A 72,089-nucleotide genomic window follows, 5' to 3' on the forward strand; every position below is an offset into this window, starting at 1 on the left:
TTATCACTCATAACTGGCTGTTGCAGGTCTTGCCTCTTGCAGTTCATTTATCTTATGACTGGACAACCTTATTACCTCTTGTCTTTTTCTAACACTATCACATTTTCTTTACCAAATCATCTTTGGCTTTTTTACAAGTGACTGAACCATCATAATATGTTATCCTTAACCTTCTGTGCAATTGGAGCTACTTTAGATTCTCCTCTGACATCCTCATTTTATTGTTTATTTACAATGTGCATTCTACCACCTATATCAGGCACCGGCTCTCCATTATCTGAAACGTCTCAACTGCTCTGCCTTCACTCACCTAAACTGCCAAGGTCTTTATCTACCTAAACTCCTACATTGACATTTCTATATCAGTCTTTCTCAAGTATGACAGTAAATTTATGCAAACTTCCCATATGGTGGAAATCTAGAAAATACAGCTCTACAATAAAAGAAAAATAATCTTTGCACTAATGAATAAAGTCAAATTCTCTAATTTTATAAGTCAGCTCAAAAACGTCTGCAAGCAGCTCTTGCACAAGGTCAACACTTTTGAAGGTAGAAGTTAAATAATTATTATTACCTCTTCAAATAACTATTATAAGGATCTATGTAACAATCTAAGAATCTCATATGTAACACCTAAAATGTATAAATCTGACTACAAAGTGAACCTCCTTTAACAGTTATGAGGACATCACTGGCATACTCACAGGACAATATGCTTCTTATTTATCCAGACTCACTCCTCCTTGTTTCCCATATACATCTCTGTAAATTTCTCCCCTTGAAATTACCTCTGACCAGGCTATAAATAAATGCCCACTCCAAAACAAAGGAAGCTGTCTCCAAGTCAGTTCCAAACATAGTCTTAGTGACTCCCTTTAAAACCCAAGGATTTCCTAATGATAATTGCTACGTGGTAGTGTTAGTTTTAACCTCTCCAACTAATACACACCAAGGAATTGGAAGCCACTATAGTACTAACCATGCACAGATATGGATCTACCACTCATCTTTAGGACTATACATCAATTAATATTACCAAAATTATTAGTAAAGTAATGGAACATGTTATCATGGAATTTATAAATAAAAATATAGGCAGCTTGTAATCCCTCAACATAAACCAATATTGCTATGATAGTTGGTAGGTACTATCTTCCAGCTCTAGTGGGCTTCCATGAGAAAGTAATGAAATCACTGGATAATATAGAGAAGGTACACAAGGCATACATGGACTTGGTAAAAGCTATCAATACTATGCAACGTTTTGTTTAGGTATTAACTCCTATGCAATTTGCTGAACTGCTGACCTACTCACAGACAGTTCATACAGTCTGGTTTGGTTGATCCATTTCTCTTTCACATATATCTCCTGACGGCCAAGTTCACATCAAGGTCCTCTGGTTTACTATGTTTTCTGATGACTGCAAATTCAATATCATCATTAATTCTCCTAAAGGTACTCAAATCATGAAAGAGGGATCAATGTACATTAATTCTTGGTGTCAAGACAGTAGATTTAAACTAGAAGCAAAATACTGCATTGTACTGTTTGGGAGGCAGGAGCACCCCTACGCATATCACATAAATGATACCATCTTCAAACCTGATATTGCTGTTACATAGTAATATTTGTGGACAATGAACTCTTTGACAACCATGTAGCAAGTATCATTAGGAAATCCTTCACCTAGCAAATCTAATCACTACTGAAATATTCCTCAGAAGTAGTTTTCCCATGTTTGACACATAGTAGACTATAATGCTGCTTTTGGTATGTACCTATCCAAGCATAATAGACAGTTCTGGAAACCAAAATGGACCTTGCCCCAAAAGTCCTATGTATGAGCTTGTTATGCTATAGAGAGTATATGAAAATCCTACTAATTGCCATTGTTTCCTGTAGTACGTTACATAGCAACCTTCATTTTGATGGACTATGCAATGTTTTCTTGTTTTATGTTTGCATATGTTTTCTTTCATCCTGCTCTCACACCATAACCATTATTCTGTGCATGTGCATCTTGTCATGACAATTGCATACTTCAGTCTCCTGCTTCACAGTTGTGCATAGAGGTGGGCTTTCATATTATGCTGATGAGAAAGACATTGGGTAACACTTGGCTACCACTAGACTATAGGATCTACATCTAGTATATAGGTTCATAGGTTAATAGGCATTTACTAGGCTAATTACCACAAGAGCCTTTTTAAGCCTAGCAATGCATTTCAAATCTCTGACAAGTTCTGATACTCTTGATAAGTGTAAGCATGTGCCTGGGAAATGAACCATTCACAGGTTATCTGTGTCCATTAGAGCCATAGGTGCCAAACAAGGGATGGATTTCCAATTTCCCATCCAATTGTCCAGGTTGCATTTAAATTAGGTTAGGGAGAAACTCTGCTTCACATGGATGGGGAGCCTGATCCATAGAGGGGGTAGTCTCTGGGATACATACCTATCTTTCCAGCATGTCCTAATTATATCACAAGCAAGGTTTAAGTCTTCAGAAAGGGTAATTCTGGTCTTGTTTTTTTTTTTTTTTTTTTTTTTTTTTTGTGGATATGCAGGAAATCCATCAGAGTGGGGTCTGGCAATGCCCTGTATGCCAGGCATAGAGCTCCCCTTAAAGGCCTGTAGGAGATATTGTCTTTGTGGATAGGATCCCAAGAAATTCACCTCATGTGCAAAGGTCATAAAGTGAATATTTTGCATTCCAGTATAAGAACACAACAGAATTATGCTACTGCTGGCATATTGACCAGAATGTTTTCAATCACACGAAATTTCCAATTAAGCTAACTTTTTTGTGCATGCCACAGTTTCTTGGTATGACACTGTTTCTGTCTAGTTTCTTAAGTGTGTGCTTCACATAAGTCAATTCATCAAACTTCTGCTGTTACCTTGAATGAGAAATTACTACTGTATTTGTAGTGTTACCTTTTCATGAGTACTCTGCAGCAGAGATTTCTATGGTTCTGCTCAAAGAATGAAAGCCTACCTGGTCTTTCTCTCTGTTTTTTTTTTTTTTAATTCTGTCTCTTTTATCCATACATTACCAGTGAATTGTCCCCCACCTTTGAATGAACAACATAATGATATGAAACTCCTGCTGCTTGTGACTGGATTGCAATAAGCAGTCAATGCATAACTACAGAATAGATTTGTGACATTTGAACCTTGCTATTGTGATATTCGTAGCTACGGAACTCATTAAAACATAGACTATTATGTCTGCGTTACTAATCATGGTCCAGTAGTTATGTGCTAGAGACATAAATGTCAATAAATTCACCTAGAGAGTAAAGTATAGTGACATACTAGAGATTAAACTTGGCATCTAAATTGAGAAGACATAAGTACTTAATTATGATTGCAGACACCCATTCATAATTTATTGTATTACTTGGAGTTTAGCCACCCTGATACACTACTAGTTGCTGAAAAAAAGAAGCAAAGGTATGCAAAGTGTTTACAACCTTGAAGGCAGTAAAGCACAATGCTGCAAGATACCAGCAAGAACATAAGTGGTCTTTGATGAAATAACAGATTTAAAATATGTCAGTCACTTCAATCTGCCTTTCTGTGTGGCAACAAGAAACATTTTACAGCTCTCAGTACTGACATATCTTCTCACTGCTGTTCTGTGGTTTTGTATCTGCAGCACAACACCAGAGCATAACAAGTCTGAAAACCTTGCAAAACAAAATTTTTTTATGCAACACTTTTTCCTGATTTGGAGCATAATTAGCTATTTTTGTGTATTACAAAATTAGCCACGTTTATCTTTGATGTCAGAAGTATAACAATGCTGTCTGTTTTTTTTGGATACAGCAGTGTAATCAGTATGCTCTTTTTACTGCAATGTTGTTGCCTCAAGATTCATTTGCTGTTATGCAGAGTACATAATTTTTTTGTTGTAAGGTTCATATATCATGCTGTCATGAAGAGTACATGCTTTGTTGTTGCAAGATTCATATACCATGCCATTATGGAGAGTAAGTACTTTGTTGTAAGGTTCATACATCATGCTGTTATAGATAGTACATACTTTGTTGTTGTAAGGTTCATATATCACGCTGTTATAGAGTACATACTTTGTTGTTGTAAGGTTCATATATCATGCTGTTATAGAGTACATACGTTTGTTGTAAGGTTCATATATCACTATGTTAGTATAACAAGGAGTTTACTCATTTATGGAGCATAGTAAGTGTGCTGTATTTATTACCTATTGGTAACTCATAAATGTAAGTGCGAAGGAAAGGGTACACTGTTTTATAATTGCTATAAACACAAGCTTTAAAGGAATAAAGGGAAATAGAATGAGTGAAGGAAAAGATGAAACAATGTTGATGATAGAAGACAAAAAGCAAGGGATAACTCTAAGAAGGTGGGAAGGGAAGTCAGTGGAAGGAATTGTAAGACCACAATGGAAGGTATAGTCTAAGAGTGAACAAAGCAGAAGAAAAACACAAACTGGGAGAAGGATATAGGTGGGAGATGAGTAACAAAAGAAAGAAAGAACTCTACTACACATATACAATACAGTAGAGAAAGATTAAATGACTCAAAAAAGCTAATGGGAAAAGAATATGGCCACTCAAAAAAAAAAAAAACACGTTGTCATCAGTATGAAGAGTCCAGAAAGGAAAGAGATGTGGGAAATACAGTCAAGAGGAAATTCAGAAAGAGAAGAAAAACTTAGGTAGGTGGAAGTTACAATAATAGATAGCAAGTTTAAATAGGGAATCAAAAACAGCAATACTAAAAGCAGGGAGACCAGGAAAGAGAAAAATCTCACCTGTAAAGCATAAGAGAACAGTGAAGAGAAGAGAAATGAGGAGAAACATACGTTCTGCGAGTATCCCTGTATGAAATGTTGATAGGGAAAGCTGCTTTAGCTCTGAAAGAAGTGGGTGGGAGAGACTGAGTGGAAGGAAAGTTGGAAAAGTGCGTAATATCTGAATTATCACATGGGCTGTGGGAGCAACATCAAACCCAATATAAGGTGTAGAAATGGCAAGAAAATGACAGTTTAGTGGGCACATATATAAAAGGGCAAACTGAATTTAAAGAGATACAACAAAGTAGAGGGGGAACATACATGAGGAAGATAAAGAAGATATTAAAGATGAGTAGCACTCATTTTCAAGAAAGGAATGCAATGAAATACAAAAAAAAAAAACAGAAGCTAATGCAGGAGGTGGAACAGACTAATAGTTGAGTGACTTCCGAGAAAATAGAAAATATGAAACATATATACGCTAAACATAGCTGGAAAATTATTCTTCTGTTGCTGTTATTTTTTCTGAATAAGGCAGCAGCTGACAATGGTTCAAGAGATGAAAATAATAGGGGATTCTAGTGCAACATTGATGGAAGAAATTTGAAGGAAACACTGAAAGAAGAAAAGAACATGTACACGTGGTAGGGATTTGTGAGACAAAATGCACAAATAGAAGAAGATGTTTGCATTGCAGGAGAGGCATAAGAAAGATAGACAAGATTCTTTTACCAGACAATAATATCTTCAGTTTCTCTTAAATATAGCTTATCTCAATTATCTGCTGCTTTTTGCTATACTTTTTCTACCTTACATTCCCTCACAAATATAACTGGTCAACATTATCCTCTTCAGTGACCATTACAGATATTTTATTCAGTGTCCTCATTAGTTTTCAAAAAATATCAATATCAGAACAAATATTGGCACTGCTCCTGAAATCTCTCACACTTCCTGCTGCGTTCTCTCCTTTCGCCACACATCTCCTTCCTGCATCCACTGCTCTTTCAATAGATTCATCTCATGTTTGTCACAAATCCCTAACTGTCCATATTTTGAGCATATTCTGCTTTTCATTTTTTCCCATCTAAATCTGTCTCTCTCACCAACTTTTTCCACTCTTCCCTTTACCCACTGCTTAGCTGTCTAGATTTCCAAACCATTCACATACAAACAAACCACTTTCATCGATTCCTAACGTATCAATCTAGCAACAACTTACACTCCAAGATTTCCTCACAGCCTCTGCCTTCCTTACATTTTTACACCTGTCATGGCCTAAAGCTTTCAACTTTACTAACACTCCTTTTAATGCACATGGAACTTCTAACTTCCAAGTACCCTGACGTCTGGGTACTTTAGGGTTCTCTTTGGGGGTGGGAGTCCTTTAGTTTTCCCATGTCAGTCTTGATGTTTTGCCACAATACTAAATTAGAAACAGTAAAAGATCAAAAAGCAGAACCATTCTCAATGGGCCTGAGAGATGAACCATTTACAGTTTACCTGTTTACATTAGAGACATAGGTCCCAATACAGGGATGAATTTCTCGTTTCTCATCCAATTGCCCAAGTTGCACTTGAATTGGGTTAGGGAGGAACTCTGCTTCCCATGGATGGGGAACCTGTTCCATAAATGCAGTAGTCTCTGGGATGCATACCTGTCTCTCCAGGAGGTCCTTTTTATATCACAGGCAAGGTTTAAGTCTTTAGAATGGGTAATTCTGATATTGTTTGTTTTGTGAATATGCAGGAGGTATATCAGAGTGAGGTCTGACAATGCCCTGTATGCCAGGCATAGATCTCCCCTCAAAAACCTGTAGGAGACAGAATACAGGGATAAGGCCTTGAGGCAGTCTGCATAGGACATATTACTTACCAGTATTCTTTTAGTGAGGAACTTCTGTGGATGTTCCAGTTGTTGGATATGCCTGGTTAGGTACATACCAAAGGCAGCATTGTACACAGTGATAGGTCTGATTAATGCCGAATACAGTGGAACAATGACTTCCTTGGCCTTAGATTCCATACCTTTGTTTATAAGTTGCACAACACAGAATGATTTCCTCACCACTGTAGACACATGAATATCAAATGCTAGATTGCTATCTATATGTGTCCTAATTCTTTGACTACTGGGTCAAATCTATGGGGCATGGTGTCAATATGATAGTTACCAGGGATGAATGACTTCCCAAAGGATACTATTATGCATTTCTTGGCATTTAGTTTTAGTCCATGGCTCTGACACCAGTTTTTTGTCTGTGTCAACCCCTCCTGGAGAACATTTGTGTCAGTGTGACATTCAATGACAGCTCCTAATTTGCAATCATCTGCAAATTTAGTCAGACAGAGACCACTGACATTGGCCTTGACTTCTGAGAAGTAAATTCCAAAAAGGAGAGGTCCAAAGACTAATCCCAGAGGGACTCCACTTGTGACTGGCCTCTTTGTAGAGGTGGACTCCCCAGTTCTAACTTCCTGGGTCCTGTCAGTGAGCCATTTGGCTATCCACCGAGTGACATACATGTTTGTACCTAACCTCTTCAGTTTGTCAACAATGCATGAGTAGGGTATTGTGTCAAATGCCTTGGCCAAGTCAAGCTAGGCAGCGTGAATAATTATGCCCTCATCCATTGCTTTGGTGACCTTCTCAAAGATGTCCAGCAGCTTGAGTAGGCATGATCTGCCCTTGATGAAACCAAACTAGGTTGTGTCCAGTGTCTGGAGGTTTACTATATCTCTATTGATCATCTCCATGATAATTCTTTCCACGGCTTTACATATAAGACTAGTGAGACTTTACGGGTCTGTAGATGGCCCATCTTTATGCAGAGGGATGACTGTTGCCTGTCTCCATTCATGAGGCATGAAGCCTGTTTGGAGGCTACAGTTAAATAGTAATTCCAGAGGCCCTAATAGGTCATGTTTCTTGCTATTTAGAAGGCATACTGGGATATTGTCTGGACCTGGGTCCATTGAGGCAATGTTTTTGGTCTTACAGAGAGCATTAAGGACTTCTTCCCTAGTGATAGCAGGGGGAGTTATATTTGATGATATTTCCTGAGGGAAAGTTGAGGAAAGTTGTATGAAAGTTGTATGTATGTGAAGGAAGGTCTCTAATAAGCCTGAAGGAAGAACAGCAACGTTGCCATATGCTGATAAGTAATAATAAGTGTCATTCCATATTGAAAACTAATTGGGGTGCCTTCTCTGTTGTGTGGAAAAATGCTTGCAAAGGCATAAAACTGGACTGCACACACTGGCTTGGGCTTTACAAAACCATACATAAGAAGAATCACAACTGTGAACAAATCCTTCTGAGCAGACTACTGCTTTGTTTTCTCTTTTCCCTGTTTGCTGTAGAAAAGCTTAATTTTGTTTGTCCTTGTAAATAAACTTCAGCTGTGAAAAATGTAAATAAAGCTAAAGGACTGTTTTTTTTGACAGGAACAGAATTCCGTTATATTGTTTAAAAATATGGGCATAAAAATACTTTTATATAAATTGTGACTTTTTAAACAGCTATAGTGTTGGCAGAGAAGCAATTAGCAACTGAAGGCTTAACAGAATTAATCCCAATGTGAATGCTACCTAATGGATTAGTAAGAACTTGTGCTTTGTTGCCTGAAAAAAAGTTTCCAGAAACTGAAGATCTGTTACTCCATTTGTATGTACATAGGCAATTACTTTGGAATCTTTGTGGAAGTAAAAAAATGTTATTCTGAGGAACTTGGTCAAAAACCTGTGACCATATAATGATGTGTTCTGGGCAACAATCCTCATGGCATACTTATCTTGTAGCTTTTTTTAATTTTTTTCCTGGTCATGTAAGTTTCTGGAAAGTCAAGTCCTGTGCATTGGATGAACATCATTCATTATTGAATAAATATCTGCTCAAACCCTTAACTGGACTGATTTTTCCTCTGGAAAACAATTTTATTTCATTTTTGTAAAGTTTTGCTAAGTTAGTTGTGGCCAGAATCAGACATTATACAGAGTTACCTTTATTCCTAATTGTTTACTTTGTCCTGTAGACTGTTGAGGCTGCAGTTTGGGATACTAGAGCAGAATTTCATGGATTTCTGTCTTTTTTTCTACTTACACTCTTTGAGACTTCTACAGAATATGCAAAAAAAAAAATCATACCATCAATTTAAATACAGTTTTTTTTTTCCCATAATAAATTTTTATTGATATATATTTTCAAAATACAATAAAATCACACACATAATTCAGTACTATTACTATCAAAACTATATACAATATCTACATGAAATGCTTCCATATACAAATCGTCATTATTCCAAAAAAGAAGACACCATGGAAAAAAAACAAAGCCAAAACATTTGTAGAAGTACTTTGCATCCATACATATCATACATACTTTCAAAACATTGTTTCCTCCACATATACATCCAAACTTTAATATATTCCTAATAACAGTATTATGCTAATATAATGTTAAAAACCTTTTCCCATATTTTTGGGTTATTAATATTTTTGTTACTTTGCTTCAGGAGTAATTTATGTGCTAATATATGCTTTATAGCCACAAGCTTGAAATTATCCCATGATGTCTTATCTGGTTCTAACCAATTTGTAGCTATATATAACTTCATCAGCAAAAACATTATTCATACATATTATAGTCTGTGACCTAGAGAGCTCTCTTGGAGGAACATGTAGAATCATAAATTCCCATGATAACGTTGAACTTTGATAACCCATCTTTTGTAGTTGTGTTCTAAGAGAGTTCCAAAGTTTATATATACACTTGCAGCTCCAGAACATATGAAGAAGATCCGCCGTTTGATTTGTGCAATATGGACAAGTTGGAGAATTCCTAGGATTAAATTTATGTAACCTAAGATGAGTATAATAAGCATTATTCCAAATCATCAACTGCGTATACATCAACTTTTGGAAAGAGACCGATTTTATTGTTAAATCAATTGCTTTTAATACCTGATTATCTGCTACTGTCATTTTGTTTACCCAATACCCTGACAACAGAATTTTATCCTGGAATTTTAAATCTTTAATTAATTTATTTGTTGTTGTTATAAATTTGACCTCCTGTTGGAGAGCCTGCCACAATTCAGAGCATTTATCCACAATTCCAACTACCGGTTTAAAATTTTCAAAATGACTCAGAGCAAGTTCTCTGATTTGTCTCATGACAACCATATAACTCTTAGGAAGATTCAATTCCTGCCTAACTTGCGAAGCCGATAAATGAAATTTATTAAAAATGTCAATCAGAGTCAAATTAACTATTAATGGGAATTTACTAAGATCAATCAACTGATTATTTAGTTTAAAATTGGGATTCCTATGGAAAGGCTGAAAAACCATCATATATTGCAACAAGTCTACTGATTGGAATAAATTTTGCAAAGATGACACATATGTTTTTAAGTGGTCCATAATCCCATACTTTATCAAACTACTTTTATCTAAAAAGGGTAAAGCTTTAGGATTTATGTTCCGATCTAGAATATGCTTGTAATTCAAGACCACCCAAGTTGGTATCCACTTTGTATTAATTACCTCGTAATTAGCAATTCTTAAACACCTGTTGGCGTTCACAATTAAATAGTATACTTCAAAATTCGGTAACTCAAGTCCTCCTCTACTCTTCGGTGTCATTAATTTCTCATACGATATTCTAGTTTTTTTTTGGCTCCCAAATAAATTTAGCTAGATCTTTATGAATTTGTTTAAAAACTGTCTTTGTAATTGATACTTGAGCAGACCTAAAGATATATAACATTCGTGGTAATATATTCATTTTCACTATTGATACTTTTGCCAATACCGGTAGTCTTAAATTCCTCCATCTGCCACAATCAGCTATTAGTTCCCATACTCATTTAATATTATTACTATAAAAGTCCTTATTATCCGTAGAGAAGCTAATACCCAAATATTTGATATTTTCTTTACATGATATCTTCCCCAACAGGGACATTAATGAAAAAGGTTTAGGGGTTCTTAACGGGAAAATACTAGTTTTCTCCAAATTAATTTTATAATTAGAGACTTCTGAAAATTCGTTTATAACATTTAATATCTTTTCACTATCAGAAATTGGGGTTGTACAATAAATAATAAGATCATCAGCAAATGCCGACATTACTAATTTATTCCTATAAAGTATTGGTGCATTATGATACAAATTTTGCTTAATATATAAAAATAGAGGTTCTAAATAAAGGTTAAACAATAAGGGGGGCAAAGGGCAACCCTGCCGTGTACCATTTTTAATCTGTATTCTTTTTAAATACAGTTTTACTTTTCCCTCATTAAAAGCATGAAATAAGACACTTCAGCTCATACCAACACAAAATAAATCAAAGAACATTTATATATTAGCTTCCTCATTTGAAGGGCAGTCCTCTTAGTTTCACTACTGGGCATTTAGGGTAGATTGACAGGTAAGGTCAAAAGGGGATGACTTAATGCATATTTTAAAACTGCAGCTCTACCCTTATGTGAATAATGAAAGTAAAATTGTAGACATTTGGCCAACAGATTGGTTTAAAAGAGCACCACTTCCATTTAGCTTCAAAAAGTGTACATTCTAGAGTCATCCTAAGTCTTTGGATTAACAAACGTTTTTGAAATTGTTAAACCTAAGTTAGGCTACATCAAGGGCTAATAACAAACTCTCATCTTAATATGTATTTCATCTTCAAACAAGAAGAGCTTTTCACATTCTAAAATGATTTGCCTTAAACATTCTGGAAGTAGCAAGTATTGCACGGTAGCTAACACTAGCTGTTTTTTTCTAAATTAGGCAGAATCTGACAAGGGTTCAAGAGATGAAAATAACAGGGGGTTTTAATGAACCATTGATGGAAACATTTTGAAGGAAACACTGAAAGAAGAAAAGAACATGCATAAATGGTGGGGATTTATGAGAGGAAATAGAGAAATGAAAGTAGGTGGTTACATGGTAGGAGAGGCATAAGAGATACTGACAACATTCTTTTACTGGACAAGAATAGGAATAAAGAATATCCTCAACTTCTCTTAAATATATCTTATCTCAAGTATCTCTTGCTTTCTGCTATAATTCTTCCTCTACCTTCATTTCCACCACAAATACAACTTATCAATGTTTCCCCATTAGTGACTATTGCAAATGTTTTATACAGTGTACTCATTAGTCGCTGATAAATATTATTATCAGGACAAATATTGCCAGTGCTGATGAAATCTCCCACAGTTACTCACTTTTCATTTAAATAAAGTTAATGTTAGCTTTCAGATTGTACTAAAACTATACCGTTCAAATATGATACTGCAATGTAGAAGTTATTTTCCAGCACTGTGCTATTAGTAAACTTCTCAAATGTGGTATTATAGAAGAAGAAAATGTGGAAGTTGTAGTATTCTATGAGTGTGACTACAGTAGTTAAACCATGATGTGTTTGTAAGCAGAAAACAGCTAGTCAGCTGAAAAATGAAGTGTTATGTATATGGATATGAAAGATTTTACCCTTTAACATGGGTGGAAATCAAAATGTTGTTGCATAAAGCATTTCACTTTGCAGCTCTAACACTTAACGGATAATATGATAATTGGCCATGACTTTCAATAATTAAAAGATTAATGGAAGTTATGGGGAAGCAGTCAAAAAGAACTATATAACTACAGTAAAAAATATAGTGTAAAAAAATATAAGCTGTGATATATAGTCATTGCATAAATGCAGTAGGTTTATTTATTATGAAAGCGAATGAATGTAGCTAATGATTCACAGAAGCCATTTATGGTAATGCACAATGCCTGAGAATGAGTGCAAGAAAATTAAGTATAATGAGATGTAAATGAGAAATTGTGTAACAAAGCATATGCTTATGAAGTGTTCTTGTGATTCATAGCCCAAAAGGTATGTTGTATGCACATCTGTTCTTAAAAGCATTGCTTAGTATTTTGTATCTAGTTTGCAATCTATGTATGCACAAGCACTTACATAACCCAAACTGAATTATTTGAATTATTTCCCAGCAATCCCTTCAGTACTTTGTCCATGTATGCACGAGCACTTCAATGTCAGCAAAATGAATTATTTCTCTAGTGACCATTTCAGTATTTTGTCCACATATGTGCAAGCACCAAAATGAAACATTTCCCCAGTGATCACGTCAGTAGTTTGTTCAAGTATGTACAAGCATTACAGCTGATACCAAAAAGAAACAATTCCTAGAGCAAACCCTTAAGTAGTTTGATCAAGTATGCAGGAACATTTCAAAGATCAAATTAAATATTTTTCTATAGATCCCTTCAGTAGTTTTTGAAGTACATACAAGCAATTCAGTGACACCAAATGAAACATTTTCCCAGTGACGCCTTTAGTAGCTTGAAAAAGTATACACATGCACTTCAGTGACAAAAAAACTAAACAAAACATTCACCATCGATCCCTTCAGTATTTTGACCAAGTACGCACAAGCACTTCAATGACACTGAATGAAATATTTCCCCAGTGATCCTTAAGTAGCTGGACCATGTATGCATAAGCACTTCAATATCACCAAATTAAAAATTTCCCCAGTGAATCCTCAGTACTTTGACCAAGCATTCATAAGCACTTCAATTGACCAAATGAAACATTTCTCACAGTGATCCCTTTAGTAGCTTAACCACGTAAGCACAAGTACTCAAATAGCTATAAAATGAATATCTTTCCATCATTTTAGCTCTGCATAAATCCACTTAGCCATGGTTGTGTCACACATTACTCATCATGTAAGTTCAGGCTCCTTTACATGTTTGGATGCAAACAAGGCCCTTTTATGCTTATCTCTATGAATCAGAGTATTACACAAATGTGTAATGTACCTAATCCTCATAACAACTCTCCCACTAATGATTATGTCTGAAGTATGTTGTTTTTCCCATAAGGTGATGTGTTTACCAAAACACTTCCATATTTCTGTACCCAGAGTGGTTCATATACCCTAACTACATTTACATATCAATGTAGCGCCACTATTCGTGGAATGCCATTATTCACCAGTGAATGACAGGACTATGAATATCATCCATGCTGTAAATATAGTTTGGGAAATGAGAAAAAAATTTGGATTCCAAAAATCACAAGTGTTAAGGTAATAAGAGAATTAGTCTGACAACTGACAATGGAAGGATGCATTGTTAAGATCACTCTAAGAAAGCTAGCGTTAGGAATTCAGGGAGAAATAGATCATTTGCAAACTAAAGAAAAAAACCAAAGGAGAACCCAAAAAGAGTTCTAAGCTTCTTGATATATCAAATCATAGAGCAAGTCAGAAACAGAAGAAGGACTCTGAACCTCAAATATATATATATATATATATATATATATATATATATATATATATATGTATATAGATATATAGATATATATATATATATATATATATATATATATAGATTTACTTTACAATCTCGAAATACTGAAATCGTGAATTTCAGTATCTCGAGACAAAAGTACTGAAACCACAAAATCACGAAACCCCATAAAACCGAACACCACAATACTGAAACTTTAGAATATCGAACTTTCAGTATGTGATGCCCTGATTTAAAATACATCCTCCACTGCACAAGCAAACACACATACACCTTCTTCCCCACACTACAACAAATCAACAAAACATGCACACACACACAAAAATACAAATCAAACCCACCTAACCTAGATATAAGCAGGGTGGGCCCCTGCACCCCCCTTGTGGGGGGCTGTGCCCCCCACACCCCACTACTTATATATACAAACTCCTGAGGTTGCACTAAAAAGAAAAAGACACTAAACTCACTGCTACACACTCCACATTCCCGTTACACAAACACACATTACATATGTACAAACACCACCACTTTCAACACTTATACACTCACACTCTTACCTACATACCCTAACCTACACATAAAACCCTAAAACTTCCCAACACACTCACATACACTCAAATCCCTACGCAAAACCCTTAAAAAAAACACTTACCTGAATTTCCAGCTATAACCACACATTGTCAGCCATCCCCATATCCCATAGCACACCGCACCTTCCAGACACAGTAAACCACACTTCAAATATCGCAACACCACAACTGCGGATTTGACATTTCCAAGTTCAATCATATGCAGTTTCGGGCAACTGCACTTTCGATACTTTCATCTCGAGATACTGAAATTTGAGATTTCATTATTGCGAGATTGTGAAGTGAAACTATATATATAGATAGATATGTATGTATATATATATATATATATATATATATATATATATATATATATGTATGTATATATATATATATATATATATATATATATATATATATATATATATATATATATATATATATATATGTATATATATATATATATATATATATATATATATATATATATATATATATATATATATATATATATATATATATATATATATATATATATATATGTAGAAGGAAATAAACATTTCCAGTAGCCCTGATGAAATAAATTATTTTACAAGTGCCTTTATACAGAGGACAAACAACATGAAATAAAAATGTCTATGCTTGCAGTTAGAAGGAGAAACCACAGCCTCCACTTAATGTCAAATAACTGAGAAAAGTAACTCTGATCTGGCTGACCTACAACTAAGCCATAGCAGTTTCAAAGAATCTCAGTGGGAAGACAATATTCTAAGCAGAGTTTGAGAAATTATAGAAAAAGTAGATGGTAGACCAAAGGATCAGAACAGCCCCACTTCCTACTCATGCTGTAAGATAAGAAATCATCTGCTCTAATGGGTAAACAAAGACAAGGCGCAAATATTGAAATCAGCTATAAATCCTAAGTCATTTAAAACATTTGTAATGAAGTTAAGACAATGCTGCATTTTGTGTGGTCATTTAGGAATGTTTAAGATAAATGCTGGAATTTTTAGATTATCATGGGCTGGTGTTATAAAGGACATAAAGAAGTTTTTTACAGCTTGCACTGAGTGCCAAGGTACAATGTTTAACTTTAGATTTATTAACCCTGTGGTATCCTTACTCATCCTGAAAATTCATTTTGAATGCATAGCAAAGTAATTTTTGAGTCCACTTTTAACACTAATTGCTATCAGTATATTCTAGCAATTATATATTAGACAACAGCATTTGAGTTAATACTGCTATAAACTAACAATGGAAAGGATATAGCAAACACACTAGTACTGTCTTTTTACAAGAAAAGGAATTGTCCATGAAAATCTCACACCATTCCTGTCTATTGTAATGACTTAACTTTTGCCAGTATTTTAAAGTGAAACTCGTAAGGACATCAGTATACTACCCTCTAACAGATGAGTTAGCCGAGTGCTTTATTAAAATGTTAAAAGTCTATGCTACAGAGAAACATACAGTGGGAAGGGAGAAAAATGACACCAACTGTTCCAATATCTTCTCTTTGCTGTAAGGGAAGTACTTCAAGCATCATCTGGATTCATACAGTTTCAACAACTGAACTGCAGGCATACCTAAGAATTTTTAGAATTAGAAAAAGAGGCATGGAAAGAATTAGAAGAAGATTCTTTGAAAGTGTGATAAAATATTTTAAAGATTTACAGGACAGGTTAAAAACTATAATGTCTATAATAAGAGAATATATGGACAAGGCAAAAGAGGTACACCAGAAGGCATATAAAATAAATACTCGTCTATGAGACTGCTAATTAGAAGTCAAAATACAAGTGTTAGTACCTACTAAAAAAGAAAACCTTTGCAAAGTGGCAATGACCTCATGCAGTTCTGAAAAATAAAGAGAACTGTAAGGTAAAACAACTTAGAAAAAGGAAACCAAAACAGTTGCATCAGATAACTGCTTTGAAACCTTGGAGAACTTAACTGATATATAAGATTTTCTAGCAACTTAAAAAGTGAAATAGCATCTGTAAATTTTATTAATATTCCATATCCCAAGTATAGGGACAGATTGAAAAAAAATAGTAACAACTGGGTATCTGTCCACTTTGGACCTAAACACAGGCTACTGGTAAATTCCGCTTGCCATTGAAAGTAATGAAAAAGATAATTCTCTATATGGGATAGTCTACTGCACTATAATGCCTTGTCTCTGTGTTCATGAACCAACCAAAACATCGCAGAGACTGATAGATAAGATTCTAAAATCCCAAGACTGTGAAAGTCATTTCCCTCAAGTCCAAGCTGTTATGGTTTCGATAAATCAAGTTGCATGGCAGCTAACTGTGTTGTCGATTTTGACATGACAGATAAATAGTATTTGGTTATATGGTAGACAAAGGGATAGTAAAACCTCAGGGTGAAAAACATTTGAGGAAGTTCAGTTTTAGCATATAAATCACAAAAATGGAATTTAAACCATTTTAGACCTGGCAATATATTGCTGATAATTTGTCACAGTCTTAGCTACTATCACATTCCCAGTTACTGATCCCACCATGTCTTCACTGAAAGTTCAACAAATGATTGAAGCTGAACAGTATTTTAAGAAGCAGAACATTGTACTGTGTTGGAAGTTATACTGATAGCTCCTGAATTCTCCAGCACACACTGATATCTCCAACACGTTCAATAGTGCAGTGTTGTGCCAGATAGTAGAGAGAGAAGAATATTCTAATTAATGTGTAACATCAGCATCACAGAGAAATCCTATTCAGTGATAGAAAAGGAGTATTTTGGTGATCATCTGGTGCTTTAATACTCTATGATATTAATTGTTAAAAAGAGAATTTATATTTGTTGCAATAATCTTCTTCATTGGTTTAGGGTTAGAAGAACAGCAATTCTAAACTGTATCAATGAGTATTGCTCCTGCAGACATACATTTTTACGATTAGACAACACAGGTACTTTACTGCAGATGAGCTGTTTTGGGTATACAACCCGGCCTCTATGCTTCAAACTGATGGTCTGTGTTGTGAATCATGGACCACAGTGGTTGATGCTGAGCCTAGGGAGCACATGTAGCATTGTGTCTTTAAGAGAGGGGAAACAGATCAGGCAGGCAAGTCTCAAAAGAGAGCAGGTAAAGGTTGGGTGGAGTGTGATGGGATACAATGAGCTAAGAAGGTATATTTCAGATTCCAGACTTGTGGCCATTAGTTAAAGAGAATCTGTTGAGGAGACTAAGGGAATTGTACATGTGAGGGAAGCTATCCTTAAACATGAAGAAAGAACAGGAATGTTATCCTATTCTGAATGTAGTAGGAGGAGCAGGAGTGTTACCACATATGGAGAAGTAAATGAAGTGTCGCTCTATACTGGAAGATTAAGGTTGCACCAGCCTTGCATGTTGGGTGGAAGGGAGTTTCTGAAAGCATCAGTCTAAACAGAGTACATGTTGTGTTGGGCTTTGAAAAACCCTGCATATAGAAATACCATAGCTGTGAAGTGAAATTTAGAATCTGATTGGGAGCTCCACTTCCAAATCTGCTGGTTAGGCTGCAGGTGTGTTATCTATGTCCTCCCTTGTTTACTACAGGAAAACTCTGTTTTGTTTATCCTTGGAAATAAATATGTTTGCAAAAATAAAGCTGGCTAAAAATTTTTTTTCCACTGAAGATTTTAGAGACACTACACATTAACACTGGCACACCAAAAATGTCATGCACTTCCAACACTTCAAGCTGTAGCTCCTCTTTTCCTTCAGCCATTCCAAAGTAGAACTGCTTAATCCCAGCAGTGACCTCATCTTCTGAAAAGGCTCTAATTTTACCATCTGTCTCTAGTACTGCCTAACAGTAAAATACAATGTGTTTCTAACTAAAATGTAATTACCATGTTGTTGTCTTTCGGCTTTTCCTGGTTAGGGGTCGCCACAGCGGAACTCCAGTCCACTAATGATTGGCAGTGCCGAGTTGCTGACCCTGACACACAACCTTCAGTGAAGGTACGCCCATTCATGCATGTCTCCACACAGAAGACGCTCTTGCTGAGAATCGAACAGGACAACATCTTACTGTGAGGCGACAACGCTACTGCAGCACCATGTAATTACCATAATGAAGGAAATGTTAACAAATTATTACCTGATCTTGCCATTCATTTTTCATACCTTTTAAAGCACTATGTTTCAAATATTTGCCAGATTGTGCTGCCTTATGGCTTAATATGCAAACACATCTAATTATAACAGAAAACATCTACATTCAGTGATGCTGAATGACTATGCAGTGACAAATATTGTCTTTACTCCTAACAATATAATATTAAAAATTAGTCAAAAAGTGCCACCACATATTTTTATTGTCTGTAGCTACTACTTACTGTTAAACTGAAATATTTGATTCTGACATCATGATACTTTTTAGTCCAAAAATGGTAGAAATTATAGAGGATTGTATTCATGTCATCAATCATAACCTGCATAATATGTGTTTGAGACATAGATGCCAAGAAATTCACCTCAAGAATGAGGCATCCATGTCGAGAATGTATAATTCAAAGTTTTGATCAGCATCACAATTATAATTCTTTGCAATGCATGAAGCTTTATCTGCTCCATATAGTATTAGTTATAATAAAAAAAGAAAATGAAAAGTGATGAGTGTTTTGATGGCTTTCTAAGCCTTAAAACACTTAATGGATGCTATCAGAAAGGCAATGCAATGTAGTCCATTACATTTACACTTAACTTTCATGTCTCTCAGCTGTCTAGATTTTCCAGAATGTCCAGATTTTTTTAATATATATTTTTGGTCTGTTTTTCCTACAAAATCTGTGTTTCATGGACAAACCACTGAGGATTGAGGTCACTGAATAATGGCATACATTTGAGTTTCAGTGTTTGCATCCTTCAGAAAATACATGTGAACACGCACCCTATTTTCTAACTGTTTAGAGGAACTTAGAGATACATTACCAATAGAAACAACAGGCAGAAACAAATATTTTACACTGCTGCTACTCAGTACATGCAGATTTTACTGCCTAACATGGGACCTGATCTTAACAACTTTAGCAGGGGGTGCTTAATGTTTATTACTGTCTGGGCCCACACCATTCTGGCACTTAACTGGCTTGTCTTTTTTCCGAGTATCAGGTGCATAATTACCACGCTCCATGCACTACAAGCTTGTTATAAGAATAAAGACAGGTCTAGTGACATCATCACAAAGGATGTATAACATTTCAGTAAATAGATGGAAAACTGAACATTGAAATAATATGAAGTGCATATTTAAGCATATGCTAAACCAGTTTCCTTTATGTCAGTTATTTTTCACAAGCAGATTGTTATACTTACTGCAAAAAATTCAATAAACATGTTTTATCCATATAAAACAAATGCTATGCTCTGTGTAACCTACAGTTTCCTAAATTTTCACTTTTTCAGAATGAGTCTTTAAGCATACATATCAGTTTGATCTGTACTAAATCTGGTGTGCATTCTGTGGGTGATCTTAATCACTCATCATATAGCTGAGCTTATGAAAATAACTTCTGAACTTCTTACTCTGCTGTTCTCTTTTGCAGACATACTTTTAACATTTCCCATGAAAATTAGTTTCAGAGAAATATACAGAAAATGCCGGATTAAATTAAATCACTACTTTACGCCTAAAGCAAATAAACGCTTTGTAAAAGCTGTCAAGCGATGTGTTTTTCAGTAGGTAAATGCTTTCATTTTTCTTTTACTAATTAGAGCATGTATTACTTGTGCTACCCCATACTATTGGCAAGCAGCTGGAATACTTTTTACTTGCTTTTTCATCTACTTCATGGCAGTTGTGTTAATTGTAACATCAGTTTTGCTTCAGAATGTAGGTCACCTGCTACAAGATCATTTGTCTGTGATTATGCTTTCGGAAATAAAAGTGAAGATGTTGACAATATCATTTTATCTTTGTCTGATGGCAAAAGGCTAGAAACCATAACAAGTTGCTTACTGTAGTCCAGTGTTAAAGTCCGTCAGCCTAGATTTACTGCCATGTGAATCTAAGCATGACACTTAAGTAGACGGTATTTAGAGGTCGCCCAGAAAAGGGACAGTTGTGTTCTGCTGGGTTATCTACTTAACAAACAAACAAAAAAAAAACAAATACATGTAAATAAGCATAATATGTTTTTTGTGTGAGTGTGTGTGTGTGTGTGTGTGTGTGTGTGTGTGTGTGTGTGTGTACGCGCATGCACGCGTGCATTTGTGTGTGTGTGTGTGTGTGTGTGTGTGTGTGTGTGTGTGTGTGTGTGTGTAAGTTAATACAAACTGCCACACGTAACATACTATAATCACAAACACATTATGATATTATGACACACATTTCTGAAAGAAAATAAGCTTTTGTTAGTGTACCTTATCTAGGTGCAGGAATAGAAAATGATTGTTTATAATGCCTCTGTTAAGATACTGTAGTAATAGTGACATTTGAAACAATTATTTATGTACTAATCAAGAAAAGAAGCAAGCATTAGGCTGGCAGCTTCATAATCACTGTTTGAAAGTTATAATCTTCACAAAGGCCCATAGTCTGACAATTTTCAGGAAGGCTGATCAACATTTTTATTCCCAGAGTTTATGTACAGCTTTGCCCCCCCACACACACCCACACACACACACAGACTCACAATAAGTTTTATTTTGTATCTAATCTACTACTAAATGAACACAAGCAGGAACAAGAAGATATCCTATAAACTGGCTCTGATCCATGGATATCACAAATCCCCTCAGGAATTCAAGCAGTAAGTATTTTCATAGTCTGCTGTGGTCTCTGGGCACACTGCTTGGCATTAGTGTACAAAGAGACAGGGTCTGACCCAAAAGTACATTCATAGTCTGCTATGGTCCTAGGACACACTGCGTGACAGTAGTGAGCAAAGAGAAAGGGCCTGACCCAAAAGTACATTCATAGTCTGCTGTGGTCCCTGGACACACTGCTTGGCAGTAGTGAGCAAAGAAAAAGGGCCTGAACCCAAAGTGCATTCATAGTATGTGGTCCCTGGGCACACTGTTTGACAGTTGTGAGCAAAGATAAAGGGTCTGACCCAAAAGTGCAGTCATAGTCTGCTTTGGTCCCTGAGCACACTGCTTGAAAGTAGTGAGCAAAGGTAAAGTGCCTGACCAAAAGTACATTCATAGTCTTCTGTGGTCTCTGGGCACACTGCTTTAAGTTCATTCATAGTCTGCTAAGTTCTCAGGGCACACTGCTTGATAGTAGTGAGCAAAGAGAGAGGGTCTGATCCAATGTTAAGGTGGCACTAAGTACAAACCTATAGCCCCACTCACAGCTAGATGATTACATTTACCAGTGCCACGGCTTGAAGAAATTAATGAAATGTAAGCATTGCATCAAGACAATAAACATAGTAAAAGTGATGAGAATGTATTATGCACATAAAATTGTGGTTTACAGTTTGGAATATGCAACAACACTTCCCATGATTGTCATATAAATTTCCCTTATTAGAACTTCAGCATGTAAACACAATTAAAAATATATGCAATTTACTTAAAAGGAGACTTTTGTACATCAAACCTGAACATCTTTGTTCTGGTTGTAAAATTTAAAACACTAATTTAAACCCAAGTCTAAAAAATGTCTGCTATGACGCAAAGGAACTAATATGAATTTGGAATATATTTTTATGATCAAAGCTTTTTCACTGAGGAATTTATATCATGTAATAGTAATATCATAATTTAAATAGGTTCATACTCAGCTAACTGCCCTGGCAAGACTAGCCAATTATACCTTATGGGACTCAAACCCTGCGTTTCTAAGGCAAACACCTTAACCATTAGGCCACCCTTCCAAATTTGTAAAAGGTCGCAAAGGTCACAAGACTACCAGTCTTGAACATATTAGTTATAAGATTAAAGGCAGCAGATTCAGAAGTTTATGACCATATATTTGTAATACGCATCTTATAACTCTATGCCATGACTAAAATTAGTAAGCACCAATTGTTTTAAGTTTCATTTTCACTGCAGAATGGAAACCTCCATTACATCATGCAACAAAAAAATCAAACAAGCCTATTTTTGAAATGACTACTGAAATGCAAACTCATTTTCCCTTTTGTCACCCAACTACACTACAAATGTTAAAAAGTAAGACACAAGTGTAATTATCTATAGCACTACTACATAGTTTATATTAATTTTCATCAGTTTTGCCTTCCAACCTCCATAATATTCCCAAACATCAAAACTGATTCACCCCCCCCCCCCCAATAAATTGTCTATATCTTCTTCACCATTTTGAAGGCACTTTGTTTTTTCTGGATGCTGTTTATTCCTCTTTTTGCAAGACAGGCCTCATATGGACTACTGCACCCTGTTGTTGGGAAAACACAAACAGTGGAAAATTCTAAATCAGAAATAACTTGACATGAAACAATAGAAACAAATATCATTCTACAGAATGAACATTTGATTAGAAAACAAAGTAAATACCTATCCCTTGCACTGACTGTGGGCAGCAGTTATCATTTAAAATCTCACATATCTGTAAAAAATAATCCCGGTATGGAAATATGCAAAATGGTAGTCTTGTTACTGACAATTAAAAGTGTCACCAGCAATAATTTGGGAAAAATATTTAGAGAATAAAATGTCCATGTAATTATTTATCATTAAATAAATAATGCAAAGAATAAGGAGAGTTGTTTTTTATAAATATTTCTTCCAACACCAACTCATATTCCCAGAATAATTATAAATCTTGTTAATCAGTCAACACATTAGGTCAGTTATTCAGTTTCCTTACAGTAACGTCTTCCTAATGCTCTCTTTCAAACCTAGTTGTGTTGTTTCGTTTAATAACAGCTGTTACTGATTCTTTCTGTATTTAAGCTTTGTTTACTATTTCCTCGAGTAATGCTTTTTTAGCAATTTCTATGATCTGAAATAAGTGGCTACTAAAAGTTATATATATATATCTTAAAATCTTCAAGGAAAGCGCAGTATCTCCTTCGGTAAAGTTTTTCTCACAAATTAAAGGACCCAAGTTAATTAGCTTCTGCAACCTATACATAAATCAAAATTCTTAAAAAGCTTGTTAAGTTTGCCTTTTATCACATAGATGTGTTTGAATATTCTACTATGCAACCTTTGAAAAGTTTAACCAATACAGAGTGCCCCACATGTAGAACATATATGTGTGTGTGTGTGTGTGTGTGTGTGTGTGTGTGTGTGTGTGTGTGTGTGTGTGTGTGTGTGTGTGTGTGTGTGTGTGGTGTGTGTGGTGTGTGTGTGTGTGTGTGTGTGTGTGTGTGTGTGTGTGTATGTTCATAGGTGTGTACTAAGCTAATGGCCCTGAAGCCTTTACAAGCCTAGCCCATAGAAGTGCCCTGGCATCGTGCCACCCGATGTTAGTTCCCAGTGCCTCTATCAAGTAGAGCCACTGGAGTGATCCCCGGGGTGAACTTTCTATTACCCATTGAAGAGGTATAGAAAGGTCCTCTGCTTGACATGTATGGGAAGTCTATTCCAGAGCATGGGCAGTCTCTGGGTGAAGAACCTGTCCCTCCAGCATGATCTGTTGATTGTGGTAATGAGGTTGAGGTCACTGGAGCATCTGGTGTGGGGGGACTGGAATTTCTTTAGATGTAGCATTTCTAACAGAGCTGGGTCAGACATGGCTTTGTAAGTCAAGCAGAGATCACCTCTAAGTAGACGATATGAGACAGGGAATAGCAGGAGTCCTTTAAGTCTATTTTGTAGGACATGTGTTTAATGCCTAGGATCCTCTTCATGAGGTACTTCTGTGGCCTCTCTAGGTGTCGCAGGTGTCTAGTGAGGTACATGCCAAATGGGCCATTATACTTGATGATTTTCTAATGAGGAAAGAGTAGACAGAGACGATGACCTCTTTCTTCCTGGATGCAAAACCCTTAGTAATGAGATATGCTACATAGAAGGACTTTCTCACCACAGTGGCAATTTGGTGGTCGAAGGAAAGGTTGCTGTCAACCTGCATCCCCAAATCTCTTATAAAAAAAAAAAAAAATATATATATATATATATATATATATATCTATATACACTTTATGCATCACCGCTTAGCTAGGGTTAATCTATTCCCGGGTGCCATAAAGTCTATTCTTCAAATTTTCGATTAGAACTAGCCATTTTTTTAGTTTTAGCACTAAAATCTGTTTCTTTGAGCTCAGTACTTGTTCAGAACTTGTATGCACTAAATAAGCTACAAATTACTGCAACACTAACTTTCCTCACTTGTCTAGAGGAAAACAGTTTTTACTACTTAATAAATAAGCACCTATCCAGGCATGTCTAAGGGTAAGCTCCCAGTGTTTTCTCCTGTCTACCTGATGAATCTGGGCATCTTGGGGCAATGCAGCAATTGCCTCATGTACACGGACAACCCTCTCCTCCTACCACCCAACACTACAACCTGTGAAAGATGCACTTATATAGCCAAACTGGAAGCAAAGCTCTCTTCACCCAAGACTGGACTAGACAGTCAAGAGGAGAAGGTAAACACTTGCACCACACCACACTCATCGCATAGTCCGTCAAAACCTACTCCACCAAAACACACACATAGAAACATGAAACACACACCTACATTCGCGGAGGCTCTCAATAAAAATCTGCTCAAGTAACTGAGACCTCCAAAGCAGAAATGCAAGCAACCTCCACCCCCCAACACAACCTAAATGACACATAGCCCACAAACGCAGTGTGCCACTCAACCACAGCCCATAAGGCATAACAACATACCCAACACTCTAGTCATAGGTGATTCTATAGTCAGGCACACTGATGTTCCACTCACCAGGCTAAACAAGGAGAAAGTTACTGTTAGCTGCCTGTCAGGTGCCAGGATCTGCCACATAACGTACACACTCAGGTCACTCCACAACAAGTACAAATATGAGTCTGTCATCGTTCATATTGATGTGAATAACCTCAGATGTACCTCCCTGGACTAAATGAAAAGAGACATGGAAGAGCTCTCTGATCTTGTAGCCCAGGCAGGTATGATCCTAGCCCTGAGTAGCATCCTGCCATCACCCAGAATGATACCACAGTGCAAGGACAAAATGACTGACTTTGACAATTGGCTAAGCTTCTGGTGTCATTCTAAGGGGATCCAGTATCTGTCTGCATGGGATGACATGATTGACAGACCACAATGCTTTGCCAGAGATGGCCTGCACCTGTCGCCTTTGGGATTCTGGATACTGGCTAAGGATCTTGCCACTTCTATAGTGCCTTTTTTAGCCAAGGTTCAAATGACAAATTCACGACCTTAACAGGTACAAGCAAGCAAAATCTGAGGGTAATGCTACTCAATGCTAGAAGTCTAAATATCAAAATGCATTCACTCAAGGCACTCCTTAAAATGGAAAACATCGACATCTGTGCAGTGACAGAGACCTGGTTCAAGGCTCCAGACAGCACCCCTGCATTACCAAGCTATAATTCATACCACACCTTTTGGCCACCTAACCAGGACTGTAACACTAAAGGCAGAGGCATGTCCATATTCATTAAGGATATCCACACCTCCAGGCTAGTTGCACAGCATAATGCATCTGTGATTATCCAAGTGCAACAAACTCTGGGAAAGACCACAGTGCAAATTGTAACTTGCTACAGATCCCCCACCATGCCCCATTATCCTCACTCCTCATTTCTTGATACACTAGAAAATATTAGGGTACAACCCAACACCCTAATAATGGGCAATTTCAACTACCCCACCATTAACTGGGAAAACTACTCATGTACCAACTCTTTTGCTCAACCTTTTCTGGACTTAATAAATTCCAGTGCCTTAGATCAACTTATCCACACCCCCACCAGAGGCAGAAATATCCTAGACCTGGTCATTACCAACATGGGTGACCGGCGTTCCACACCAGAGGTCAATTCCTCATTGGTCAGATCCGACCGCAAGCTAATCACCCTAGAAATCCACATCCAGCCCCCACCCCCCATTAGGGAAACCACCATAAAACATTTCTCCAAAGCCAATTTCAAGCTTCTTAAGACAGAAGTGGCAAACTTCATGACACTCATGCAGACGGGCAATAGAGGTACAACTGCTGAATCCTACCCAAATGCACTTTATAAGCACATACACAAGTGCATGGATCTTGCTATCTTAACAGAACCAAGATACTATCCTCCAAAAAAAGGAAACCAATCTGGTCGTCCCCTGCCATAAACAAACTCTACAACAGAAGAAAGAAACTGTTGCAAAAAAGAGTAAAATCCCATGATTGGAGGAACTCCCTGGTCAGCCTCAGTAAGAAGCTGAGATCCCTCATAAAATCTTCCAAAGCCAGTTATGGAAACAAAATCGCCACTGATTCAAAAGACAACCACAAAGCATTCTATAGCTATGTCAAGAATCTCAATGGCAACACTCAGATCTGCTCTGAGTTACAGCACAACGGCACTAAATATACAGAACCAAATGATATTGCCAACATCCTGGCAGATAGGTTCAGTGCTAACTTTAACCCCCTCACCCCCTAAAGGGCCCATCTCTGTACCAGAAGAATGCAAAGTTCCTGTAATCGCGGCTGCACATGTAAAAAACCACACTCACCAAAGCCAAGAACACAGCATTCATGGGACCTGACAACATCCCAGTCTGCGTTCTACATGAACTGCAGAATGAACTGGTGCCCTACCCAAGCACCATGTTCAATCATAGCCTCACCTCAAGCTCTGTGCTCACTGCATGGTGCACAGTGACGATTATCCCACTTCGCAAAGGGGGAGCCACCATGCACCCCGGGAACTGCTGCCCCATTAGCCTAACGAGCCTGGTCTGCAAGGCCATGGAATGTATCATCATGGATCTTATACACAAAGACATTGGTAATCTCAAAACTCTTGACCCCACCCAGTTTGGGTTTGTAAGAGGCAGATCATGTCTCCTAAACCTGATAGACTTCTTTGAAGCAGTCACCAAAACTGTAAACTAGGGTAAGGTGGTTCACTCAGCCTATCTAGATCTCGCCAAGGCTTTTCACACCATCCCCTACTCTGGAAATATAGATAAACTCACTAAACTAGGTATAAATCCATATGTCACAAGATGGGTTGCCAACTGACTCACTGACAGAACCCACACTGTGAAAGCAGCAGACTCCAAATCCGACTTCAGATCAATGACAAGTGGAGTACCACAGGGTTCAGTCCTGGGTCCTCTCCTGTTTGGTATCTACTTTTCTGAAGTACAGGCTAACACAGAAGGTCTTTGGATAATTAAATTCACAGATGACTGCAAACTAGGAGCCATAATCAAAACTCCTAACGATATGGACATCCTACAAAAGGGCCTCACGGAGACAGATGCCTGGTTTCAAAGCCATGGCCTCAAGTTCAATGCCAAAAAGTGCATGGTCATCCCCTTTGGTAAAAACTCTGTACCCATGAGCTACCACATAGGTGGTAATCTACTTATCATTGAAAGTGTGATAAGAGACCTTGGGACACTGGTGGACAGTAGTCTCTCCTTTGATAATCACATCGCCACAGTAGTCAGGAAATCCTTCTACATGGCACACCTCATCACACAATGTTCTCATCCAGGAAAAAAGAGGTAACTGCTCCCATCTACTCGACACTCATTAGACCCATTATGGAGTACAACATCCCTTTTGGTATGTACCTCACAAGACATCTACAACAACTGGAAAGGCCGCAGAAATACCTCACAAAGAGGATTACTAGCCTCAAATAGATGCCCTATGCAGACAGTCTCAAAAAACTCCAGCTTTACTCCATCCCACATCGCCTACTCAGAGGTGATCTTTGCGTAACATACAAAGCTATGACAAACCCAGAGCTGTTGGACATGTCCACTTAAAGAAATCCCAATCCCTCCAAACTACACACTCCAGAGACCTAAACCTTGTCACTACAATAAACAGAACATGCTGGAGGGATAGATTCCTTTCCCAGAGACTTCCCATTCTCTGGAAAAAAGTAACTATCTATATCAAACAAAGCTCCTCATTAGCACTCTTCAAGAAAAATCTTGATGATTGGATGGGAAATAGGAAATTCACCCCAGGGATCACCTCTGTGGCTCTGCTTGACAGGAGCACAGGAAAATAATTTTCTTGGGTGGCAAAAGCCAGGGTACCTTTTTGGTTAGGCTTATATAGTCCCTAGGGCCAATAGCCTAGTACCTACCTATGAACCTATGAATCCCTTCAGTGTTCAATGGGCTCCCATCAATGTGGTAATTAATGGGAACTGAGTTTTTACCAAAGGGGATGACGACACATTTTTTGGCTTTAAGCTTAAGGCCATGGTTTCAACACCAGTTATTGGTCTCAGTGTGGCCTTTCTGTAGGATGTGTGCATCACTTGGGGAGTTAATAATGGCTCCCAGCTTGCAGTCATCTGCAAACCTGGTCAGCCAGAGTCCCTTTGTGTTCACCTGGACTTCTGAGAAATAGATGCTGAACAGGAGAGGATCCAGGACCAATCCCTGTGGGACTCCACTCGTGATTGGTCAGCAGTCTGACATTGAGTCCACTACTTTCACACTGTGAGTTCTATCTGTGAGACAGTTTGCAATCCACCTAGTGATATGGTTTGGTGAGTTTATCAATAATTCCAGAGTGAGGAATGGTATCAAAGGCCTTGGCCAGATCGAGGTAGGCTGTATGCACTGCCTTACCCTCATCCGCAGCCCTGGTGACTGACTCAAAGAAGTCAACCAGGTTGAGTAGGCATGATCTCTCTTTCACAAAGTCAAATTGCGTGGGGTCTAGAATTTGGTGATTTCCTATAACTTTGTTAATCAGGTCTATGATGATGCACTCCATAGCTTTACATATTAGACTCGTCAGGCTAATGGTGCAATAATTACCAGGGTCTGTAGTCACTCCTCCTTTATGGAGACTGTAGCAGTGCACCATTTGGTAGAGACAAAGCCTGAGGTGATTCTGTGAATGAATAGAGCATTCAGATGTGGTGCCAGTTCGCTTTGTAGTTCATGTACAACACAGCCAGGGATATTATCAGTTCCCAAGGAAGTTATATTCCTGACCTTGGACAATGTAGCTTTAACCTATGCTGCATTAATGCTGGGTGTCTGGCATTCCTCCAGTATTGTGATTGGTCCTTTATGGGGGGAGAGAGGGGTAAATTTGGCACTGAATCTGTCGGCCAGTATGTTGGCAATATCTGTTGGCTCAGTATAGAAGGCACCATTGTGCAGTAACTCAGAGCAAATCTGAGTATTGCCATGGAGGTTCTTGATATAACTATTGAATGCTTTGTGATTGTTTTCAGTGTCTGTCATAATTCTGCCTTCATAGCTGGCTTTGGAGGATTTGATGAGGGACCTCAACATTTTGTTGAGGCTAATAAGGGAGTTTTTCCAGTCTTGGAACTTCACCTTTTTCTGCAACAGTTTCCTCCTTCTGTTGCAGAGTTTATTAATGACAGGGGACCAACAAATTGGCTTCCTTTTTTGGGGGGAGAGCATCTTGGTTCTGTTGGGTATGGCTAGCTCCATGCATTTATGTACATATTCGTACAGTGCATTGGTGTATGATTCGGCAGTCATGCAGTTATTTTCCATTGGCATGGGTGACTTGAAGTTAGCCACCTCTGTTTTTAGGAGCCCAAAGTCAGCTTTGGAGAAGTTTTTCAAGGTGGTTACCTTTCCGGGGGCTGTGGGTGAAATGTGGATTCCATGGTGATTAGTTTATGGTCAGATCTGACCAGGGAGGGATTGACTAATGGTGTAGGGCAATGGTCGGCCATGTTAGTAATAACCAGGTCAAGGATGTTGCTTCATCTAGTGAGGGTCAGAATAAGCTCGCCCAGGGCATTGGAATTGATGAATTCCAGGAAGTGTTGGGCCAGTGTGTTGGTGCTTGAGTAGTTTTCCCTGTTGATGGAGGTGTAGTTGAAGTCTCCAAGTATGATAGTGCTGGACATTGATAGAGTCCAGGGTGCTTAGGAATGTGGAGTGACAGTCTAGGTACATGGTTGGGGACCTATAGCAGGCTATGACCTGGATTGCCGTCTTACCCAATGTTAGTTGAACCTGAAATATCTCAGATGCGTTATGCTGGGCTACTAGTCTGGAGGTGTGCATATCCTTTATGAATATCGAGACACCATCGCCTTTAGAGCTTTCGTCCATGTTTGTGGGCCAAAAGGTGTGGAATGAGTTATAGCCTGGTAGCGCAGGGGTACTTTCTGCCACTTTAAACCAGGTCTACGTTACAGCATAAATGTCGATGTTCTCCATTTTGAGGAATACTTCGAGTGAGTGCATCTTGAGATTTTTATATGTGTATATCTATATATATATATATATATATATATATATATATATATATAGATATATATATATATATATACACATATATATTTATATATATATATATATATATATATATATATATATATATATATATATATACATACACACACGCATACATATATATATGTGTGTGTGTGTATGTGTGTGTGTGTGTATACATATATATATATATATATATATATATATATATATATATCTATATATATATATATATATATATATATAAAAAATATATATATATATATATATATATATATATATATATATATAATATATGTGTGTGTAAAAAATATATATATATATATATATATATATATATATATATATATATATATATATATATACACACACACAGTCAGCATCATTAGAAAAATAAACTAGCTCCTTCTGTAAATGCTCAAAGACAGCAGACTCTTTAATTCACATATATTGAATGACAGCATGGTATACAGACATTAAAAGAAAAGACAACAAACCATTATATTTTTCATTTTCCTGCATTATACATACAGTTTATTTTTTTAACAATTACTGTTCACTCCAATATTACCGAAATTGCTCAAATCTTCTCATGCCTGTAATTTGACTCCTCATTACCCTGAATATTATTCTGATCTACTGCCCATTCCCTTTTCTAAACTCCCTAATTGCAATTCTTTCATCTCCTTTCCAACATTGAATCCTTCATTTATAGTTAGTTTTTTTTAAAACATTTGCTTAGTGGGAAAATTCAACTTGGAACAAATCCAATTTTCACCAGAGGCACGGGGGAAAATGCTCCAGACACGTCTTTGTAAAGTGGGAGGAAACCCACACCAACACAGGGATGACATGCAGACTCTGCACAGAAAGCACTCCAGCCAAGAATCAAACCAGAATACCTCTTGTTGCTAAGTAACAACACTACCGCTGCGTTATGATTTCAACATCCATTTTCTAGTTTTTGCTTATTTGGCAGCCAATAGAATTTAAACTTATGCAATTCACTTTCTGTTTCTCATCTTAAACACAGATGTTTCTTCTCCAACATTTCTGACAAAGTTACTTGTCAAGATTTTTTTTTCAAAATCTGCCATCTGATTACATTCCTTAAAACATGTTCACAATTACCCTTCTCTTTCCAGTCATACTTGCAGCATTTGCTATCTACATTGCCGAATAACGGTCTGAAATCTTGAGGGGTATAAAAATACCTATGTAAACATGTCCATAGAGAAATCCTAAGCATCCTATATTTTGTTGCCTACTTTGGAGCCATAAAAATGCTCTCCTACTATTCAATTGTCTATTGCCTTTTTGTTTTCACTTTTCAGTCTTTTCTATCCTCGTTCAATTCATTCTTATAGTTATCATGCAATATTTTTATGTGCCCTACTAATTACCCTTTATTAATAAAAAATTATGTTCTAGACTCAAGTAAAAACTCAACAAGACAAGTTTTTCACTGAACATTCCTCTATCCTTTTTGCTTTGCCTATCATTCCCTGACAAAGAAGACAACCTCCAACCAAAACATTAAACTTCTGATTGGTCTCATCCCACTTTCCTACCTTCTCAGTACCTTGGTTCTTTTCTTAATTTTCTCCAATTAATTCCAACCCCTCTTGCCCTTTGTGTATGACCTGCTCAAAAAGGCACCAGGCTTTTTGATATATTTGCAGTAAGTATAAAACTCAGTTTAAACAGTATTCACTCTGTTATCCTCACCATTCAGTCAAATGGTTTTCCAACAAAGAACTAACAGTAGCCAGTCTATACAAATAAAAGCATTTGAGGCATTGTCTATACAGGAAATATGTCCTTTCTTTCTGCTTCTTTTAATTTATAACTATCCTGTTATTAATCATTATAGTTAGTACCCTGTAAATCTATATCTATACATAAACTTATACATAGAAACACACACACACACACACACACACACACACACACACACACACACATATATATATATATATATATATATATATATATATATATATATATATACATATGCTCTCTCTCTCTATATATATGTATATGTGTGTGTGTGTGTGTGTGTGTGTGTGTGTGAACATACATACATACATATATACAACTATATTCAGTTACTCTACTGCATTCTTTTCTATATACACATTCCCCAGGATTCGGCAAGCCCTGCATCGCATGCAGGAATAGTGCAGGAGCTGCTAGAGGTAATATGGCCACTGTGCGATTTAGGAATAAGCTCCCGGGACGTGCACGAGTGCTCCTGCACTATTCCTGTACAGACACAGCTCCTGTATGCAAATTATCCTATTTGCAGGTAAAAACCATGCAAATGAGGTGAATTTGCAATCCAGGATGCTGTCAGCCGACCGTGCAGGACTAGTGTAGTCTGCAGAAATGTAATCAGTCAGTAACCGAATACATTTCTGCAAACTACAAAACGGAGCCATAACAGCTCCAAATAAAGGGTGTATATAATGTGGAAAGCATGCCAGTGGCCAAATATATGGCCATTGGCATGGAAAACAGTTGCAAAATTAAAAAAAAAAAACTTTTATTTATTTTTTTAGCAGATTTCGGCTGTTTAAGCGTAAGGGCAGTGGTGCGCAAATGGGATCGGGCCGAAAAAAAAAAAAAAACTTGAAATAAGCATTTATTTATTTTTTATTTATTTTACATTTGTTGACCGGGATAGTCTGACTGGATGCATGTCCATTTTCAGCGGAGGCCCGGGGAGAAAAGCTCCAAGGGTAAGCAGATACAGCATTACATAATACCAGCATTACATATTACAAACCGACTATTTACAGAGATTACATAAGTAAGCAAGTTAAACAAGTTCCACAGGTTAGAGTTAATCCTGAGCGCAAGTCAGGATTAAATTAAATTACACAGTAAACTGGTTAACAGATTTATACACATTCTAGAGAGAGTTAGCCAGGCTTGATACATTGACATAGCCAGTTAAGTGACAAATGTTGTTTGAGTCTAGTTTTAAATTGACCTAATTGGTAAGTAAGGTAATATCAGCTGGAAGAGAGTTCCAGGATCTACTTACTGAGTTTGCAAAGAGAGAGTCACCGGCTGTGTTATTAATTTTGCTAGTCTGAATTAGTAGTTTGTTAGAGGATCAAAGTGGTCTAGAATTGTTATAGGGGGTGATAATATTTTTAAGTGCAGGAGTATTGTCCGGATTATAGAGGATTTTATAGGCCATAATCAGTTGGTTATACTGGATTAGGCTGGGTAGTTCAAGCCACCCAAGCTGATTTAGACTGATGCAATGATGTGTCCTAAAAGGCAGCCCAGTGGCAAACCTGAGAATGTGGTTGTAGCAAATTGAGAGTTTGTCAAGGACAGTCTTGTTTAAAATCGAGAGTAGAGGGGATGCATATAGAAGGGTTGAAAGAAGGTGAGAGGGGGTTATGGCAATTTTAGCTGGAGGGGTTAGGAAGGCTTTTATTCTGTAAAGTGACCCTAGTTTTTTATTGATGGTTTTGATAGTTTGGTTAACATGTAGATTGAATTTTAGATTATTATCTATGATGACACCTAATAGTTTTGTAGAGGGGTCAGGGGAGATTATTGAGCCATCATTTGAATTTATGGTAAAGGTGAAAGCGGTAGACCTACGTGTTGGTGAAAATAACAGCATTTTATTTTTTTTGAGATTTAGGATCAGACGACGTTCAGAAAGCCAGTTTTCTATTGTATTAAAGGTGGTCTGGGTAGCTGACCATAACTCTATTGGAGATGTGGCCAAGCAAATCAGAGTAGAGTCATCAGCATATTGGATACAGCTGACTTTTGGGATGACAGTATAAAGGTCGTTAATGAAGATGGAGAACAGCAAGGGCCCTAGTATAGAGCCTTGTGGTACTCCAAGGGTGTTAAGTAGAAGGTTAGAGAGTTTGTTCTGCCAGACGACAGCCTGCTGTCGACCATTCAGGTAAGATTGAAACCATTAAAGGGCTCTAGTATCTAGACAGAATGTTTGCAGGGTGTGGATTAAAAGTTGGTGATCGACCATATCAAATGCCTTGGAAAGATCCAAGAAGAGGGCTGAGGATATATAATTATTGTTGTGATTATGGTTTATGATGTTTGTAAAGGCTAGGAGGGCTGAAGTAGTGCTGTGATGAGGACGGAAGCCATGCTGAGTGTCTGCCATAAGGTGATTCTGGATTAGGTGGTGCATGAGTTGTCTACGAATACATATTTCCATAATCTTTGCAAGTGGAGAGAGTATAGCTATTGGCCTATAATTGGATAATTTAGTAGAGCTGCCTCCTTTGTGAAGTGGGATTACATAGGATATTTTCCAGATGGAGGGAATTTTAGCTTCTACTATGGTTCGATTGATTAGTATTGAGATGGGGTAAGCAATAGCATCAGCTGATTTTTGTAGGTACTCGGCAGGGAGTTGATCAGCAGAAAGTGTAGTGGGTTTTAATTTTTTGATCAAGGTACGGATAAGTGAAGTGGCAACTGGTTGGAAGCTGAACATGAGTAGGTTTCTAGGGGTGCTACTTTCAGGACCAGGGGAGCTAGGAGGTAGTTGGCTAGCTAGGGCTTGAATTGTCTCAGTAAAGAATCGGTTAAAACTGTCAGAAACATCTTCAGGGGTTTTATCAATAGTAGCAGCAGGGATTGGGGTTGAAGTTTGTCCAGGATGTAGTAGATTATTTAAACCTGCCCAAAACTTCTGAGGGTTATTTTGGTTTACTGTCTGTAAATTGCAGTAGTATTGTTTTTTGTCTTGTAAAATAGATTTTTTAGTGTCGTTCCTGGATTGCCTGTATTTAATGTGATCTTGGGGGTCTTTAGAAGAACGCCATAAAGCCCATGCTTTGTTTCTAAGGGTAATTTTGAGTTTAGACTCTTTAGAAAGCCATGGCACAGTTTTTGCCTTTGTTCTGTTTGAACGAACAGGTGCATGCAAATCAAGGATCTCAAGGAATTTGTTGTTAAAGTATGCTACTGCTTCCTCTAAGGGGAGGTGTTTTAGAATAGACCAATTGCATGAGTTTAGTTCTTGTTGGAATTTGGCAGGGTCAAAGTTTTTATTGTTTCTAACCTTTCTGAGTAAGGGTTGTTGGGAATTAATGGCTTTGTGCTTAATAACATATGTGAGATGGTGATCGCTTAGGCCATCAGGGAGGGTACCAGAGGTGTACAGTTGGGGGTGACTATTTATGAGTATCCAGTCAAGTATGCTTTCTTTTTGGTTGGGTTTACCTATCCTGGTAGGGGTGGATATGATTTATGTAAATGCATGCAGGTTCATATGGGTGGTTGGGGATTCTGAGGAACATGTGCCCCAGTCTATGTTAAGGTCTACAAGTAGTAGGGTTTCTTGGGGGTAGTGACATGATAGCCAGTGCAGGATATCTTCAAGTGTAGATATATTGTTACCTGGGGGAATGTACATACAGATGATACTAATACATTTATTTTTATTAAGTTGCAATTTGGTGGCAAGAATCTCTGAGTTATTAATCTGAGGTGGTTGTATTACATCTATGGTGACATTTAACTCAGATTTATAGAGTACAGCTACCCCAACCCCTTCCTGGAAGCATGATCCAGCCTGTGTATGTTGTACTCAGGTGGTAACACTTCATTGTCTGTAGTGTTAGGTTTTAGCCAGGTTTCAGATAAACAGAGAATCTCAGGGGAGTGGACATCCAGAAGTGCATACAATTCATGTACCTTGTTATTAATGCTTCTAATATTGAGATGACAGGCTAGGAGAGAGTTAGTGGGCCTATTAATTGCCGGTTTATAGCTTAGATTGCAAGTAGAGGGGGTATGTGTATGTGAAGTGGGTGGGCCAGGGTTGGGGTGAATATCACAACCGATTATTAGGTTAAGTCTATACTTGGTGATGGACTTCAGGAATTTGTTTATTAGTCTGTGGCAGTGTTTAGATCTAGAACTAATGTGCCTGGGGTTGAGATGTTGATAGGCTGAAGAAGATGTTGGATAGGACCTGGCACTGTACGTATTCTTGAAGGTGGGAGGATTTACAGCTGGGGTGATAGTATGGCCTTTCGGGACCTGAAATCCCGTGAGAAACTGGTTTTCATACAAGGTAAGGAGGTATGCTGCGAACAAGAGGGGTAGTAAAGAAGAGTATATCATTATCTGTGATTCAGCTAGTGAGTTAAGGAACTGTTTTACCTGGTGATGCAACACCAGAAGATAGAGTGGAGAGGTAAAGGTAATGGAAGGGGGATGGGAGAATGCCAGATGAAAGCCAGTAGGTGCTATTAAAATGTAGGTAGAAGGATGGGGGTGGGAGGAATTATCCCAGATGAAAGCAGATAGGATCTAGAAAGTGGGGGAGTGGCTATAGTGCTATAAATTTAGAGGTACTGGGGGCAAGAGGGAATTGGGGGCAGGGAGGGGAGCGAAGAGAGCCCGAGCATAGCGAGGCTATTGCAGTTTACAAGGTTTCCTAAGGTGTCCTAAAGCTATAAGGTAAGTATTATAGTTCTATCCAAAATCACAATTTTGCCATTATACTCAATGGCAGGCAGAAGACAACATGGCCGGTGAATAGTGGTTGCTAAAGGGTAAGGCTCAGTGTCAGACATGTAACTAAGAATTAGCAGGCAATCCTATGAAAATGAGGGGAATGATACTGAATCCCAGATACCCCCACATTGCTAGCCAAAACCCAACCATGCCAGTGCAGGAAGACCATGGTGTAAGCCTTTGAGCTAGCTGATATCATAGAGGGGTGTGTCAGGCAAACTGTAAGCTTATTGGAGCCACGTGGCTTGGGTTTGCCCTTAGCTTAGCAGAGCTAAGGAAAGGGCACCGCTGAAGCTGCCAAGCACACTTTACATTGCCTAAGTGTGTGTGTGCGCCGCGCACTGTGTTTTAAAGGAAAAAAAAAAAGTAAATCAGGAAATAGCAGCTCAATGCACATCTGAGCACTGGGTTTGTGCAGTGCTCCCCTGGGCTTAAACAGGAAGACATTGGGAAGGGAAAACAGCAGTAGGAAGGTAATCAAGGAGAGCTAGCATATCTGGCAGGTGAAATGTAACAGAATCAGCTATTTACACAGGCAGCAGCCCAGTCCAGCCCAGCACACCACTATAAACTATGCAACCACTTTTCCCTCTGTTTTTTTCCCACAAATTCTACACCACCGGTGTACACAAGTGGAGAAAGTTTACCAAACAAAAATAACAAAATGAACATATGGAAGAGGCTGAGGGTAGTGAGGAGGAGAATGCTGATGGCCAACCCACAGTGAGGAGAAGGAGAAGAGTGTACAGACCCAGGGTAACCTACCAGGGGCTACATGAGCTGGAGGTAGTGGAGCACTATAGGGTAGACAGGGACTTCCTAGAGCAAATTGTTGAGCTGTGCTGACCACACCTCACACACAGGACCAACAGAGAGGAACCCATCCCAGTGGATACCAAAGTATGTGTAGGCCTAAGAATACAAGCCACAGGTATCTTCCAAAGGCCAACTGGAGATATCATGGGGATCGTACAGGCATCTGCATCCAGGGTACTCCACCAGTTCCTGGATGCCATGCCAGCACATGCCGGTGAGCATGTATATTTCCACAACAGTGTGAGGCACTGACCAGCAATATGCATCTCTAATACCAAATAGCAGAATACCTTCTGGTAGTGGGTGCTATAAACTGCATGCACATATGCATCAAAGCACCATGCTTTGAGTGGGGTAGGCTCTACATCAACCGCAAGGGCTTCCCCTCCATCAACTGCCAGGTCGTGTGCGATACCTAGGGTATTATAATGAATGTGTGTGCTGGCTGCCCTGAAAGCTATTACGACTCCCACATCTGGCATATGATGCAGGTGTACCAGACATTTGCCAATGGGGACATCCCTTATGGCCATCTAGTGGGGGATGCTGGTTACACACTGGAGCCATGGCTGATTACACCCATCAGAAATGCACACACACCCGAACAAGAACTCCATAATGAGACACACGCACAGACCAGAATCATAATAGAGCATGTGTTTGGGATGCTCAAGTCACGGTTCAAGTGCCTGGACACATCCAGTAGAGCCATGCAGTACTCACCAGCTATATTTACCGAAATTGTCATCGTATGTGCCATGCTACACAATATGATCCTGTGGAAACAGCTGCAGCAGGAACAACAAGGAGCAGAGCCACACAGCCCCCCACAATTGCCAAGGCCTGCACAGGCACAGAGGAGGAACAACTTGAGCCTGCCTCAGTAGGTAGAATGAGGCATGCCCAGTATGCCCAGGCCATGGCAAAGAGGCAGCGCATAGCACATACACTGGCATGGTAGGAACCCAGGGAATGGCACCTCTCTCTGACTCACACATACAGTAAAACGGATGTCAAACATTACACTACCTGTGCTTAACCATATATAGGGAGTGTACTATGTGCATCCATCATAGCCAGCCCTCCAGCACTATCCTCAGTACTGCCACAGCTACAAGGTAAGTCACTCTCCCTATCAATTGCCGAATGGAGTAGTACATTTTGTTACTAGTATCTATGGTATGGATGTGAGCATGCAAGTGAATCGGGTCACTGAATGGGATGCCACCAGATAGTAGACACCTATAGTGGCAGCATGAGATCTGCACCAACTACTGGTGTTACCACAGTAGCCAGTACTAGACAAGGTGACAAAACTCAATGCAGGAAATGTGGTGGGCCACATGTGTGTGCATAGGGGGGTTGGGAGGGTGGCCTAATGGTTAAGGTGTATGCCTTACAAACACAAGGTGCAGGGTTTGAGTCTCACAAGGGATAATTGGCTAAGCTTAAAGTGGCTCGCAAGGGCAGTTAGCTTAGTACTAACCTATGAACCTATGAACCTATGAACCATAGAACACACACATGCCAGTCAGGGAGGCTCATATACCCAACAACAGTCTCAGCCAGCAGAACAGGCATAGACAAACACAAACAAAGGCTGTGCTAAGGCCCTGATTGATGGCTATGGGGAACAGCCCCCCTCCAGACCTACAAAGACAGACTACAACAGGTTAGGAAGTGGGAAGTTAGTTCTGGTGTGTAAGAAATCTGAAACTGAAATGTAGGTCCATCAAACCTAAGACCTGTAGTACACTGATATGCCTCTAATCAGCATGATAGGTCAGAATACAGAATGAAACGGAGTACCTGAAATACCAGTACAGTCATAGCAAATGTGTACAAGTGTCAGGTGTTCCCCCCCAATCCTATGTAGAAATGTAGTAACATGTATGTGTAGGTATAAAAACAGTGAAGCACAGATTATCTGAGCTGGCCAAGGTAGCAGGATAGATTGTAGCATGTGTACAATATGCAGGGCTGCGTGTGTTAGGTTGGTGTGTGTTGTATATTGTGTGAGAGTGGTCAGTATGTAGGCATGGTGAGGTTTGTCCTGGTGGCCATTGACCAGTACTGCCGATGACAGGGCCAAGTACTCATAACTGCAGTGCCAAAAACAATGCTTCCCAGCAAAACACATTCCAGAAGTAAGCCATAGTAAATGTTTGGAAGTAATATGTGTCACCATCTGAAAGATGGACATGGCATTAATGTGAGTCCAGACATACAAGCAGTACACAGGGGGAAGTATCCCAGACAGTGTATAATATGTAACTGTCAAATGAACACACCTTTGGAATTGTACATATAGGTTAGCAGCACATTAGATGGGCTTGTAGTAGGGAATACCGATACTGTCTGGCCAAACACTGGTAGACCACAAAGGTCACAGGTATGAAGTATTGAGAAACAGCTGAAGCCCCTGCACAAGCCAGCATAAGTGGAATATTGCATATCATATCTGTGAGTCAGATGCAAGTAGTGTCCATAGTGCACATACACTCAGCTCACTCCACCATCACCCCCAGGTACCTCTCCAGTCTTATCCCTGCTGTTGGGAATGAGTACAATATGACCCCCACCTCTGTATGGCAATAGCCAAAGAGTGCAGCATGCAGAACAGGTGTCCCATGCAGGTGTGTCCCTAGCTGTAAGCAGCACCCTGCCAGCATCCATACCACTGGATCAATAATGACAGAATGTATTGGCATTAACACCTTGCACACCTACCCTGTCACCCCAGGGGAGCATAGTGTATTGCAATTTGGGACTATAGGAGTGACACAATGCAATGGCCTGCTACAGCTGGCCTGCATCACTACCAAATGGCCTACAGTCCTCTGCCAAAGGCCTCTGTTTCACCCGGACTGTCACTGCATGTTATGTCATGGACTCTCAAAGAACAACATAACACAGTCCACAGAAACCAAATGCAAGGCCATGTGGACAAATCCCAGTAACATGTCCACCATGTCCTACTGGATGAACTGTGGACCAACACAAAATTACTGCTGGGATGAGGTGATAACTATAGGGAACTTATCAGATAATGTTTGCATAATGTTTGGAAGAGGATAGAATAATAGAGGGGGGGTAGGATCATGGGCGGCATGGAGTGTGTGAAGTCTGAAACTCAGCCATGTGCACATACTATCCCTGCCTGCAAACACAGGAATAGATAGCTACAAACCTGTTCGTAAACCACAATGCGAAGGGATAATGTCCAGAATTATGACCTCTGCCTCTGGGTAAACTGTGTGAATCTGTATAGCTGAGAGGTATAACCACAGCAGAATATGGCCATACTGTCCTGTTGATGGATGTACAAGCATGGGATCCTCAGCCGCCACTGTACCAAGGTGCTGAACCATCTACACAGACCCAGCAGCAAGTGACTCAGAGGAGGAACAACTTGAGCCTGCCTCAGTAGGTAGAATGAGGCATGCCCAGTATGCCCAGGCCATGGCAAAGAGGCAGCGCATAGCACCTACACTGGCATTGTAGGAACCCAGGGAATGGCACCTCTCTCTGACTCACACATACAGTAAAAGGGATGTCAAAAATTACACTACCTGTGCTTAACCAAGTATAGGAAGTGTACTATGTGCATCCAACATAGTCAGCCCTCCAGCACTATCCTCAATACTGCCACAGCTACAAGGTAAGTCACTCTCCCTATCAATTGCCGAATGGAGTAGTACATTTTGTTACTTGTATCTATGGTATGGATGTGAGCATGCAAGGGAATTGGGTCGCTGAATGGGATGCCAGCAGATAGTAGACACCTATAGTGGCAGCATGAGATCTGCAGCAAATACTGGTGTTACCACAGTAGCCAGTAATAGACAAGGTGACAAAACTCACTGCAGGAAATGTGGTGGGCCACATGTGTGTGCATAGGACACACACATGCCAGTCAGGGAGGCTCATATACCCAACAACAGTCTCAGCCAGCAGAACAGGCATAGACAAACACAAACAAAGGCTGTGCTAAGGCCCTGATTGATGGCTATGGAGAACAGCCCCCCTCCAGACCTACACAGACAGACTACAACAGGTTAGGCAGTGGGATGTTAGTTCTGAAGTGTAAGAAATCTGAAACTGAAATGTAGGTCCATCAAACCTAAGACCTGTAGTACACTGATATGCCTCTAATCAGCATGATAGGTCAGAATACAGAATGAAATGGAGTACCTGAAATACCAGTACAGTCATAGCAAACGTGTACAAGTGTCAGGTGTTCCCTCCAATCCTATGTAGAAATATAGTAACATGCATGTGTAGGTATAATAACAGTGAAGCACAGACTATCTGAGCTGGCCAAGGTAGCAGGATAGATTGTAGAATGTGTACAATATGCAGGGCTGCGTGTGTTAGGTTGGTGTGTGTTGTATATTGTGTGAGAGTGGTCAGTATGTAGGCATGGTGAGGTTTGTCCTGTTGGCCATTGACCAGTACTGCCGATGACAGGGCCAAGTACTCATAACTGCAGTGCCAAAAACAATGCTTCCCAGCAAAACACATTCCAGCAGTAAGCCATAGTAAATGTTTGGAAGTAATATGTGTCACCATCTGAAAGATGGACATGGCATTAATGTGAGTCCAGACATACAAGCAGTACACAGGGGGAAGTATCCCAGACAGTGTATAATATGTAACTGTCAAATGAACACACCTTTGGAATTGTACATATAGGTTAGCAGCACATTAGTTGGGCTTGTAGTAGGGAATACCGATGCTGTCTGTCCAAACACTGGTAGACCACAAAGGTCACAGGTATGAATTATTGAGAAACAGCTGAAGCCCCTGCACAAGCCAGCATAAGTGGAATATTGCATATCTGTGAGTCAGATGCAAGTAGTGTCCATAGTGCACATACACCCAGCTAACCCCACCATCATCCACAAGTACTTCTCCAGTCTTATCCCTGCTGTTGGGAATGAGTACAATATGACCCCACCTCTGTATGGCAATAGCCAAAGAATGCAGCATGCAGAACAGGTGTCCCATGCAGGTGTGTCCCTAGCTGTAAGCAGCACCCTGCCAGCATCCACACCACTGGATCAATAATGACAGAATGTATTGGCATTAACACCTTGCACACCTACCCTGTCACCCCAGGGGAATATAGTGTATTGCAATTTGGGACTATAGGAGTGACACAATGCAATGGCCTGCTACAGCTGGCCTACATCACTACCAAATGGCCTACAGTCCTCTGCCAAAGGCCTCTGTTTCACCCATACTGTCACTGTATGTTATGTCATGGACTCTCAAAGAACAACATAACACAGTCCACAGAAACCAAATGCAAGGCCATGTGGACAAATCCCAGTAACATGTCCACCATGTCCTACTGCATGAACTGTGGACCAACACCAAATTACTGCTGGGATGAGGTGATAACTATAGGGAACTTATCAGATAATGTTTGCATAATGTTTGGAAGAGGATAGAATAATAGATGGGGAGGTAGGATCATGGGCGGCATGGAGTGTGTGAAGTCTGAAACTCAGCCATGTGCACATACTATCCCTGCCTGCAAACACAGGAATAGATGGCTACAGACCTGTTCGTAAACCACAATGTGAAGGGATAATGTCCAGAATTATGACCTCTGCCTCTGGGTAAACTGTGTGAATCTGTACAGCTGTGAGGTATGACCACAGCAGAATATGGCCTTACTGTCCTGTTGATGGATGTACAAGCATGGGATCCTCAGCCGCCACTGTACCAAGATGCTGAACCATCTACACAGACTCAGCAGCAAGTGTCTGCAGCTTCCCCTCCAGAATGGCATGATTGTGCAAGAATATGTAGGCTGCGGACCACAATACTAGACACAGCTGCATTCACCCTGTGTTCCCCGGGACATCACTGCAAGCAAATATGTATACCTGACAGTACCTGATGACATAAAACATCACAGTGTAAAACAGTACATATGTCTGAATATCTCTACTAACACCAAGACCATGCAGCAGAAGCAGCACTGACACAATTACCTACAATAACCCACTATCCTTTGTCCATTTTGACCCCATATTGACAACCAATCGACAGATATCCTACAGAAACAGGTTGCTAGCTGTAGGTGTAGAACACAAAATCCTGTACTGGAGTACAACCTACGTGGAATGGATTGACACATTCAATGCAGAAGGTCATACTGGGAATGCTCCCAGACTTAGAGAAATTAAGGCCATGTCTGACAACAAAATACTGAAGGGTCATACTGGGCATGCTCACAAACTTAAAAATTAAGCACATGTCTGGCAAAAACAGTGGACTATACATATCTGAAAGTCACAGATGTTTTTGCACACACTCCTCAGTACACACCAGTCATGCTTTGCACACACATTGGATAGGAATACACACATATATCCAAGGACAACACACTATAATAGGCCAAAATTACACATACATAGATGTGTAGAGGAGAGTGACAGACAGTCACAAATAGCCTCCCATCATGAGGCCTGTCCCACCCAGCACACATCCAATAGGCTAAAACCACATGATGTGCAAATGCCAATCACCGTAGACATTTACCTCTGGTATCCCTCAGCACTATAGTGTTTGTGGTGCTTGTGCTAACTGTGTAACATGACTGTACAAGTCAGTAGTCATCTAGCAGTTGTCTACATGTACCTGTGGAATATAAACCTGTGTGTGCCTGAGTGTTGTGTGTCTTCCTCTAGATGAATGGGTTATGGCCTATGCACACACACTGCACTCCCCATTGCCCTACTATGGCAGGCCTGCTGATGTCTTTACCTTGAAATGCACCTTTGAGGAAGAAATAGCCCCATAAGCTCCATGGCACGTGCTATAACTGCTTAATGCTATAGTGTGATGCAGTAGTTAGGTAGGAGTTCTAATCCCCAACATGGCAACTGTGTGTGTGTGTGTGTGTGTGTGTGTGTGTGTGTGTGTGTGTGTGTGTGTGTGTGTGTGTGTGTGTGTGTGTGTTTGTCTGTGTAGGGATCAATGATTTTGCGGCCATTCACACTCACTGCAATTTCAAATGCCCTACTTTGGCAGGGCTGCTGATGTCATTCACTTTGAAATACACCTTTGGGGAACTCATAGCCCAGTTATCTCTGTGGCATGTCCTATAACTGCTTAATGCTGTAGTGTGATATATTATTTAGGTAGGAGTTCTAATCCTGGACATGGCAAGTGTGTGTGTGTGTGTGTGTGTGTGTGTGTGTGTGTGTGTGTGTGTGTGTGTGTGTGTGTGTGTGTGTGTGTGTGTGTGTGTGTGTGCATTTGTCTGTGTAGGGATCAATGCTTTTGAGACCATTCACACTCACTACAACTTCAAATGCCCTACTTTGGCAGGGATGCTGATGTTATTCACTTTGAAATACACCTTTGGAGAAGGAAAAACACTGTAGCCTCCATGCTGTGTCCTATAACTGTGTAATGCTGTAGTGTGCTGTACTAGTTAAGTAAGAGTTCTAATCACAGACATGGCAACTTTGTGTGCATGTGCATTTGTCTGTGTAGGGATCAATGCTTTTGAGGCCATTCACACTCACTACAATTTCAAATGCCCTACTTTGGTAGGACTGCTGATGTAATTCACTTTGAAATGCACCTTTGGGGAAACAATAGCCCAGTAATCTCCATGTCACGTGCTATAACTGCATAATGCTCTAGTGTGATTTATTATTTAGGTAGGAGTTCTATTCCCAGACACAGCAACTGTAGAACTTTGTATGTGCATGTTTATCTGTGTAGGGATCAATGCTTTTGAGGCCATTCACAGTCACAACAACTTCCATTGTCCTACTTTGACAAGCCTGCTGATGTCATTCCCTGTGAAATACACCTTTGGGGAAATAGTAGCCTAGTAAGCACTGTGGTGCATACTAAAACTGTGTAATGCTGTAGTGTGATATATTAGCTAGGTAGGAGCTCTATTCTCAGATATGGCAACTGTGAAACTGTGTGTGTGTTTGGTTGGTTGTGTGTGTGTATGGATCAATGTTTTTGTGGCCATTCACAGTCACTGCACACACCTAAAAATGGAAAACATTGATATATGTGCCGTAACAGAGACCTGATCCAAAGCTCCAGAGAGCACCCATGCAATATCAGGCACAGCTCTCATCACACCTGTTGGCTGCCAAACCAGGACCAAAGCAATAAAGGTGGAGGAGTGTCCATAATCACCAAGGATATTCACACCACCAGTCTACTTGCCCAACAGAATATGTCTGAAATACCCCCGGTGCAACTAACACTAGGTCAGACTGCAATCCAAATTGTGTAGCTTGCTACAGATCACCCACTATGCCCCATGATTCCTACTACAACCTTTGAAACATACTGGGAAATATTATGATGTAAACAAACACCCTAATACTGGGTGACTTACACTACCCTGCCATTAACTGTGAAAACTACTTATGTACCAACACGTGTGCCCAATGGTTCTTGCAAATCATAATTCCCAATGTCCTGGATCAAGTAACCCATAGTCCCACCAGGGGCTCAAATATCCTAAACCTGGTCATTACCAACATGGGAAATCAATGCCCCACACCTATGATCACCCCATCGGTGGTAAGGTCTGCACATGAGCTAATCGCTCTTAATATCAACATCCCTCCCCCACACCCTAGTAAGGAAACCTCCATAACACACATCTCCAAAGCCAACTTCATGCTACACATGTCAGACATGACTAACGTAATGACACCCATGCAGATGGGAACTGAAAGGGTGACTGCTCAATCCTACATGAAGGCACTGTACGAGCACATCTATTCATGCATGAATCGTGCCATCCAATATAGAACCAAGATGCTCCCCACCAAGAAAAGAAACCTAATGTGGTGGCCTTCTACCATAAAAATACTGTACAACAAAAGCAGGAAAGTGTTTCAGAAAAGAGGGAATTTCCAAGATGCAAAATACTCACTTACCAGCCACAGTAAGAAGCGGAGATCCCTCATAACATTCACCAAAGCTAGTTATGGACATAATACAGCCAAAGATGCCAAAGACAACTGCAAGCCATTCCATAGCTATGTCAGGAATTTAAATGGCAATGATCAGATCTGCTCTGAGCTACAACAGGATGGTATTAAATATACTGCTCCCAAGGATATTGCCGATATCCTGGCAGATCGATTCAGTACCACCTGCACCCCCCTCCCACCCCCCAAAGGGCCCATCTCAAAACAGAAAAATTGCCAGGTTCTGGTAATAATTGCCACATAGGTAAAAACCACACTCTCCAGAGCTAAGACAACATCAGCCATAGGACCAGTCAACATCCCGGGCTGTGTACTACATGAGCTACAAAATGAACTGGCATCTCACCTATGTGCCATGTCTAATCATAGCCACACCTCAGGCTTTGTGCCCACTGTGTGGCACACAGCTACAGTTATCCCAGTCCACAAGGGGGGATCCATCTTGTATCCTGGGAACTACAGCCCCAGCAGTATGATGTGCCTGATCTGCAAGGCCATGGAATGTATTATCATGGAAATTAAAACAAAGACATTGGCAACCTGCAGACATTGGACCCCAACCAGGTTCGGTTTGTGAAGGGACGAACATGTCACCTCAACCTGACTGACAACTGTGAATCCATCTCAAGAGCTGTGGATGAGGGTAAGATGGTTCACACAGCCTACCCGGACCTCACCAAGGCCTTCAACACCATCTCCCAGTCTGGAATCATCAATAAATGTATCAAGCTGGCCATTAATCCCTATGTCACCCAATGGGATGCCAACTGCTGTACTGACAGAACCCACACTGTAAAGGTAAGTGACACCAAACCCAGCCCCATGCAAGTGACAGCTGGAGTACATTAGGGTTCACTCCTGGCTTCGCCCTTGTTTGGCATCTATTGCTCTGAAGTACAGTCCAACAGTAAGGGACTCTGGCAAACAAAGGTCACAGATTACTGCACACTGGGAGCCAATATTGAATCTCCACATGATGTGGATATTCTACAGAAGGGTGTTACAGAAAGACATGTTTAGTGCCTGAGCCATGGCCTGAAGATCAATGCCAATAAATATATAGTTATCCCCTATGGGAAGGGGCATATACCTGTGAAGTGCCACATAGGTGGCAGTACACTAAACACCCAAAGTGTGATAACAGACTTAGGGACACAGGTGGATAGTGGTCTCACCTTTGAAAACCACATCGCCACAGCAGTAAGGAAATTCACCTATGTGGCACACTTCACCACTAAGGGATTTACATCCAGGAAAAAAGGAGGCCATTGTCCCACTGTAGTCATCTCTCAGTAGACCCAATACAGACTACAATGGCCCATTACGTATGTAGCTCACAAGACATCTGCAACAACTAGAAAGGCTGCAGGCATACCTCACTAAAAGAATCACAGGCCTAAAACAGGTGCCCTATGCTGACCGTCACATATTGTGTTCTCAGAGGCGATCTCTGCTGAACATACCATGCCATGTCAAACCCACAGTGGTTGGACACGCTACACTTAAAGAATTCCAAACCTCACAGCCACATGCTCCAGGGATCCAAATTTTGTCATCTCAATGAACAATACATGCTGGAGGGATATGTTCCTGACCCAGGGACTTCCCAGACTCTGGAATAGACTACCCATACATGTCAAGCAGAGTGCCTCTTTGACCCTCTTCAAAAGGAACCTGTACAATTGCATTGGAGATAGGAAAATGACCCCAGGGATCATGTCAGTTGTCCTGCTAGACAGGGGTCTAGGGAAGTAAATATTGTGGGAAGACATAGCCAGGGAATTGTCATGACTAGGCATGTATAGGATCTAGGGCCGATAGCCTAGTACCACCCTATGAACATATGAGCTACATTTTCCACTGCCCAACCTTGGCAAGGTTGCTGATGTCATTCACTTTGAAATACACCTTTGGGGAAGGACCAGCCCAGTAAACGCCATGGTGCATGCTATAACTGCATAATGTTGTAGTGTGATGTACTAGTTAGGTAGGAGTTCTAATCCCAGACATGACAAGTATCAAAGTTTGTGTGTTTATCTGTTTAGGGATCAATGCTTTTGAGGCCATTCACAGTCACTACAACTTCCATTGCCCTTCTTTGGCAAGCCTGCTGATGTCATTCACATTGAAATACACCTTTGGGGAAAAAGTAGCCTAGAAATCTCTGTGGCGCATGCTGTAGTGTGATGTACTAGTTAGGTAGGAGTTTTAATCCCAGACATGGCAACTGTGAGACTTGGTGTGTGTGTGTGTGTGTGTGTGTGTGTGTGTGTGTGTGTGTGTGTGTGTGTGTGTGTGTGTGTGTGTGTGTGTCCTTGTGTGTGTTTGTCATATATATCCTGTGTGGAGGTAGCTGTGAGTGTGCAACAACAGGACTCATTGTGGAGCGGGTTTTGCAAATTTCTTATATGGTGGGCCTATTATGTGTCACAATGTCCACCTTACAAGGATAACAGATGTCAAACAGCAGAGAGGCTGGGGTAGACAATCAATACCCCTACATGTGACATCATGGCTTGGCGAACAATATAGGCAACCCTTGTCCTACCCAGAGAACACTCTTCACCCATGTCTCATACACAAACACACTCGGCTAGGCAACAACCACTATGTTGGTAGTTCTCTGCATATTGCCCACAGATAGTAAATATGGTGTGATTGCAGTGGACTACAGAGGACATGGCACCCTGTGCCATCCATACAATAGGCAAATCATTGCATACAGTGCTACTTCTCTATTTTCCCCACTGGATGCCTGCAACAACTGTAGAGCCAGCAAATGTAACCCACAAAGGACATACCATGCCTTATATACATGCTCTATATGGGCAGATGCCACTGCCACCAGGGAATACTTGTATCATGCTGTCAATGTAGGTGGAGGGTCAACCTGGTGTCCATTGTCAATTTTCAACACATGAGGTCAGGAATGGCACATCTGATGATAACAATCTGTCTACACAACATGCCCCAGACACCCCAGGTCCACTTTCACATGTCACAGAACATGTATGTGGGATGTGTGCACATCCCCAATAGTGTGCATGTCATGGAATATAGAACACATACATGGCAAGCATTGCATAGCAATGGCCACCCACAATAGTAATGCAGATGACTGGATGGTGAATACAATACCCACCTGTGTGGACCAATCCAGACACTACATCCCTGAGCCACACTGCAGACCATTGTCATGTGGCCTGATTCCAAGGTATAACCTTCACTTAGCCTTGTACAGCCTTCTAGCACAGTCAACCACTACACACCTGTGAAGCAATGCACCCATGCATGTCAGTACTGGCAAACCTGTGCCTGTGTGTGTGTGGAGTATAATGATTTGGGCACCATTCATACTCACTACACCTCCCATTGGCCTTCTGAAGTATGCCTTCTGATGTCAGACACCTTGACATACCCTTTGCCCATATATCATCCTGATAACCCCTGCGGTGCATGTGATGCCTGTGTATTACTGTGTTGTGGCAAACTAGCTAGTTAGGAAGTCTAATCCTGGCCCTGCCAACTGTGATAATGTGTGTGAGTCCCTGAGAGAGTGTGGCTGTGTCGACCTTGACACCTGTTCATGTGGACAGGCACGTGTACTACACCTACCTTATCCCTCCTTTATCATTGTTGCTAATGTCCCTCACCATTGAATATACATTTGGACAGCTCCCCAACATTTAATCTCTGCGGCGCATGCAGTAACTGCATAGACATGTGATAGCAATATATAGTCAGGCAGGGGTTTGAAACCCCATACTGCTAAGTGTGTGACACAAACATGCTTAAGTTTTACTCTCCCACCCCCTCCCTGTCTTACTTTGTCTCTGTCTGTCTCTCTCACTCTGTCTCTGGTAGGTGTGGAAAATTACACCTGCTTTGCTTAGGCAGCAGCTTGTTTTTTTAATAAGTGATTCTCATGATCAGCTGATGACCTCTGCACAACTTGCAGTCCTCCACTAGCTGATTGCATGTGGAACAGCTGTGGTAACATTCCAATAGCCAATTGGATGGAAACACACTCCTATAACTAGGAACATCATGTGGGTGTTGGCCCTTTTCATTGACTGTGAGCAGGACTTCATGTCAGTGTTTGGCAAACAGCATCACAGATGGTAGTGGGATATACCTCTAACAACATACACCGTGGAGACAGGCCAACAAACATGAGGGGGATGTTCCAGACATGACTACAGAATGTAAGTGTTGCTCTTTTGCATTTGGAGTAATGTTGGTTTAATAGGATTTGTGTGGATATGGTTGGTCTACATGATTTAATACCTGTAATGACAGAGTTATTTTTTTGAGGAAACTCCCACCTGTAGGCTTATCTGCAGACTGTCCAGTGTTTGGAGTCTTATATTTCTTGTATTACTCAAAGATCACCTATACTAGGACTGCAGAAGCATAGTCTGTGGATTGCAGTCAGTACATGGTGACAGCCATGAGAGGTACTGTCTTCATATCCCTCCTAGGACACATGTCACAACAAACCCTGTTACAACAGTAAAACAGTAAATGTATGAGGGTATCACAGCAACATGCCAATACTGGCCCAGTGTTTGTGCCTCCAACCTTTGTACATATGTCATGCAGTAAGAGGTGCATATGTTTTGTACACCATTATTTATAGACATCGTACCTGATAACAAGCCAGTCAGATATCAGACTGCTAGACATGTTATGTATAGTAGGGGTTATATTTCAGGACATAACCTGAGCATTCTGTCATTGTGTGTACATTAGTGAGGTCTGTGTACTTATGGTGATTGTCGACAGCATGTCTATTGTGAATACGTACCTTGGCCTGTGTACAGACTGTGGTAGATGTCATTGTTCTTGGTCCTGTTCTATCTGATGTTACATGCTGCCACAGTGTATGGTACCCTATCAGCTCAAATGTTTGTAGGGCCAAACACACACGTCCCATACCACAGACAGGCACTGGACCACACTGTGTCGTGGCCCAGTATATGTCGGGTTAGTGTGCAAGTGGCACATATGAGGTGTTGATCAGACAGTCCATATAGGGTAATATTAAGCTTGCCTACCATATGTGGCTGTGTTCACATTGGTTGTGGGTATGCACTTTCACACAGGTGTCTGTTACTCTGTGCTGTGACATGCCTGTAGAGCCTGCTATACTTGCAAGTAGATGTGTATTCTCCCATAAGAAATGTAGGCCAGTGTTGTGGCAGCCTGTCTTTTGTTTGCACAATGCTTTGTTACATGCCTAGCAGCGTAGTGTAATTACCCAGTGTGATGTCATGTCCAGATATTTGTCAGATGTACTGATGCTGGGCCACCATAACTGCTGTGTATTTCTGACAAAGCAGTGGGATTCTGTACATACGAATGTCACGAACTAGTGGGTAGTATGTAGCCAAGTGACCTCTGCAACACCAGTTATTATGTGTCAGGACAGACAGGCATGTGTGAATGCATAAACTGTGTGGGCATACGTAATCCAGTATTTACGTAATATACCCATGTACATGGCTGTTAACATCTACATTGTCAGGCTTGGTCCACATGTCTCCCACTAAGAGGATCTGTGTATACCTCTGGACTGACCAGAGTGTGCCAGACTGCCCACATATATTGGTCATATCTCTGCTGTAGTCCACAGCATCATTACTGTGCTGTCAGTGGTACTCTACTATGATGACCTTAGGATGTCTGTCAGTAACTGATGGCATACATGTCAATAGTAGATGTGAACTCCCACACACAACATGTCTGTTAAGACAACCCCTGTTACAGTAGCAACAGTCTACACATATACCTGCAATACATACATGACATCCCCTTGCACTAAGGGGTTGAGACTATTGGTGCTGAGGTATGACTCCACTCCATGTTCTGGATGTATGGTAAACATATATGTATATAGCTATAAATATATATCTCCATATAGCTATATAGCTATACACACATATACATATCTACATACATATATGGATATATATATGTGTGTGTGTGTGTGTGTGTGTGTGTGTATGTGTGTGTGTGTGTGTGTGTGTGTGTGTGTGTGTGTGTGTGTGTGCACATATATATATATATATATATATATATATATATATATATATGTATGGAAAACGCTAGTACCCAAGAATAGTCAAGACAATATATACAAAAAACCCAAATCGATGATATAGAAGGTACACAAAATCACTAAAATCCAAATATAAATCCAAATGTTTATTCGAGTAAAAAATGTGAGCGCTTCCGCGGGTTTCCAAATCCACTTCTTCAGACATCAAACTAACATTCAAAATGAATCAACTTATAATAAAATCTGAAGCTGTACTATCAAATTAATTCGCTTTCAATTAATTGAACAACAATTGATATTTAAAAAGACAGCACTGCATCACAGTATAACATAAACTAATCACTATATATTTGATAAAAAAATGTAAAAAATTAATTTTAAATAAAACAAAAACAACAAAGTCTAGGCATTTAGTAAGCTGAAAACTAAAAAACCTTATTTAAATTTTTTTTTAATCATCTAAGGGTTCTAGCTTTGAGTATTGGTTTCAAGGGGACACTTTCATTAAGCTCTCTTCCCCTATGTGCTGCCAATCTTAAAATCCATCTAATTTCCGCCTGTTCGGTTTCATTCACAATATCTCCTCATCTAATATTAATAGGTTGTACATGCAATACTTGAAAATAAAAAAATGTGTTCCTCACCTAATGAAAGAGTGTGTCTAGCTATAGCACTATAATCTTGTTTCCTCATAAGGCAGTACATATGGTCTCTTAGCCTTTCTTTAAGGGACCGATTCGTTATACCTACATCAAATTTATAACAAAGGGAACAATGGGCAACATATACAATGTTCTTAGTATTGCATGTGCTGTTGTTTCTAAGTTCCCAGAGGCGACCTGTATAAGGGTGTCTATAGAAATGTGATTCGTCAATAAATTTACAGTACATACAATTACCACATTTCTTAGTTCCCAAATAAGCACTAGTATTATCTAATGCTGCCGTTCTATTAAAACTACGGTAGCATAAATGCTGTTTTAAACTTTTCATATTTTTGTAGGTATAAGTAGGAAAACGTCCTACTAAATCTTTTATTTTTTCATCTACCATAAGAATATTCCAATTATCAGCTATAGCATTCTTTATTATTTCAATGTTATTACAATATGGAAGTATCACAGATTCCTTTCTTTTTGGGCCATCTATACCTCTATTATGTTTGGTACCAGTTCTCTCACCACCAGATGAATAATAAGGCTTAGCTCTATTAGTCCTGAGGTTATATACCTTACTAAAGGTATTATTTATTTCTTGTTCATTGTACCCTCTGGATAAAAATGTCACCTTGAGGTTACCCAATTCGGTGTCAAATGAAGTTTCATCACAGAAAGCCTTGATATCCTCATGGACTGTCCTTTCACAATATTACCAAACACCATGGGATTGTGCATACTGTTCCTATGTAAATATGCAGCTCTATAACAGTCTTTTCTATAGACCCTGATTTTCAAAATATTATTCTCTTGATAAATAGTCATATCTAAATAATTAATGGTTTCACTAGAATATGACAGGGTAAATTTAAGAAAGTTATTGGTGGTATTTAGGTGGTCAAAGTAGACCTGAAGCATTTCAGGGATGCCCTTCCAAACAAGAAAGAGGTCGTCAACAAACCGTCTATAAAAAAAAACACCTTTAATTCTATAAGTAAAGTATGCCTTTCCCATGCTACCATTACTAAATTTGCATAGGTGTTAGCGCAACTAGTGCCCATGGCCACTCCCTTCTTTTGTTTATAACACTTATTGCCAAATAGGAAGACATTGTTGTCTAACACAAATTCAAGTAACATGCACAAAAAATCTACTTTTGCTACTTCCAAAGGGTATTCTTCTAATAGAAGTTCTCTCACCATAAGTATCCCTTCTTCATTGGGTATACAGGTGAAAAGTGACTCAACATCCATTGCGACTAACAGTAAACCTTCAAAAGTCTGTGTACCTAAAGTAAAACTATACAAATCTTCCAAGAAATGCGCAGTGTCCCTGAGGACATAGGAATATTTGGATAAAACATTTTTTAACTCATGGTCAAGATATACAGAAATGGGTTCTGTCAGCCACCCAGCGCCCGACACTATAGGTCTAAACTGTGGTAATATAGGATTTTTGTGAATCTTTGGCAAGCCATGCAAACATGGTATAATTGGAAATTCAACGTGAAAGAAATCAAATAACTCTTCTGTTAACAGTCCCAAAGCTCTACATTCATCTAACATATTATAGGTAGCTGTATTATAGGTAGCTGTATGAATATCTTGTATTAGATTCAAAGATACAATTTCATATGCTTCACTTTGTAACATGTCTAACCTGGTCTTATCATAATATTCTGAATCCATCACAACAATAGGACCCCCTTTATCGGCTGGTCGTATCATTATATTGTGATTAGTTTTAAGATTGTGAAGAGCTGACATTTCATTTCTCGATAAATTATTTACAAGACTTGAATTCAAAAATTCTGATTGATTATATAAAGCATTTTCAACCGCCTTAAGAAACACTTCTAAATAGGGTGGCAGGTGAGGTACAAATAAACTTCTGCGTTTAAACAAACAAATATTAGATGTTGCATGGTCATTGTGTAGCAATTTTAATGCTAAACTGCGTGTAAACATCCTAATAGCTATAATAGCATCACTGATATCTAAATTACTAATCGGAATAAAACCAATACCTTTGTCCAATAAACATATTTCATCATTAGTCAAAATGTAGCTAGAAATATTCCATACTAGACTTCTTGATTCCACATCTTCTTAAGTGTGTGTAACTGCTGGGGTCCAGGTAACTCTTTCCGTTTCTGGCCCTTTGGTCTGTCGTAGTCTAACGACTTCTTCCTTCCTGTTCTTATGGGCAGAGGTACCACAGGAAAATTTTGTTGTTGGTTATGCTCCAGACGAATTTTACGTCGAACATCAATGCTGGAATTAGATCTAGCAGCATTCGATTCTGTTTGTTGCATATTGGAAACAAATTCTGCTGGGGAAGTGGATACAGGAGGAGAAGATACGAGGACATTATCAGGCAGCATATCAGCAATGAAACCACTGATGTTCACATCCAGTTGCACATTCGTCGTCTCTTCAGACCCAACGAGTACTTCCTGTTAATGAACCGGAAGGTCTTCAGAAGTAGTAGCCTTTGATTTGGATTCTTTAGATGACATCATTGCCGCTCTACTAGTTTGACCAATGTTTATATTAGTAGCATGCCCAGAAACAAGTGTAGCTGCCTTGGGCCAAGTAAAGACATGCTGTTTTTTAAAATCATCAATGTCTCTATGTAGCTTTTTCTTCTTATGAGACAACAAGTTGCTCTCATAACGTTGAATCTTGTCAATAAGCTCATGCATAAACAATTCTGCAGAGTCTGTCCCAAACAAATCAGCTAATCGAGCTTGCTGATTGATAATATCAGTTCTCAATTCATGTTCCAAAGGCTGGAAAAAATCTAGCAAGAGTTGCACATCCGCTTTACTAGCGTCTAGATTTATTTGTTGCCACCGTATCAGCAATTCAGGGTAGGTATTGCCGTATGTAGGCATATTAAGAATCCTTAGTCCACGCGGTATAACTTTACAGCTCAAGCATGCATCCAAGTGGTACCTCTGACATTGTAAACGTTTAAACTTATAAAGATTGTTCTCAATGTCTCTCTTTAAACTACGTATTAAAGTCTCATTCACTATATTCATTGGATTAGCAACAATACCTTCAGTATCTTTTAAAGTATCCACTCGCAAAAGCGGATTAGTTGCTTCCATCAAGAACCCTCTTAGTCTGTCATTAAGACCAGTCTCAGTATCAGCAGCTGCAGCTCCCATTGAAGCACCTTCCATATCGCACAAAACAGCAAAACGCCAAGAAGTATTATGGAAAACGCTAGTACCCAAGAATAGTCAAGACAATATATACAGAAAACCCAACTCGACGATATAGAAGGTACACAAAATCACTAAAATCCAAATATATATATCACTATATATTATATTATAGTATAACATAAACAAATCACGTTTCTATAGACACCCTGATACGGGTCGCCTCTGGGAACTTAGAAACAACAGCACATGCAATACTAAGAACATTGTATATGTTGCCCATTGTTCCCTTTGTTATAAATTTTATGTAGGAAAAACGAATCGGTCCCTTAAAGAAAGGATAAGAGACCATATGTACTGCCTTATGAGGAAACAAGATTATAGTGCTATAGCTAGACACACTCTTTCATTAGGTGAGGAACACATTTTTTTATTTTCAAGTATTGCATGTACAACCTATTAATATTAGATTAGGGGATATTGTGAATGAAACCGAACAGGCGGAAATTAGATGGATTTTAAGATTGGCAGCACAAAGGGGAAGAGGGCTTAATGAAAGTGTCCCCTTGAAACCAATACTCAAAGCTAGAACCCTTAGATGATTAAAACATTTTTAAATAAGGTTTTTTAGTTTTCAGTTTACTAAATGCTTAGACTTTGTTGTTTTTGTTTTATTTAAAATTAATTTTTTACATTTTTTTATCAAATATATAGTGATTAGTTTATGTTATACTTTGATGCAGTGCTGTCTTTTTAAATATCAATTGTTGTTCAATTAATTGAGAGCGAATTAATTTGATAGTACAGCTTCAGATTTTATTATAAGTTGATTCATTTTGAATGTTAGTTTTATGTCTGAAGAAGCGGATTTGGAAATCCGCGAAAGCGCTTACATTTTTTACTCGAATAAACATTTGGATTTATATTTGCATTTTAGTGATTTTGTGTACCTTCTATATCATTGATTTGGGTTTTTTGCATATATACACATATATATATATATATATATATATATATATATATATATATATATATATATATATACATACACGCACACACACACACACACACACACATATATATATGTGTATCTATATATATATATATATATATATATATATATATATATATATATATATATATATATATATATATATACACACATCTATATATGTCTACATATATACAGATATATAGATATATATGCACATATAGTTATAGATATCTACATATATATATATATATATATATATATATATATATATATATATATAGGGGTATACATATATATATATATATATATATATATATATATATATATATATATATATATATATGATGTACATGTTTATATATATGTATATATATATATATATATATATATATATATATATATATATATATATATATATATATATATATATGGCCATATATATGATGCACTATACCGATGTGTATATATACATATATATGAATATATATGTATATGTACATGTAGACATATATCTACATATGTATATGTAAATATCCATATCCTTGTCATGTGGAAACATTGCTGTTGTGTATACCTTCCCAGATGTATCACACCATATGTATCTGATATGTGTATATTTAGATATAACAGCATATGTGATGCAACAGTAATATCACAAACAAGTACTACACAATTGTAGAAGTCACAGCAATTGTTCAATACTATTCAATATGTTTACTGACAAATATATTGGAAAAAAACAGCTGGTTTTACAGCTGTCATTGTTTAGTGGTTAACTGTTGTGAATGTAGTGTACAGGGTCCTGGGTTCAAGTCCTGCAATGGTTGTTTATTTTCTTACTGGGCAGAACAAGGGCTGTAGGATACAGAGTGGTTCAGGCAGTTTTGAGCAGCTTTAAGCATGTTTGTGTGGGTTTGTGTGAAGCTAAGTGGTGCTAACGTATGGTTAAACGTATGGGCACTTACACCGTGTAGGCTTCGCTTACCAGTGCGCAAATGTGCTTAGCTCTCATATTGCAGCAATGCTGACACCTGCTAAGCATGGCTCAGCCCTGGTAACCAGTGCTCACATCCCAGTCTGATAACATAGCAGGGTAATGATATCTGTAATATGTGTATGTAATGACAAGTATATAACATGCGTCTATATGCTGTCATTACAGTAACAAGTGATGTGAGTCTCCTGTCTCAGACACTTGAGTATATATGGCTTGTACAACACTCTTATCCATGTGAATTTGTTACATACAAGGGTAGTATCCCAGGTTATATGCAGTCACACTGGCATGTAGTGTATCATTATGGTATTACTGTTGACAGTGCTTTCCCAAGCAAGAGTAGTTTTCTAATTGTAGTACTGGAAACAAACACCCCTGCATGCGTAGATGGACTCTGAGTCCTCACTGTCGTGTTCCTGGTGTGTGAGCTGTGTCACATTATATATTTCCTACTGGATAATGATCTGACATGTGGAAAATAACCATAGACTACTGTCTGTATAGCACGTCAGTGAGGGCTGCCATCATGTAGTAATGGCATACCTATCGGTGTCAGACATCTATCTGTCAACACATTTATCATGCTGCATAGCTAGTTGGTGAGCTGATGTCTGTCAGTCCCTGTACAGATGTGCATATGTCAGGTATCCATTTTGGATACGTACAGGCAATCTATGCTTGACTGACACTGACATGTCTGCCCAGCTGTGTTATAAATGTCACAGATAGGACTCAACACCCTGTATGCACCACATGCCATGGATACCTCAACTACACTACCACAGTCATTAGAACATGCTTGGGTACAGTTCTCCAAGACAGATACTAACCATGTTATGTAGTACATGTTGCATACATGTCAACTGGAGCACCTCACAGGCCCTCTGCAGGGATTGGCTGATGCATGTCACTCTCACACTGAGGGTCTCCACAGTGATGTCTGTAGATAGATGGCCTGCTGGCACATGGCAGGTGGCATAATACTACTGTACACACATCCCCTTCAATTCCCATCTCTCCAAGAACAATAGCCAGGTACACACCTATGAACACCTGCACCAATGCACCCCAGTATTAACAAATGTGTACATGTGCATTACTGAGAATATCAGTGTCTGTGTGTTAGTAGACATGTAGTTGGGAATGTCCTGAGGTGCTTCACACCCACCATATGACCCATTGCCATAGTTAGATGTGGCTGCTGCTGTACCAGACATTACATGTACCTTGTTACTATCCTCTCCCTAAGAGCTACCTGGGCCTTGCTGTACCAGCACACCACTGTTTTACAAATGGGTTGACAGGCATGGGATACCCACTGAGTTCTGGCAAGTGTGTGCATGTGTGCATATATGTAGGGTACAGCATATCAAGACCACATACTCCTATTACAATATGCATTGCCACACAGTATTAAGGATAGTGATGCTGCTGCCCATAGAAGAGGCATGACAATGCATCACCCTACTATGCCTTTGGCATGTGCATTAGATGCATATTCCTGTAGTAGCACTCTTGGGATGGACAAGGGGTTGTATTGCAGTCCTGGTCAATGTGTGATGGTGCGTATGTCAGAGTATCATAATGGGTTCCAGAGGGTGCAATATCCACAGTGGATTGTGGGTGCTGGGTATACAGTCATTACACCATGTTACTCTTGGTACATGTCCCATGTACCACTGTATGGTGACCACTGTTACCATCAACCATACAGGTAACTGATAACACTATCCAGCCCAGTTGTGCATGTGCTGTGTGCAACCTACCTGTAACAAATTGGACACACTGACAAGGTATTAGCACTGACAGGCCCAGGTCTCTCAGATGTGTGTCTGACTGCTATGTGTTTGTCAATGTGTATATGATGGAATGTCACACTATGTATTGTCCATATACAACCATAACATCCCCCATTACCATACTGTACATGCCTGGGGTTATTCTGCATACAACATGTAACCTGGAACACACCTTACCCTAAAAGCTGTGTGATGTGTGCAATTAAAGCCACACACATCAGTAGCACTACATACCTAGATAGAGGTCTAGTCCCAGTGTTGCCAAGTAAAAGTGTGCATGTATGCAGAGGGATCTACTTCAGGTTGCAGAATATACATGTCCCAGGGGGTCATCTGTTCAAGAACTGTGTTGCATATGCTAACATGTTACAGGTATCATCCTGTGGACATACATTCCATCACAACTACTGTTAGCTGTGTAAATGGCCTCTTTCTCACTGTAGAGGTGTGCAGCGATACTGTGGTTGGTATATATAGCTAGGTGTGTCTGTTGTGGACACAGCCAACATCACTGCGGTTACTGTTGAGTGTATCCCCTGTGTAGCTGGACATAATACTGTACAGTTCATGTTAACAGGTTAGGTATGTGTCCATCACACTATTTGTGGTTCAACGGCACCTCTCACCCTCAAAGGGTAGGGGTGTGCCACCCACACCAGCACACATACGTTTACCATGTTGAGGATTGCACTACATTGGGGAAAGGGACATATACCCTGCCAGTACCATCGTCAATGACATTAGACTAATGGGCTGCTTATTCCACAGTGTGTTGTTCTGCGTAGTCTGGCTTGGTGGAATTACATAGGCTACAATAGGTTCCTTGCACAGGTACAGTATTCTCTGTGTAGTGCATTGACACCTAAGCCTCTGCGTGTGCTAAACACAAACATGTAGTGTGTACCACCCAGTACAACACCATTGTCCACTGTGGTAGGGCTGCTAACAGCAGCCACCATGCACCCACCAGTATACACCACCTCCAGACCTAATGGCCATGTGGCACAGGCAGTAACTGTTATACAGACCTGTGACATGTGTTCACCTGTACCCAGGAAATGGCACAGCCAAGGTGTCACCACAATGCCATACTCCTTGTGTGATATGACAGCAGACCATCCTCCCACTGACACATGGACACCTACAACACAAATGGATACCATTATGGAGACCACAATCACTCAGTGTTGCTAACAGCTATAATACATCATGGCTGGACAGCTACGCTACCTAACATGTACGCATTAAACGTTACTGCTGACATGTTATACAGCAATACATTGATATGCTGTAATACAGTCACCATGTGCATCAGAACCATATAAGCCTGTCCCTCCATCGATGTTATGGATGACAGGGATGTGGCACAGGTATCATCATATGCACAGGGTGTGTTGTTGGTTTACCAGAGACCTAGGCTGGGCGATATGTTTGACAACATGTGTGTGAGTGAGGGGTTTTAATTAATGATATGGCCATGGTGATGTGTTGTGTGTAGGTATGGGTTGGCCCTAGGTGTGTTTGTATTGTGTGTGAGTATGCATGCACACAGTTCTGCCATGTGGCTGCCCTATACAGGTGTTTGTTGGACATCTGCAGACCATACCTGACAGGGTGTGCAGTTCACCACCTCCGGCCACGGACACAAGACAAGAACTGTGCCTGCCAGGGGTTCCACGGGCACGTCCAGGTACAAGCCTTGATATGCTACTCTCCACTGATGATGGCAAATGACCGCTGGAACCTGTTCCTTCCTGGGATAGGCCAGGTCCATATGCACATAGCCTGCTGTGGTGCAGTGTGGACAGCACCCCCACCGCAGTGCTGGGGCTAGTACTGCCAGTATGGGAGTGGCTTGGTGACCTTGCACATCCACGTTGACCTCCAAATGTTGGTGTTGCTGGCCTACGTCCACATGGCTGTCACACCACTCCCACCACATGATCTAGCATGGACAATCCGCAGTCGAGGAGGCCCACCATCTCACCCCACCAATTATCCATGACCTCTGTATAATAATGGAGGGCTCCTGCAAGATCACAGATGTTGCCACTTACAGCTGAAAAAGCAGCCCTCTGCAGCCACAGACCCCATCGGGTATATTGTTCCATGCATGCCTGCACCTCCATGACAGCCGGAAACATGCGTCTGGTGGTACCAGATGTGGCACTCAAACATCTCAACTGTCCCTGATTTTCAGGGACGTCCCTGATTTTGACACAAATTTTAGGTCTGTCCCTCTTAAGCCCTCTTAAAAATGGTGACTGTTGGAGCAAAGGTGATGTATTGCACTTAATAAATAATAATGGTAATTAGAGTTATAGACTTCTTTTAGTTCAAAGAATGCATATTAATTCACATTCTTTCATTACGTCAATGCTTCAGATTAACAGTAATAATACTTAAAATGTGTCCATGATTGTCCCTGATTATTTCTGGATTTGTCCCTGATTCTGTGAGATTCGTCACTGATTGGTTGAGAGCTATGGTGGCACTTCTGCCAGGAGCATGATGACCAGCAGCCCTCCCACAAGCACCACTGTACATCCGCCTATGTGGTACCCTGCTGGACATCCAGCTATGACTACTGTGTCTGGACACAGCAGCCATAGATACCACACTGTCCTGTGCACTGCTACCAACTGCCAAGTGTCCCTCTGCTATGGCCACTGGTGAATGGGTATCTATAAGCACTGTGACTGTGTGTGGGGATGAGGTGGATAACAGGGGGATGTCAAACGATGGCACAGTTTCAGCCTCTGAAAACCTCGCCTGTGCCTCAACACACCTATCATCATTTTCAGTGTCTGTATGGACACCCACATCAGATTGACTGCAAGAGGGACCCTGACACACCTTGCTACCTGTGAGGGAAAAACAAAAAATGCACTTTAAGACCTGCACATCATTGCTTAACAGTGCACACATACACAAACACACACACACACACACACACACACACACACACACACACACACACACACACACACACACACACACACACACACACACACACACACACGCACACACAAACACACACACACACACTGACATTCCACCATAATACCTACCTGTTCCTGAGTTTACAGACTGTCCCAAGTATATTCTCTTAAGTTCCCCATCCTGCATCACACATAACTTCATAGGTTGGTACTAGGCTATCGGCCCTAGGGCCTATGCATGCCTAGCCATAACAATTCCCTGGATATTTCTTCCCGCAATATTTACTTCTCTGGACCCCTGTCTAGCAGGGCAGCTGACATGATCCCTGAGGTGAATTTTTTATCTCCCATCCAATCATCAAGGTTCCTTTAGAAGAGGGCCAATGAGGCGCAGATGACATGTATGGGCAGTCTATTTCAGAGTATGGGGAGTCTCTGGGTCAGGAGCCTATCCCTCCAGCAGGTTTTGTTCATTGTGATGACAAGGTTTAGATCCCTGGAGCGTGTGGCTCTGAGGGATTGAGATTTCTTTAAGTGGAGCATGTCCAACAGCTCAGAGTTTGACATGGCCTTGTATGTTAAGCAGAGATCCCCTCTGAGTAGACGATATGCCACAGAGTATAGCTTGAGTTTTTTTAGACGGTCACCATATGGCATCTGCTTTAGGCCTGTGATTCTTTTAGTGAGGTATTTTTGTGGCCTTTCCAGCTGTTGCAGATGTCTTGTGAGGTACATACCAAACGGGGCATTATACTCTATACTCTATAATGGGTCTAATGAGGGATGAGTACAGTGGGACAATGACCTCTTTTTTTCTGGATGAAAAGCCCTTAGTGATGAGATGTGCCACATAGAAGGATTTCCTGACTGTTGTGGCGAAGTGTTTATCAAAAGTGAGACCACTGTCCACCTGTGTCCCTAAGTCTCGCATCACACTTTCGATGTTTAGTGTCCTGCCACCTATGTGGCAATTCATGGGTACATGTTTTTTTTCCAAAGGGGATAACTAGACATTTCTTGGCATTAAGCTTGAGCCCATGGCTCTGACACCAGGCATCTGTTTATGTAAGGCCCTTTTGTAGAATATCCACATAATTTGGGGATTCAATAATGGCTCCCAGTTTGCAGTCATCTGCAAACTTTGTTAGCCAGAGTCCCTTAGTGTTGGCCTGCACTTCAGAGAAGTAGATGCCAAACAAGAGTGGCCCCAGGACTGAACCCTGAGGTACACCACTTGTCACTTGTCTGGAGCTGGATTTGGAATCAGCTAATTTTACAGTCTGGGTTCTGTCAGTAAGCCAGTTGGCAACCCATCGAGTGATGTAGGGATTTATGCCCAGCTTAGTAAGTTTATCTATGATTCCAGAGTGGGGGATGGTGTCGAAGGCCTTGGCGAGGTCCAGATAGGCTGTGTGGACCACCTTACCCTCGTCCACGGCTCTGGAGACTGATTCAAAGAAGTCAATCAGATTCAGGAGACAAGATCTGCCCTTCACAAACCCAAACTGGGTGGGGTCCAGTGTTTGAAGGTTGCCAATGCCTTTGTTTATAAGTTCCATGATAATGCGTTCCATGCCCTTGCAGATCAGGCTTGTCAGACTGATGGGATGGTAGTTCCAGGTATCCAAGGCAGATCCTCCCTTGTGGAGCGGGATAACTGTAGCTGTGCACCACTCAGTGGGCAAGAAGCCTGATGTGAGGCTATGATTAAACATGACACTTAGGTGAGGTGCCAGTTCATTTTGAAGTTCATGTAGTACACAGCCTGGGATGTCATCTGGTCCCACGGATGCTGTATTCTTAGCTTTAGAGAGTGTGGTTTCTACCTGTGTGGCTGTGTTTATCGGAATTTGGCAATCTTTTGGTATTGAGATGGGCCCTTTAGCGGGTAAGAGGGGGTGAAGTTGGCACTAAATCGATCTGCCAGGATATTGGCAATATCCTAGGGATCAGTATATTTAATGCCATTCTGTTGTAGCTCAGAGCAGATCTGAGCATTGCCATTTAGATTCTTGACATAACTATAGAAAACTTGTGGTTGCCTTTGGAATCTTTGTCAATTTTATTTTCGTAACTAGCTTTTGAGGATTTTATGAGGGATCTCAGCTTCTTACTGAGGTTGGTGAGTGAATTTTTTGCATCCTGGGAATTTCCTCTTTTCTGCAACAGTTTATTCCTTGTGTTGTATAGTTTGTTTATAGCAGGGGACCACCAGATTGGCTTCCTTTTTTTGGAGAAGAGCATATTGGTTCTATTTGGGATGGCACGATTCATGCACAAGTGGATGTGCTCGTACAGTGCCTTAGTGTAAGATTCTGCAGTCGAACTTTCAGATCCCGTCTGTGTGGGTGTTGTGAAGTTTGTCACTTCTGACATCAGTAGCATGAAGTTGGTTTTGGAGAAGTTTTTTAAAGAGGTTTCCTTACTGGGGGGTGCGGGAGGGATGTGGATGTCAAAGGTGATTTGCTTATGGTCAGACCTGACCAAAGAGGGGGTGACCACTGGTGTGGAGCATCTATCTCCCATGTTGGTAATGACCAGGTCTAGGATATTGGAGCCCCAGGTGGGACAATGGATTAGTTGATCCAGGACATTGGAATTTATGAATTCCAAGAACCGTTGAGAAAAGGAGTTGGTACCCGAGTAGTTTTCCCAATTAATGGCAGGGTAGTTGAAATCACCCAGTATTAGGGTGTTTGGTTGTATCTTAATATTTTCCAGTATGTTTAGAAAGGTGTAGTGAGAATCTTGGGGCATGGTACACTTGGAAACTTGCACTCATTAATACCAATCGTTAATGTATCATTCTAATTGCCTAGACAAGTAACTACAAAACATGACTGTTACTCCATTACCTCTTTGACTTGATTGTAGTCGGTTTTACAAGGACTCACTGTTGTTTTCCAGTGTTCACCCTGGGTTTGTCCAGACACCATGAGCATAGCCCCCACATATTAGGGGCTACTATAGTCACTCAATAATGTCATGCACTGGAGTGCCATACATAACTATTGCTCAGTAGATGCAAGACAACATGTGGACAACAGAAATATTTGGATACACTCACTGGTGTTATCTAGTAATTTTCCAGTGCATTTGTAGTGCTGCATACATGGGTATTCTTTCACCTTTCTGCTGATTGCAATTTTAACAGTATATGTGGTGTCTAGTTTCTCTCCCAATGCATGTTCCATGCTATAGACCTTATTATACTATCAGCTGTCGGGAGCTTACATATCAGACAAGTATTCCTGGTGTCTCATGTGTCAGTCCATGTCCATGTACTGCACGATTCCAAAGGGAAGTCGAGACGTATGAACAACCCCACAAGCACACATGTGCATACATGGACAAACACACAAACACACACACACACACACACACACACACACACACACACACATCCTACATGCAGCAAACCCCCTCCACTCCATCAAATTGCACTTACAGACAAAATAACCCCCCACCCCCACACACACACTTACAGGTGAGGTTGCATGAAGATATTACACACAGACCTCCCATTACCCATCTGTCAACATGCATAACATATTGTAGTCAAGAGCATGCAGCGCAGCTATAGTCAATCCATGCTAGCAACAGTATACATGTGTGTGATGCATGGGCTTTGTTAGTAGGTGATGCCCCTTCCCTTGGAAAGCACTGCACCCATGTACACAGTATTGCTGTGCACCTGTTCAGCACCCTGCCATGTACTGTGCACTTTATCTCACAGGTGTACATACTATTGCTGAATGTGTATTACTGTGCCCCTATGTGTTTGTCCGACACATACCTGGGATGATATGTGGACAGATGTCATTTGTGAATGCCTAATGTCTGATTTACAGATGTCATCATCAGCGGTGCATGTATGACCAATACATTAGAATTACACTGACAACCGTCTAACCTTACTGTGGCTATGGAGAGTATACACACCCTTATTGATATGACGTCCACTTCCTTGTTATGCCATGAGACCACATTACTGCATATGTTAACATTACATGAGCCTGATATGTGACATATGTCCTGTACAATCAAATGTAGTGTCAAACAAATGTGTTAGTTGTGCTGATGCTGATTGAGATGCATACACTTTGTGGGTGCATATGTGTGCACGGCCTTATCATGATGGTCTGTTGCATGTAGTGTTATGTGTACTACAGCAGTCACTATTACTGGCAGGGGTATACTAGCATGGGCTATCTGCCTTTGCCAGTATATGGTCAGTCTGCCCTACACATGTCCCCCAACTCTGCATGAGTGCAAGGTCAACTCATGTGCACATCCCTTGGAGTTCGCACATTGCCATCACTAATGGTATGGAGTCAGGGTTATGTCTGCCACAGTTCCTGACCCTGACTGTGTGCAGATACAGCCATTTGTAGCATCCTTTGATTCCCTGCTGCAGTGCACTGTTGTGTCATGATGACACCCCCTCCCCACCTTCAGCCTTTTTGCAGATGCTTGACAATTATGGCCTACACATGTGTGTCAGTTTGCAGTATCCCAAACACTGAAAACCACATGTAACAGCCTAGTCCCAGCTAATTATTGGCAAACATACATGTGTACACTGGCACTGGCAAGGTACAGATGAGGATGGTGGGCGTGAGGTGGGGTGAGGTGTTGGTTGTGCAGCACATGTACCATACATGATACTGTCTGTAGGTTCCCAACGTGGTCTTGGTACACCAGTACACATTGCAATGCATGCCTTTTGGGGACCTCTTCTTTTATGCATATACTGCCTGCAGAAAGGCCTGGCTGATGTTTCCTGTGGTACAACTGTCACATCTGATTACCCTAACCCATGGGCCACACGTTTGCAGAGTCCAGGCAATTGCTGACATGTTTACTGCACAGCTAGTACTTGCTAGACATTCCTGCAACCCCCTCAGTGTTGTGAGATGTTACTAGGCAGCCTGCATGACCGGTTTGCTACATGTGACATTATCTGTCTTGGATGGCCATCTGTTTATTTCCTACATTATTCCTGCCCCATACATCCTCGCCACATACATGACTATCTGCACTGTTTGCCATGGGGTATGCAATGGTGAGGTATGGCTACATGTCCAACTCCTGGGTGCTACCTGTTGGGTATGGGGCCCACGCCATGGCATGTAAGATGTGTGGAAGCCACAGCTGCCTCTGTTGCAGGTAAGTGGGCACATTTGATAGCCAAACATCTTGGAAGACAGACCAATTCTTTGTGTGACACTGGGGACATGTACTTGCTGGAAGGTGCATTTCCATGACAAATGCATGTGGTCAGTACCTCAACAGCTGCTTCCATTATATTTTATCTGGAGTGTGTGCCCACATATGCTTCCAGTGTTTGTGATGGTATGTATTCCTCATATTTGCTGTCCTAACATAGGATTCCATATTTCACACTCATTGCTCATGTTAGGACGACATTGCAGGTTGTAAGGGTTGTGAACCACAGTATTGTGATATGTCGTAGTGTAGATCTGTAACAGTTGCCATTGTAATGCTGGTATATACACTGCTGTAGCACTGTGTAAGGGTGATGTTTCACACATGAACCTACTGTAGGCCATTTGTCCCATAATTATGTTCATCTCTGTGCACACATTTTGCAATGACAGGATGTTAGTTATATTGCAGAAGTCTGACATACCCTTCAGATACACCATCATGGTGACCACTGTGATGCTGTGCAATTAAAAGCAACAATACGTGAACATGTACGGCATGCATTATGGGTAGGTGTGTTAAATGTGTGCATGGAATATACCATAGCCATAACAGGACTGATGTATTGGCAAACCTGAACAAGCACCATACTCACCAGCTACAGGCTGCTGCCTTGGAGGTATACCAGAGGGACCTACATAAGTGTGTGAGAGATGTGATGTCAGTAGCCGCAGCATTGGCATTGGAACAGGGTGGGTCTAGCATTACAGTACATCAACAGTACAAGCCCACAATACTACAGCTTATGCACATCTGTTTATTACTACTACACAGCAACAGACTATATATATATATATATATATATATATATGTGTGTGTGTGTGTGTGTGTGTGTATATATATATATGTATATATATATATATATATATATATATATATATATATATATATATATATATACATATATATATATATATGTGTGTGTGTGTGTCTTCTCACATATGCATGATCTAACTGCACAGGTGTGGATGGATACGCAACAGTGGTCTACTGATGTGCCCTGTGGCCTTACCTGCATGTTCCTCTGCCATTGTGTGGGTAGCGCCCATCTCCACTATGCTCTTCGCAAAGTGTTGTGTGTGTGCGGGAGGGCAGGTGCCCCGAGGCTGGCAAGAAGCTCCTCAACATGTGTCAGAGGGGATGGAGGGCATGACCCCCCCCCCCATTGTGAGCTGATCCCCCCTGACTGCAGCAGCATGCTGATGGGCATTGTGAAGTAGGTCTGTGCAATGATGCTGGACCTGCTCATAACTGTGGTTATACAGGCTGATATAATTTACCCTGTGGACGAGATCGTTCTACAGGGTGGTCCGCTCCTGCTGCTCATGGGCTGTTCGGCCAAACAACACTTGGTAGTGCTGCACCAGGTGTGTGATGATGACTTCATTCTCGTCCACTGTATAAACAGGAAGCCTTTCATGGGGCATCTGGCCTGAAAGACATAAAGATGGAAACAGGTCTATGCCCCTCATACAGCAAGGTTATCATAGTTTTTAATACACATCTCTGCCCCCCCCAACATATTTTCAACAACAATCTGATCACAAAACTCAATAGGTATGTCTACAGAATACCTACCATTGGGACATATATCGTATTGTACCACACTTTGTGCTATGTGTTAGTAGCCATGTTTCCTGTGGGGATACTGTCATTGCTGGCCTGTTACAGACAATGTCACCTGCATACCATTGTAAAGCCCACTATGGTTCTATATATGCACATGGTCTGTTTGCTATGTGATTGCTGCATATATGTGGTTTTATGTTATTGAGAATATCTATGCATTCTTTTGGACATGATCTGGAAATGTGTGGACTATTACTACCGACATATGCTCTATAACAGTAATACAATAGCATGTTTAGGGAACAGTTGCCAGCAGAACCCCCCCCTCATCTAGCCATGTTGCCAGGCCACATCACATATGGGACCCACCATGGGGCCTCCTCATCTACTGGTACTGCACTACCTTCAGCTGGAACCACCTCAGGGGATGTGATCCTGTCACCCAAGGTCAGGTCCAGGGTCTGGTGCATAGGGAGTTCCACAGAGACTTGGGGGATGTGCTACAGCACCTTGAGGCCCTCAGTACACACTCACGGAGTCCACATGCTCCTCCTGCTCAGCTTCCAGGTCAGGCATCTTCAGGGCCATGACATTGATGTTGTGACTGGCTATGCGTGGGGGCCTTGTTCCCATTGTTTCCATATGGGGGCTCATGGGGCTTCCACATCACAGACAACACTCCCTATCCAGGGTGTTTACTCACCACATGTGTCATAAACCCCCCCTGTAGGCTGTCTTCTCTATTTTCCAACCCAACCCACCTCCACAAATATACCTGCTATCCTTCCCCAAATTCCCAATCCCACCTTCACAAACAAGGGAAATGTGTTCCCAACATGGGGTTCACACGTGATGTTTCTTCACACATAGCATGCAGCACTGTGATGCAATACTAGGGGAAATGTACTTATATACATATGTGTGTGTGTGTTTGTATATATATGTAGCCATACACACACACACACACACACACACACACATATATATATATATATATATATATATATATATATATGTATCTGTATATATGTGTAGATATAATATTATGAGTTGTGTATAAATATACAAATAGGTGCCTGTATATCTGTAGACATACATGTAGACATATATATTTTATATATGTATATGGGGTGCATTCAGACATCAGGTCCACACTCTCTAATTCTTCTTTCTGCACAGCTGCACTGTTCTGCATTGCTACAACACAGACAGGTGCCACATGTGGACACAGCCTAACATTAGGGGGATATATACAGGGACAGATTACAGGTAAGCCTTGTACACA

This window comes from Protopterus annectens, chromosome 7.part0 (assembly GCF_019279795.1).
Source record: "Protopterus annectens isolate FY-2018-M chromosome 7.part0, PAN1.0, whole genome shotgun sequence".
Lineage (NCBI taxonomy): Eukaryota > Metazoa > Chordata > Ceratodontiformes > Protopteridae > Protopterus > Protopterus annectens.